The sequence below is a fragment of the Marmota monax genome, unplaced genomic scaffold (assembly GCF_021218885.2).
Source record: "Marmota monax isolate L192 unplaced genomic scaffold, Marmota_monax_Labrador192_F-V1.1 WCK01_AAM20220418_F8-fsc00059, whole genome shotgun sequence".
Taxonomy (NCBI): domain Eukaryota; kingdom Metazoa; phylum Chordata; class Mammalia; order Rodentia; family Sciuridae; genus Marmota; species Marmota monax.
The window spans coordinates 4,607,242-4,679,330 of record NW_026693595.1 but is presented as its reverse complement, the minus strand read 5'-3'; the positions used below and the strand labels follow the sequence as shown (position 1 = coordinate 4,679,330).

The following is a 72,089-nucleotide window of genomic DNA, read 5'->3' as shown; positions in this document are numbered from 1 at the left end:
ATATTTTTTTTTCTGAAGTCACTGGAGCTGCTACTACCATTAAACAGCTCTCCCTCTTTCAACCTAGGATCTGTTTCAACTTTGCCCTCCTCCTTCTTCCCTTATCAGAACACTAATTAAATATCTTTCCCACATGCAAATCTGGATGGCACTATCCAACACACTATCTAACATTTGTCTCAAAACTTCTGTTTTAAGTTAAGAAACATGAAAAATATTAATAACTTTTGGATCCAAGAGCCCAGAAATTTCTGGGAGACAAAGATGGAAACAATTTTGATTCCTGTGGGTGTTCCCTCTGGTGGGGAGTAGAAACATCAGAATATAACTTGGTCAAGGACCATGCCACAAATGAAGATGACCTAAATAAAGTTGTATAAGTAGGTAGAGCAAGAATCCCTACAGAGGAAATCACCCATTCTTGTTGCCAGCATAACCTCTCTCCCACAGTAAGGCATTGGTAAACTTACATAATCATCATGTGGGCTCACCCTTGCTCACCTCAATTTGGAGAGATTACTTCCTAGATGCTCTGTGAATGCAAACTCTAACTATCTCATCCAACGTTTCTCTGAATAGAAGCGAATATCTGGGTGCCAGGTATGACTTCTTATGTGACCTCAAGCCAATCACTCAAACTCTTTCATCCTCCACATCTCTTGATTAGAGTCCTCAGGTCTAGGGTACATGGAAATCATTGCAGAATGAGAGTCACATGCTCTGAATTTCCTCGTACTGGCTTTTCTGGTAGCTGGGTGACTCATTCCCTCTAATGTTCAGGCTGTGAGTCAAATTTGAGATGATAGGTATACTACATTGAATGTATTAATAATAACAGAAATTAAACATTGAAGCCCATATCACTTGCTTCCTCAATAAGTGCTTTAATCAGATTTTCTGCTGCTGTGACTTAAAGACCCAACCAACACAACTGTAGACGAGGAAAAGTTTATTTGGGAGCTCTCAGTTTTAGGTCTCAATCCATAGACAGCAGACTGCATTCCTGGGGGCTCAAGGTGTGGCAGAACATCATGGTGGAAGAGTATGGCAGAGGAAACAGCTCACATGATGATGAGGAAGCAGAGAAAGACTCCGCTCACCAGATAAAAAATATAGACCTCAAAGTCACACCCCCAATTCCCACCTTCTCCAGCCACTCCCTACCACTTCAGTTATCAGTCAGTTAATCCCTATGAGGGGATTGATTAGAGTCCTCAGGTCTAGGGTACATGGAAATCATTCCAGAATGAGAGTCACATGCTCTGAATTTCCTCATACTGGCTTTTCTGCTAGCTGGCTGACTCATTCCCTCTAATGATTGTGTTAAAACTCTTATAACCCAATCATTTCTCCTCTGAACCTTCTTGCATTGTCTCACATGTGAGCTTTTGGGGGACACCTCACACCCAAACCATAATAATAAGCCTCGTTGTCTCATAGAATCTAAAGGTTGTTTTTATAGGCATGTAGTCAGGGAGCCAGGACAAAGGGGAGAAACTGTGGTGGAGCCAGGATGAGCCCTATTGCACCTAATTCTCCCCTACACCTGGCAAGTCTGAATACTGGTAATAGTATGTCAGGTTCTTTTCACTTTCAATTCATGATGATTTCATGACATCTTTACTTCTATATCACATGTCTTTCCTCCGTTGGTGCTCCAACTTCTTTGATGTTTTTCTTACCAGCTATCACTGCGTTCAGCCATTAACCAGCTGTGAACTTGATGATAGATGGGGATCTATTTAACATTATTTGGCCACTGTGGCTTCAAAGAATTAAGTGATGATTACTAGAAGAGACTCTTATGTTATGGCTCGGGACATATATTGGTTGAGTGATGGGCGTGGGACTAAGGAAGTGGAGGAGATATTTGATCCCACATTTGGACTGCAGGAGCATTACAAATTCTTTTTAATAATACAGAATAAGACTCTAGAGAGTAATTGATCCTAGAAACAGGAGAGCAGCCACTAGAGACTCTACACAAAGAGGGAAGAGCTGGCTATATTTCTGTTGCAAAAAATAATCTGTGAGTGCTGGGGTTGTAGCTCAGTGGCAGAGCACATGTGAGGAACTGGATTCCATCCTCAGCACCATATAAAAATAAACAAAATAAAGGCATGCTGTCCATCTACAACTACAAAAAAAAAAAAGTTTTACAAAGAAATAATCTGTGAATGTTCCATATGAGCTTGAGAAAAGTGTATATTATGCAATTCTTGGATGAAATATTTTAGCCTTTAATGGGCTCATCACTAGACTACATATGGCCAAACAAAGAATAAGTGTGCTTGAATAAATCTCAATAGAATCTTCCCAAACTGAAATGAAATGGGGAAAACAATTTTGTAATCCAAATTATCTTTGAACAAGCTTCAAAGTATGTAACATACAAGTAATTTGAACACCAGCAGGAGAAGATTCAAGCAAAAGAAATATTTGAAGGAATAATGGCTGAGAATTTTCTAAAATTACTTAAAATATTAGCCACAGATCATGGAAGTTCAGATAAAACAAAACAGGAAAGTATATATACTAAGATAAATAAACAAATAAACAAAAAGAAAAGAAAGAAAACCACATCCAAGCATATCAAACTCGAATGGCAAGAACCAAAAAAAAAAAAAAAACAATATCCAAAAAGAAACAAGAGAGAAACAAAGATAAGAATTGTGGACAAATTCAATGCAAACATAAAGAAACAGTAGAGTGAAATATTTAAAGGGTTGAAATAAAAAGAAGCGTCAAATTCGAATTCTATATCCAGAGAAATTATACTTCAAAATTGAAAAATAAATGAAATATTTCTCTAACAAAGAGAGAAAGAGAGAGAAGGAATCATTATTAGAAGAATCATCCTGCAAGAAAAGACAAAAGATGTGGGGCCAGTAGGGTGGTTTTGTCCTATAACCCCAGCTAATCAGAAGGTAGAAGCAAGAGAATGCAATGTTATAGGACAGCCACAGCAACTTAGCCAGATGCTGTCTAAAATTTAAAAAATAAAAAAGTCTGAGGATTTGGCTCAATTGCAGAGTGCCCCTGGATTCAATGCCAAGTATAGAGGGGAATAAAAGTTAAATTAAACTCTTTAGGGAGAAGAAAAATAATGTATCCGATCCATATAAAAGATAAGAAAATGACTGGTGAGAGAATAAATGAAAATAAACTAAAATTTTTATTTTCTTATTTTTTGTGCCCACCTACCAATGTTGGTTCTATTTGTTTCCATATTGTTATGGGAATTTAGTGTTGTACATAATGAGGGAATTGGTTGTTGCATATTTGTACATACTCACAACATAACAATATAATTTTGCCCATATTCTTTTCCAAGATTTCCTCTTTTTCTCACTTCCTCTCTCCTCCTATCCCCTGTTCTCTACTCTACTGATTTGCCTTCAATTTTTGTGAGACAATACACCCCTTTTTCCTTTTTCCTCCCTAGCTTCCATATATAAGAGAAAACATACAATCCTTGACCTTCTGAGTTTGACTTATTTTGTTTATTATAATTGCCTCAAGTTCCATCTACTTTCCTGCAAATGACATAATTTCATTTTTCTTTATGGCTGAGAAAAACTCCATTGTGTATGGATACTACATTTTCTTTACCTGTTCATTGGTTGATGGACACCTAGATTTTTGGTTCAATATTTTTATTATTGTGAGTTGGGCTGCCATGAACATGTGTATGAATGTAATGCTGTACTATGATGACTTAAATTCTTTAGGATAAATACCAGGGAGTAATACAGCTGGGTCACATTGTGGTTCCCTTCCTAGTCTTTTGAGAAAACTTCATACTAACTTCCAGAGTCGTTGTGTTAATCTACAATCCCACCAACAGTGTGAAAATGTTTCATTTTCTTCATATTCTCTCTAGCATTTATTATTTTTTGTATTCTTGATGGTTGCCATTCTCTTGGAGTGAGATGAAATCTCAGTGTAATTTTTATTTGCACTTCCACAATTGCTAATAATGTTAAACATTTTTTTGTATATTTTTGGCTATTTGTATTTCTTCTTTTGAGAAATGAACATTTAGTTCATTTCCCCATTTATTAATTGGATTATTTGCTTTTGCAGGGGCAAACATTTTTAGTTCTTTAGTTATCTTAGAACAAGCTTCAAAGTCTGTAACATATTTTGTAATTTGTACACCAGAAGGAGAAGAAAGTTTCAAGCTAAAGAAATATTTGAAGGAATAATTGATAAAATTCTGGATATAATTCTCTGGATATAATTCTCTATCTGAAGAGTAGCTAGCAACAATTGTCTTCCATTTCTACATTCTGTCTTCACATTCTTAATTGTTTTCTTTGCTGTGAAGAAACTTTTTAATTTGATGCCATTTGGTTTATTAAATTCTGGCCTTATTTCTTGAGCCTTTAGGGATACTATTGAGAAAGTCATTGGCTGTAAGCTGCATAGTTGAACCTATATTTTCTTCAAGGAGTTGCATAGTTTCTGGTCTAATTGTGAGGTCTTTCATCTATTTTGAGTTGACTTCCATGCAGGGCAAGAGATAAGGATTTAATCTCATTCATCTACATATAGATAACCAGTTTCCCCAGCACTATTTGTTTAAAAAGCTGTCTTTCCTTCAATGAATGTTTTTGGCACCATTGTCAAGAATCAGATGACTGTAGATTGTGAATTTGTCTCTGTGTCTTCCATTCTGTCCCATTGGTTTGTGTATCTATTTTTATGCCAGTACCATGAAGTTTTGGTTACTATAACTCTATAATATAATTTGAAATCAGGCATTGTAATGCATTCAGCATTGCCTTTTCTAGCTTAGAGTTGCTTTAGCTATTCTGGGTCTTTTATTCTTCCACATGAATTTTAGGACTACTTTTAATAGTTCTGTGAAGAATTTCATTTTGATGGGGATTGCATTGAACCTGGATATTTATTTTGGTTGCATGCCCATGTTAACAATACTAATTCTGCCTATCCACTAATGTGGGAGGTCTTTCTATCTTCTTTATCTTCTTCAATTTCTTTTTTCAATGTTTTATAGTTTGCATTATAGAGATCTTTCACCTCCTTGGTTATATTAATTCCTGGGACTTTGTGTGAGGAGGTATGGGAGTTATTTTTGATAGGACTAGTTTCATGATTTCTTTCTCAACAGGTTTTTTTTAGGGGGGCGGTAGGGGAGGTAACAGGGTTTGAACTCAGGGGCACTTAACCACTGAGCCACATCCCCAACACCTTTTTATTTATTTATTTATTTATTTATTGTATTTGTATTTTAGAGACAGATTCTCACTGAGTTGCTTAGGGCATCACTAAGTTGCTGAGGCTGGGTTTGAATTTGCAATCCTCCTGCCTGAGCATTTGAGCATCCTGACCTTCTGGGATTACAGGCATGCACCACTGCATCTAGCTAGCAGATTCATTATTGGTGTATAAGAAGGCTATTAACTTTTGTATATTGATTTTGGAGCCTGTTGCTTTGTGAAATTTGTTTATTAGCTCTAAAAGTCTTCTGGTGGAGCTTTATGGATCTTCTAAGTATAGGATCATATCTTCAAACAGTGATAATTTGAGTTCTTCCTTTCCTATTTTTAGCCCTTTTATTTCCTTCCCTTGCCTAATTGCTCTGAACAGAATCTAGCACTATAATGAATAGGAGTAGTGACATATCTTTAAGGAAATTCTTTCAGTTTTTCCCCATTCACTGTGCCATTGACTTTGAGTTTTCATATATAGCCTTTATAATGTTGAGGTGAGTTCCTTCCAGCTTCATTTCTTATATATTTTATATATAAAATATATACAATATATAAAATACATAACTATATAAAATATTTGCTAATATTTTATTGAGGATTTTTGCATATAATTTCGTCAGGGATATTGGTCTGTGGTTTTCTTGATGCATCCACCTCTAGTTTTGGTATAAGTGTGATAATGGCTTTTTAGAATAAATTTGAAAGTATTTTATCATTTCCTATTTCATGGAATAATTTCAGGACCATTTGCACTGGTTTTTCTTTAAAAGTCTGGTAAAATTCAGTTAAGAATGCATCTGGTCTTGGACTTTCTTTATTGAAAGGTTTTTATTAATGCTTCCATCTCATTGCTAGTTGTAGGTTCGTGTAGGTTTTCTATGTCCTCTTGATTCAATTTTGGCAGGCCATATGTATCTAGAAATGTATCCATTTCTTACAGGTTTTTCAATTTATTGAAGTAAAAGTTTTCAAAGTAGTCTCTAATAATCCTCTGAATTTTTGTAATGTCTGTAGTGATTTCTCCTTTTTCATCTCTCATTTGATTAATTTGGATCTTCTGTTTTTTCTTTTGGTTAGTTTGGCTAAGGGATTATCAATGTTGCTTATCTTTTTTTAAGAGAGAGAGAGGAGAGAGGAGAGAGAGAGAGAGAGAGAGAGAATTTTTTAATATTTATTTTTCAGTTTTCGGTGGACACAACATCTTTATTTAATTTATTTTTTTTTTATTTTATGTGATGCTGAGGATCGAACCCAGCACCCCGTGCATGCCAGGCTAGCACATTACTGCTTGAGCCACATCCCCAGCCCAATGTTGCTTATCTTCACAGAACAAATTCTTCATTTCATTGATCCTTTATATTTTTTTAATTCTCAATTTCATTGATTTTTGGCTCTGATTTTAATTATTTACTTCCTTCTACTGGTTTTAGAATTTGTTTTAGTCAGCATTATTTTTGTTTAGTCACCGCTGTGACCAAAAGACCTGAAAAGAACAATTTTAGAACTCCAGAAAAAGTTTATTTGGCATGTCGCGACCCCTTGCCCGCAAGGAAGACGCAACTCAGGAATCTTCTTTCAGCAGTTTATTCAGGCCCTTGATATTTCTTCTTCCCTCCCTCGGATGCCCCTCCCAGCCTTAATAAAGCATTTCAAGCCCCAATGCGAAGCTGCCACGTGGAGCTTTCTCATAGGGTGGTGAAAAACCACGCGCCAACTCTCCCAAATAAGGAGTTGTTTGTCACAGACCACAGCGGAGCCAGCGCCATCTTGTAATGGCGCCCATAGTCTGCAGAAACGGCAGAAGTGGCTCACCACATTGGCATCCATGATTTCAAGGTCTCAGTCCATAGATGGTCAACTCCATAATTCCAGACCCAAGGTGAGGCAGAAAATTATGGTTGTGGCAAAGGAAAGCAGCTTATACAGAGCACCAGGAAATAGAGAGAGCTTCACTAACCAGAAACAAAATATATACCCCAAAGGCATGACCCAAGGACCTACCTACTCCAAATACACTTTACCTGCCAAAATCTACCACCCAGTCAATCCATCCAGGAGAATTAATGCACTGATTAGATTAAGACTCTCATAACCCAATCATTTCAGCTCTAAAATTTCTTGCATTGTCTCACACATGAGCTTTTGGGCAAATTTCACATAGTAGAATTCTTTTTTTATACCTTTTTCAAGTGTTTTGTGATGCATCATTAGGTTATACATTTGGGATCTTCTTGATTTTCTTATGCAGGCACTCATAGTTATAAACTCTCTTTTTAGAATTGCCTTCATGGTGCCCCAAGGGTTCTTGTATTTTATATAATTATTCTCATTTGAACTTAAGAATTTTTAAATTTCTCCCCTGAATTATTCTTTACTCATTCATCTTTCAAAAGTGTGTCATTCAATCTCCATGAGTTTATGTAGTTTCTGTAATTTTTTTTTCGGTGTTGATTTCCTATTTAATTCCATTATGATCTAAGTAGGTGCAAGGAATTATAAAAATTATTTTTTGTATTCACTAAGAGTTGTTTTGTAGCCTAAAATATGGTCTTTTGGAGAAGGTTTCATGAGCCATTGAGAAGAAACTATATTCAAGTGATGTTAGATATTCTAAAGATGTATGTTGATTCCATTTGATTTATAATATTTTTAGGTCCAAAATGACTTTACTGAGTTTATATCTGGATGAACTACCTATTGATGAGAGTGGAATGTAGAAATCACCCAGCATTATTGTACTGGGAGCTGAGTCTTTAATTTGAATAGTATTAATTTTATATAATTAGATGCACCCACATTGGGGACATACGTATTTACTATCATTATATATTCTTGTTGAATAGTTTCCTTTATCAATAGGACATGATCTTTCCTCTTTTTATTAATTTTGTTTTGAATTCTGCTTTGTTAGAATATGAGAGTAGCTACTCCTGCTTGTTTTCAGGCTGCATTGGCATGGTATATCAATTTTATTCTTTTACTGTGGTTGCCTTTTCCTGTAACGTGAATCTCTTGCAAGCAACCTGAAGTTGGGTCTTGTTTTGTTTTTTGTTTTTTGTTTTTTTCATTCTGCCAGCCTATCTTTTAATTAGAGAGTTAAGATCATTCACATTAACTGTTGTTTTAGAGAGATATTTATTAAATCTTACCATTTTGATTTACAATGTGTAGTTTTGTTCTCGTTCTCATTTACTTAGCTACTCTTCAAATGAGATTTGTTCACTTTTTATTTCATCTGTAGGCAGTATTTCTTTAAATAAGTTCTGTAGTGTCAGCTTTGTAGTCATGAATTCATTTAGCTTCTGCTTACCTTGAAAGGTTTTTATTTCTTTTTCAATTTTGAAGGATGCTTTGTTAGATATAGCAATATTGGTTGATGTGGACAGTGATGACTCAGATTGGGAGTCCATGATTGATTCATGGCTGTGGTGTGCCTGCTATCTGGGAATGTTTCTGTGCAAGGGATGCCAACTTGCTATGGTGATGGCCAGCCTGAAGAGGCTCTGTGAAAGAGTCTTATCAGTTTTGTCCTTGATCTCAGACACAAAGCTCCAGAGAATAGAGGATTTCTGAGTATGTCAAGAAAACCACAATGTTTCACCAGTGCTGCTACCTCCAAACCTGCCTGCTTAACATTAACTTTAGACAATGGGCTTCCTAAGTGCTGCAGGAAGCTCCAAGCATTGTAACAGTGAAATAGCTCCAAGAATGTTTGTAGCCCAGTAACTTTCTAGTGCGCAAAAAACAATACCTCTATAGTCTTTAACTTCTTGATGATGAGAACCTATAAAATAAACAAATTTCCTGGGCCAGCTTTTCAGTCACTCTTTCTCCATCAGACAGCAGTGTTCTATCTTATCCCAGCTTTCTCTCAATATCTGTGTGTTTTTCTTAATTCCATATCACCCCTTTTTGGTTTTCTAAAGGTTCAGCCATGCATGTCACAGCAAGTTGACATTATTTTCTTTCAGGACTTGGAACACATCATTCCAAAACCTTTCAGAATTTTTGCTGAGAAATCAGAAGTAATTCTGGTTAGCTTGCCTCTTTATGTGACCTGATGTTTTTTCCCTTAAAGCTTTTAAAATTCTATCTTTGTTCTGTATGTTAAACATTTTAATTATGATGTATTGTTGAGAAGTTCTTTTTTTTTCCTTGTCTATTTAAGGTTCTAAATGCCTCCTTGTAGCTGAATGTCCATTCATTCTCAAAGCTTGGAAATTTTTCTGTTACTTCTTTAAAGAGGTTATCCATGACATGAGTCTTCATCTCACACCCCCTTCAATTTCTCTGATTCTTAAATTTAGTGTCAATGTTGTTCCAGAGTTCTTGTACATTATGGTTAGGGTTACTTATTTTCTTTAATACTCTCTAAATGTTCAAGGCCAGTCACTTTGTCTTCCATCTCTGAGATTCTGTCTTCAGCATTGTCTACTCTATTAAAGAGACTTTTAACTGAATATTGTACTTGATTTATTCTGTCATTCATTTCCAAGATTTCTAATTGGTTCATTTTTTCTTTAATATTTATTTAATTGTAGATGAACACACAGTATCTTTATTTATTTTTATGTGATACTGAGGATCAAACCCAGTGCTTTACACATGCAAGGCAAGTGCTTTACTACTGAGCTACAGCCCCAGCCCCGTCTAATTGGTTCTTTTTAAAATCTCTTTCTCCTTACTGAATTTCTCATTCATATTGACTTCCTTAAATCATTCAGTCATTTTTCTGTGTTCTCTTGGAATTCATTATTTTTATAATCATTCTTTTGACATCTTAATCTGATATTTCATCCATTTCAATATCTTTGGGGTAAGTTGCCAGTTAACTATCCCTTGTTTTTTCACATTTCTTGTATTCCTGTGTCGGAGTTTATGCATTTGTTGGGATGTATATATCTTTCATGCTTATGATTGGACCACAGCTTTCCCTTGCCAAATTGTCCTAGAGTAATCTAGATTGAGACCCCCCCTCACAGGTGTGGTATTCTCAGGCTTTGTGGTAATTCTGTGTCATTGTTGTTGTTATTTGTTGCAGAAGTGGATGTCCATAGTGAGACTGAAAACCCACCCATAGAGATTTCTATTTGGAGCTTTGGGTTTTAGTCTCTTCTCTTCTTCATAGAAAAGTATAGCTGTAGTTTGAGTTTGGTTAATTTATGTGTGGAGCAAAGTGTGCTTTCTTTTGGCTGAGTTTAATTCAGTATCAAAATCTCTTCCCTGTGAACTTTCAGTGTCCCTGTGTATTACCTGAACCTCACAGAAAAAAGGGAAACAAGTAATAGCACACAGAGAAGCAAACAATACAGCATTAAAATAAATGCCTTGTGAGGAGCTGAGGTTGTGGCTTAGCGGGAAAGGGGCTGAGGTTGTGGCTCAGCGGTACAGCACTTGCCTTGCATGTGAAGCACTAGGTTCGATCCTCAGCATCACATAAATAAATAAATAGATAAATAAATAGATAGACAAAGGTGTTGTGTACAACTAAAGAAAAATTTTAAAAACAGAAACTGAAATCTGCAAAAATAAATAAATACCTGGTGCCTACTATGATATCTACAACACTACCACAGAAACAAGAATGATGGGTTCAACAATTGTCAACAGCCAAAACAGTAAATAACCATGAACTATATCTGGAATTAATATAAACAGCAGGTGTCAACTCTGTCATCCATAGTAGTAAGAATCACAACAATATAAATGTTGGGGGCAGGAGTTATACAAACCATATAGTTCTAAAAGATGTTAAAAATACAGTTCATTAAGAGAAAAGAAAATATGATAGAATAAAGAGAGTTTAGAATGTTCAAATTGTGAACAGAGAATGCTGATAAGATGTATCCAGTGATGGTTATAAGGAAGGAGGAGAAGAAAAAGTAGAGAAAGAACAAGAAAATTTCGTGTTAGCAGGACAAGAATGGAGAGAAAAAGAAACAAGAGAAACAAAAACAAAACAAAAAATATATACATAGATAGATCAAAAGCCCTAACCCTCAAAAAAGAAAAACTACTACATCTTAAAAATGCTAAATATGAGAAATGTATGTGTGTGTGTATATTACATACATATATGTAATACACACACACACACACACACACATATATATATATATATATATATATATATATAGATAGATAGATAGATAGATAGATATCTACAAGCCAATCAACACAGCAAGAACAAAAAATGGAAAAGATTCATACTGAAAAATTAAAAGATTTTCTCCATTGAGATGAATAAAACAGTTAAAGAAAATGAATGGATGGTCACTACCTATGCTCAACTATCCTTGTTTCTGTTTCTTCTTGGGCTGTGTACTGACAGAGAGAGAGAGAGAGAGTAGCAGGCAGAGCAAGGGCTGGGGTTGTTAACCTCTTCTCCTTTTTGTGTTGCTCACCAATCTGCTAGTTGGAGTGGCCTAAATCTGACTTTCAACATTCTCTTCTCACCTATATAAGGTAGGATGGAATGAAAAGTACTCTTTGAAATTTTGTCTGGACAGCCCAGATGGATGCACTCCCAGGACAGGGCTACTGAAGAGTTCTGTGTGCGGAGTTCCAATGACTGGAGCCTAGGTCTTATGGGTTTTTACGGGCTTCATTAGGTGGTATCTGCTCTGAAGGGATTAGATCAACACACCTCTAGGTTCTGGCAAATGCCAATCTTGATTGGGAGTCTGGATCCCAGGAGCGTCCCAAGAATTCTACTTGCAGAGCATGGGAACCAATCCTCCACACACTCTGCTACTCATAATCACAACGCTCCCACATTTAGTCACTGAGTGTGTTCATGCCACTCTGTTCAGCTTTCTGGCTCTCTTCAGCTGGTTGTATGAGCTGTCAGACCCCAAAGAAAAACAAGTTGGCTCCCCTTTATTTTTTCTGACTTGAATCTCCCTGACTACCGTCTTCTTTGTGCCTTTTTCAAACATATTGTGCTAGGAACACCATAGGCCACATGTTATGTGCTTGCCAGGGCAGTATAGCAATGTTTGCTATGAGTTCCAACAGCAGCAAGATGAAGTGTAACCTCCTCAAGATGGCTCTCCATTTTCCAGTTGAGAAATACAAAACACTTTTTAAACACAGTTCCCTGTGCAACGTCTGCATCAGTTAAGTTCTATTTGCTTTTCTGATGTACAGGTTTTTCTGTGCCAAATCTGTCAGTTGTATTTCTCTCTGTTTGTATTATCCCTCCCCTCTGAGGTAAACCAGCACTGCTGCTGCTGCTGCTGCTGCTGCTGCAATGGGTTTGGCTCTAACATACTCTTTCTTATTCCTTATCCAATGCACCCAAATTTCTGAGTTTCTAAGAAACTCTGACTGACTGATCCTGAATTTAAGTGAATTCCCCCTGTCACCCACCTCACTGAGAAACTATTCCCATTGCTGTGGAGCGATTGGAAATGGAACATCCCTGTATCTGCCATTCTAACGTTTGTTTTTAAAATGGGTAAATGGGGGCAGGGGATATTGCTCTATAGTAGTGCTTGCCTGTCACAAGGAAGGCTGTGGGTTCCTGCAATCCCCAGGACAACCTAATTAATTAATTAAGGTATAAGGGGCTTCAAACAAAGTCTTTAGAAACTGGGTAAAGTTAGGCAATGTATTCCTAGAATATCCAGAAACAAATGTGGCTATTCTTTTATTTGTAATTGGCATAAAAATAACAATAACACCCTCACCACAGAGTAATTATGATATATGGAATAGTGAAAAGATGAATGACAGAAATGTTATAGTCACAAGAGGAAGGAAATGGGTAGTCTTTAGTGTTGGAGACCTATACTACTTGTGAAGCAGTAGAGCATTATGTGAAAGTAGCATAAACTTCTTGTAAATGTACATTACAAACTCTTGGGTGACCACTAATTTTTTAAAAGAAATAAACTAAGAGATAGCTGAGTCAGATAAAATGTTTGTTTAAAAAAATTGTCAGCCCATAAGAACAGGATCAAAAGAACTACAAGACAAAAAACAAAATGGCAATAGTAAGTCCTTACATATCAATAATTATTTTCAATATAAATAGATTAAATTTGTCCATAGTGAGATGTAGAGTAGCTGAATTAATTTTAAAAACTAAGATCCATCTGATGCTATATAAAAGAAGCTCATTTAGCCTTAAGGACACATATAAGCTGAAAATGAAGAGCTTGAAAGATATTCCATGTAGTGGAAACCAATAGGGAGATATGGTGGCTAAACTCATGTCAAACAAAATGGACTTTATGTTTATCTGGTAGAGATATTTGTGAAACCATGTTTTCTGCAGCATTATTCACAAGAGTTAAGATATGGAACTAACATAAGCATCCCTAAGAGATGAATATTGTGATGTGTGTGTGCACGCACACATGTGCACATACATTAGGCATGCTTTAAAAAGGAAGATTTTGTTGTTTTAAATGACACAGATGGAACTGGAGGATATTATGCTAAAACAAGTGAAACAAGTCAAACACAGAAAGAAAAATACTGTGTGATCTCATATGTAAAATCTGGAGGAAAAAATGTGTACATTGAAACAAAGAGTAAAATGAATGTTGGTAGAATGGTAAGAGGTAGGTCAAAGGATACAAAGCTGGATTTACATAAAATGAATAGGTCTAGAGATCTAATGTACATCATGGGTAATATAGTTAATAATATTGGATTTATGTTGAGAACTTGCTAAGAAAGTATATTTTAGGTGCCCTTACCACACATACCCACACACAAAGGTAACTGTATGAGATGATGGCTGTTAATTAGCTTGACTATAGAAACCATTTCACTAGGTATATAAAAACCTCATGCTATAATTGTAAATATACATGAAACTGAAAATGAAATAGAATGTCAAAATAAAAAAATATATATATTTTTAAAAGTCTTGTTTAAAATCAATTCAAAAAATGGGAAGAAAAATAAAGACTAGATACAATGAATAATAAACTGTTGAAGATATAATGGCTATAATCCAAATATATAACTTCATTTTAAAAATCACTTTTAAAGTGATTTAAATAAATTCACTAATTAAAAGACAGACTATGAGAATGGATCGAATAAAATAAAAATAAAATAAACAAGATTGCTAGCTGCATATGATGACATACACCTTCAGTCCAAACTACTCAAGAGATGGAGGCAGGAAGGTCACTTGAGTCCAGGAGTTGGAGGTCAGCCTGAGCAACATAGTAAGACCCCATTTCAAAAAAGTTTTAATAAACTTTTTAAATGTCACCTACAAGATACATTAAATATAATGATACAAATAAACTAAAAATAAAGGGATGTATAAAATGTATTATTCTAACACTAATCTAACAGAAAACAGACATAGTTTTATTAGTTTCAGACAAATCAGCCTTCAAAATAAGAAAAATTATCAGGGATAAAAAGGGAATTCCATAATAACAAAGGGAAGGGTCAATTCTCCCAGAAGACACAATAATCTTTAAGATGTATATATTTTAAAAGAGTATCAAAATATATAAGACAAAAACTGCAATGATAAACAGCTGAATTCACTAGTAATGTTGAAGACTTCAACACCTCCCTTTCATTAATTGACAGATTTAGCAGGTAGGAAAATCATCAAGAATATCTTTGACTTGAGCAACACCATCATTTAACTTGATCCAACTAACATTGAAATAATTTACCCAGCAATGGAATGAATACACATTTCTCTCAACGTTCCCATGAAATATTTACCAAGATAGATCATATTCTGATCCATAAAACACACCTTAACAACTATAAAATAATAGAAATTCCCCATAACTGAAAAAAAAAATAGAAACAATACAATGTCTGCTCTCAGACCTCAATGGAATAAAAACAGAAATCAAAAACAGAAAAAGAGCTGTGAAATCCCAAAATATTTGGAGACTAAACAACATACTTTTAGCACATGGATCAAAAAAGAATTATCAAGTGAGGGAAAAAAAAAGAAGTGGGTCACATTAGATTGGGTAGAGAGAAGTGATGGGAGGGGAGGGCAGGGGAAGGGGGGAAAGGAAGGACAGTAGAATGAAATAGACATTATTATTGCTGTGGGTATATACGTGACTGCATAACCAATGTAATTCTGCAACCTGTACACTCAGAAAAATGAGAAATTATATCCCATCTGATTCAAATGTATGATATGTCAAGATCATTGTACTGTCATGTGTAACTAATTAAAACAAATAAAAAAATGTTAAAAAAAGAATTATCAAGATAAATATTTTAAATTAAATAAAATAAAAATACAGCATTAGGGGCTGAGGCTGTGGCTCAGTGGTAGAGCGCTCGCCTAGCACATGCGAGGCTCTGGGTTCCATCCTCAGTACCACATAAAAATAAAAACAAATAAAAATAAAGGTATTGTGTTCAAATACAATTTAAAAAATTTAATACAGCATTAAAAATATGTGGCATGCAGAAAATGCAGTGCTTAAAGGGACACTTATAGCATTAAATGTACATATTAAAAAGAAAAAAAGACGGTGGAATGAGATGGACATCATTACCCCCAAGTACATGTATGAAGACACAAATGGTGTGACTCTACTTTGTGTACAACCAGAGATATGAAAAATTGTGCTCTATATGTGAAATATGAATCTGTAATGCATTCTGCTGTCATATATAACAAATTAGAATAAACTTTTTAAAAGTTAAAAAAACATCTAAAATCTCTGTGCAGTTGTGCTTTGCTTACCTTATTAATATCTGTTTCCAAAACATGGAGAAACATAGATTCCTCCACAGGTAGCATAAGGACAGAAGGATGAGAGCCAGCCAACACAAGAATAGGAATTTTCAGAAAGTAAACTAGCCCCTAGGCTTGATCCCCAGCACCATAAAGATAAAAGAAAGGAAAATAAAAGACAAGCTAGAGCTTAGCAAGTCTCCCTGGACAAAGAAGTAGTCCACCACCAGAAACTGGGGACTGATAGTATGTGCCCTTTCTAGACTCCAGGTCCAGGCCTACATCCCAGAACTTCAACACAACACTAGAGGCTTTGGGGAGAGGTGGCCATAACCTATGGGAGAAGAGCCCATATTCCTCGACCACCCCATTACTAAGCACAATTGATCTGTCTACCCTCAGGTGCCCTTTGGATCCCTCTGCCCGTACTTTCCAACCACATCTTTCACTATACCATATATTTACTTCAACAACATTTTATATTAAGACCCTTTTTCTGCTTGATGATCTCTCTTTGAAAAACATATAACCTTTGAAAACCTCACATGCCCACAAAATCTACTGTGTCTTCAACTATAGCTTCCTCCAAAACACAATGCTTTTTTTTCCCTTTTTTGAAATGTATGAAGCTAAACATATACTCAGCAGCATATATATTCTAAGAGATCCATGTTTACCAAAAAAAAAAAACATAAAAAGTGTTTTAGTCCACAGTCATCCGAACTAAGAAATAGAAGGCAAGATAGGAGGAAGACACAGGTATGGCACACCCATAGCAAACAACTTAAACACTGTTTAGTAATTCTTTCTGCCCAAATCCCTAGTAAGCTATTCTGCTTTTAAAAGCTCTCACTACAGCTCCTTCTATCCACACAATGTCCACCCTGCTACTCCTTCACTGTTGTACCAAATCCCCTCTGTCCTTTCCTCAACATTTTAAAATCTGCCTCAATTTCACAGAACAATTGTGCTGGACAACAACCTGCACACCAAAACCATCCTGATTTAGGAAGTAGGCTTCTTTTTATCATTATATTACCTCTTGTGAGCATAACTGAAATTATACTTAGCAAAGTCTTTGTTTTGAAGCACACCTATAGTTACTTCCTCCATAAAAGGCTTTATGATAAGTTTTTCCATCCATTTTCTTCTCACTAACAGGCTGATTGGTTCTTTTATATATATATATATATATATATATATATATATATATATATATATATATATTTTTTTTTTTTTTTTTGTTTTGGGGTTTGGTTTTTTATTTTGTTTTGTGCTGGGGATCAAATCCAGGACCTCAAACATGCTAGGCAAGTGCTGTATCACTGAGCAATGCCCCAGACCTCTTCTATATTTTTAAAACAAGATGTCGCTTATGCTGATGTTATTTATATGTTTGTGTTATCTTCCTGTGTTAGATGCTTAACATTTATAACCCCCAAAGCTCTGTTCTTTAGATTATAAACAGCTGAAAATAAACCATGTGTCACTTCCTTCCATTTCTTGCCTGTTTCCCCACTGAGTCTGATGTATCTGCCTTGGTCCCATGACACCCTCTCCTTTCCTTTCCTGTTTGATGAGGGCTTTCCAGTAATGACAGCCCCTTTCTCTGCTTGTCTTCTGTATCCACAGCTTCTCCATTGTCTGCTTCAAGACTGCCTCCTCTTATCTACCCTCCCTTGACCACAGGAGATCTGTGCTCTTCAGGAAAATGCCTCCATAGAGCCTTTGGGATTGTTGTTTGTTGTTGTTTGTCTATACAAATCTAGTGCTGCAGCCCTGAAGTCCCAGGACTGAGAAATGTAAAAACATCCTTTAATATCTGAGCAAGATAACCTTCACCAAATATTTCCAGATGTGAAGGGGTTAATAAAAAAATGGCACATAGAATGTATTCTTCAGAAATGGTGTATAAAAATAAAGGCTAAGAAACTTTTCCAGATTAAAGGAGACTAAAGACACACAGCAACTAAATGCAATGCATGCTTATACACATGATTTTGTAATATAGATTTAAAATAAAAATAAAGCTAGATACTACTGGATAAACTGACACAAACAAATGAAATATGGATGAGATATCAGCTTAAAATTTTATGCCAGTTAAATTTACCAAAGGGGATAATTCTTAATATGTGATGAAATATTAAGAAAAACTAACTATATGACCTATATTCTCAAATATTCTGGAATAAATGTGTATTTTTTGTGGATATATGTCATACATAAAATGAGAGATTGCTAATGGATCAAAATATTAACAATAGGTAAATCTGTATAGCAGGTACACTATTTTCCCATTTGTGCAACTTTTCTGCAAGTTTAATTACTTTCATAGCGATATTTTTCAAATGGACTACCAACTATGTTGTTCTCATATTTAACCTTTGAGATTTTAAATTCCCTCAACTGTTCCCACTGCACCCGACCCTCAGTAATGCTCAGTACCCACTTTAAAATACTTGTCTCAGGTTCTACCATGGACCTAGGATTCTTTCTCACATGTAAAGCAACTAATATTTCAGTAGAGTTTTACAAAATACTAGGGAAGAGAACAAAACATATATATTTTTTAATGATACACAACGTAAAACCAAAGAGCCAAAATTTTAAGAAACTATGTTTATAGCATATAACTCCTATTTTCTTTCCAATTTGGTACCACTGGTCACATGTCTTCTGGGATTTTGTGGTAATTGGTTTTCAGATGTTTTTTTCTGCTTACTAAGTTACTTACCTCTTCTTCACAGGATTCTCATTTTCAAAAAATGCATTGACTCCCTTTGTAACATCCTCTCCTTATCATACTCAAGCAATTTTTCTTTTTAAATACTTTACTTTTTAAGCAGTTTTTTTTAAAGATATATTCTGTTATATTATGGATCTGTAATGTCGCCCTAAGCCAGCAATAATCAGAGGTAGAACTTTTGGGAAGTGTTTAGGTCATAAGGGCTCTGGCCTCATCAGTCGATTAATCCATTGATGGGTTCATAATTGAATACACCATTGGGAGGTGTTGGAAATTGTAGAAGGTGGGGCATAGTGGGAGGAAGGAAAGCACTGGAGGCATGCCCTGGCAGGGTATATCTTGTCCCTGACCCCTTCCCTCATCTCTCTACTTTCTGGCCACTATGAGGCAAGCAGTTCTGCTGTGCCACATGCTCTGCATCATGATGTTCTGCCTTACCAAAGGCCCATAGAAATGGGGCCAAGTGACCATGGACTGAAACATCTAAAACCATAGCCAAAGTAAGTCTTTTCTCCTTTATGCTTATTTTCTCAGGTTTTTTGTCATAGTAATGGAAAGCTAATCAACACATTCACATACATAAAATTCAAGTGTATAATCAATGATTGTAATGTATTTACAGAGTTGTGCATCTATCACAAGTGAATTTTAAAATATTTTTGTGATTTCCAAAATAAACTCTGTACACTTTAGTTAGCATTCCTCTTACCCTTCATTCTCCCAGCCCTAAACAACTACTGCTCTATGTTCTATCTTTGTATATTTTCCCTTTTCTAGATATTTCATAAGACTGATATCATATGTGGTGATTTGTAATCGATTTCTTTCATTTAACAAAGATTTGAAGGTTCATTAATTTTTTAGCCTACTTCATTATTTTATTCCTTTTATGGATAAATTAGATTCTACTGTATGCACATACACCAATTGTCCATTCATTGGTTGGTTATGTTGGTTGTTTTCACATTTTGAATATTATGAATAATACTGCTATGAGCATTAGTGTACAAGTTTCTGTATGGATTTGTTTTCATTTGTCTTATGTATTTACCTAAGAGTGGAATTGCTGGGTCATATGGCAATTCTGTTTTTAACATTTTGAGTAAATGGAAAACAGCCACACAATTTTATAGTCCCATAGGAGTGTATGAGTCTTCCAATATCTCCATATTCTCTTAAACACTTATTATCTGATTTTTTATTCTAGCCATCCTAGTGTGTGAAGTAATATCTTGGTGGTTTTAAATTATAGTTCCCCAAAGATTAATGAGTTCAACTATTTTTTTCATAAAATCCTTTATTTCTAATGGCATTTAGGGAAGGATGGTCCCCCAACTGTTTGACTGTATAATACAGTTAACTAGAAACATAATTCATTTTAATCATGTGAAAGGAAAAATTTATTTTCTTCTAAATTCTTGTAAGCAATTTATATGTTTACAATCTCAGGTTTTTATCTACACTGTCATGGTTTAGATATTAGTTGTCCCCAAAAAGTTCCTATGTTATTGAAGGAATATTTAGAAGTGAAATGATTCGATGATGAAAGCTGTAACCTAATTGGAACATTTTAGTTTGAATGGACTGAGTGTTAACTATAGGCAGGAGATGCATGACTGAAGGAAGTAGGTACTGGAGATGTGCCCCACAAGGATTTGCCTTTGCTGCAGCAGCCCACCCTCCTTCCCTACTCCCCTGCTTTCCCCCTCCCTCCCTACTTCCTTCCTTCCTGGCTGCCATGAATGGGTGAATGGATCAATGGATCAGTGCTCCTCCACCTCCTCCACCATATCCTTCTGCCATGATGTTCTGCTTCACCTTATACCCAGAGTCATGAACTTAGCGGACCATGTACTAAACCTCTTGAACTATGGCCAAAATAAGTTTTTTATCCTCTACATTTTTTCTGTTAGGTATTTGCATCACAAATATGCAAATTTGACTGACATACACATGTACAGTTTACTACTTCTATTCTTTTTTTCATTTGTATTTTCTATGTAGTTACAAGAAGACAATATTGTGCACTGAATTTTGTAAGGTTACTTCTTGAATGAAGTTGGGGAAGGAATTGAATGACTCCTCAGTGTTAAAAGGCAGAGCAGAACAGATTGTCAAATTATGCTCACTGTTTTTAATCGCCAATGCTATATACCTGTGTTCTGCATGTGTTTCTTGTATGATAAATATCATGGGAATATGATTGACACAGCCTACATAGCATATCACCTGAGAGATGGACTTTTAATCTTAATATAAAAGATGGGGGACACCGCACATGTCAAATGATAATTATGAAAGTTGAGTATAGGGTGCATGGGGAGTTTTATTGTTTAATCCATCCCTATATGTTTAAACATTTTTGTAATAATCTTTTTAAAAGAGAAAATGTTGACTGCCTCATAAGGAGAGGGAAAGACCAAAAAGAATGGTTGACAAGGTTGGGACAATCTGTCAAAACTAGATTTGAGCTCTCAGTAAAGACATTCTGGGAGTGTAATTCCTTTGAGGTTGGGACCTTGGAAGGAAAACATTCTATATAACAGGAAAAAAGGAGGAAAAGAGGAATTGATAGTGAAGTGTTTTTCATGCCAAGATCCCATATGAATGGCTTCAGTTCCTTTGTGGTTTATGAGTCCAATACATCTGCTAAGTGGAGATGGCCTCATTTTGAAGAAAGTGCAGAAGGTTTGAAAAAAATGTGAGTAGTATAGAAGAGTGGATAAGGAATCAGTGACCTAAGCTCCATAAGGATTGTTAACTGAAACTAAGCATAGAATAATAACTTGGGGGAATGAATGAGTGAATTATCTCTATTTAGTGCTAGTGTGTATCATGAATTTAGGGTGGTTCTAGTAGATTTATAAGATTTAAATCCAACAGCAATCAGTCACTTATAGGAAGACATTCCTGGAAAAGGTAGAGAGAAAGGGTTTGGCCAGAGAGTAAGGATTAAATGGGGTTGAATTAGGCCCATTTGGAGCAGTGCTAAATGCAGGTTGCCTGAGAGATCTTGAGGCCTACCTTGAAGAGGGAAGAAATAAATTAGTAGATAAATGAGTAAGTGCAAAAAATAAAGACTGGGAGTTGGAAAGCTGACAAATTGAGGGCCTATAATGGAAGGACAGAGGGTGAGATCAGAGGGAAGAAAGTCAGGCTATATTACTCCAGTGGCAGAGGTGTTCCTGGACATGGCTGTAAGTGAACTGGAATAGAAGGACCCTAATATGGGTTAAAAGGAACTAAGAGGTAAATTATTGGTAGGTCTCTCCAGATGGATGTTGGTGACTGATTCCTTACCCCTGCAAGTCCTTTGCCCATGGAACCCCTGCCACTTTTTGTTCTTCCCAGAGCCTCTGCAGAGTCTACTGTCTGAAACACTAAGCTTTAGATACTGCAAATCAATGGCATAACTCTGGAGTAAAAGAAGTATGGTAGAATGCAGGGGCTTTGGTACATATATCTTTTTCATTTCTATTTTTACATCCAGTATTCATAAATGTCTCTGGGGAAAAAAAAAAAACAATTCAAGAGTACTCTGAGACAATGAAACCCATTATTTTGTATAATTAAAATGCACTAATTAAAAAAAAAAAAAAGCCTCTGGGAAACTCAACCCATTTTTGAGTCCCAATCTGTGCAAGTGCAGTTGCCTTCCCAACAGACCCCTATTTTAACAATAAATGTGTGCTGAATCTTGGTTAAAAGGAGCATTTTATGCAGGTCTGTGATAAACCCTCAAATATCTGTGACTCTGGTGCATGGTCCAGGACTCAACTCTGGACTGTGAGCTGCAGGTGATGGAGGGAGATCGACCATGTCTCTAAGAAGCCCATGAAAGTCAAAAATGACGTCTGCATCCTGGAAAGTGAACTGTACACACTAAGGGCAAGATCTTGCATGTTGACACCAAGGTTACCCCCTTAGTCCCACCTGAAAAGAGGTATGCCATGTTTGACAACAGCCACACAACCTCATGTACACTTCTGCCAGTATGACATCAGTAACCACTGTATCACCTGATGAGCCTCAGGGAAGTGCTGGCAGGATCACACTGGGAAAGAGTAGTTGTTCACAATGTGGAGGTGATGAAGCATAATCCTTTCTTCCACCAGAAAGGTCATTTTTCCCCTCATTTTTTTGTTTTGTTTTGGTGTTACTTTCTCTCTTTTTAAAAATTTTTTAGTTGATGGTGCTGAGAATTAAATCCAGTGCTTCACACATGCGAGGCAAGCACTCTGCCACTGAACCACAACCCCAGCCTCCTCTTTCTTTAAAGCATCTTTATTCTTACCTGAGAGTAAGGTAACTGCCTGGTTAAAATTCCTATCAACAACAACTGGCTAACCTTTTGCTTTGCAAAAATACCAAGTCCAGGCAGCATGAAAAAGTAACCAGCAAGGGGAAACTCTTAAGTGATTTTCCAGTAAGGAACCATTTAAGGAACCACAATGGCAAATTCAAAGTATGGTTATTTATAAGATAATGCCTTATAAAAACTTCTTAAGCAGCACCTACCCTGCTCCTAAACCCTACCCCAATCACCCAGAATCCACTGCAGCAGTACCCCCTAAACATTCTCAAGCAAGTTTCACCCTCCTGTATGAACTCCTGATAACTGACATGTTTGTAAAAAATGACTAAGCCACTCTATTAACCATTCTCAAAATTGTTCCTGTCCTTCTCTCTCTCCCTGTCCTCATTGTAATTGGACACAACACCTTTATTTTTATGTGGTGCTGAGGATCAAACCCAGCGCCTAGAGGTGAGCGCTTTACCGCTGTGCCAAAACACCTAGCCCCTTGACTCTCTCTTTAGATATAGAAGACCTATTTTCCTCACTGCAGGGGGAAGGTGTGGGATGCCATATATAATGCCATTAAGGTTAAGCTAAGGGGTAGGAAGCAGTGCCACCTCCTCAGGTTTCAGCAGGAAGAGGAAAGGTGTTTTTTGAAAACATGATATCCCTTCCTTAATGAGAGGTCCAGGAGATTTGGTCCCCTTTTTAGAAGTCCAGAGAGGCAATCAATAAAAGCTGAACTACTTTCTCCCCTTCCCTAAACACAAGGAGTAGGTTGCCAAAAACCCAAACCCCCAACACAAGAAAAGACACCATATTGTTAGAAAATTTATTGGGGAAAATCAGTATTCTCAAAAAGGGATAAATTATTTGGGGGGAAGAAAATTTTCTTTCTGAAAATTCTGGAGAAGCATTTTCTGTTTGAACAATAGGGACAACTCTCCCAACACAGTGCCTTTAGCAAAAGGAGCAGCAGCTGGAGCCACCTGACCAACTCTATATTTGCATGTAGTATTCAGATGGGGCAAGGGTTCCTTGTGCGGCATGGATGGGTGATGCTTCTGACATATTATCTTGTCCTGTACGGTACACTTTTCTGGGGCTGTCTGCCCCTGTCCATGACCCATTTATTATTCCCTATACGATACCACTGACCAGCAAAGCCAACTTCGTGGCTGCAAGATTTGGCACTTGGCACCTTAGCACAGGGAGTATTGACATTGAAGTCATGTTTCTGGATGGGTTCTGCCTGAATCGGCAATCCAGTCTTGTGCTGAATTTTCCCAGGCCTCATGGGGGTGGAAAGAGGCTTTTGTGGGGCGGTGGCCTCTACTCCATGCCGACCTGCTAGTTTCTCCTCTAGGATCCCAATGTCTGTCATGATTTTCTGAGCTTCAGTATTCCCAGTAAAGGCAGCTCTCTTCTTAGCTGGGTTTCTGCCTTGCACAGATGATGAAGAGCTGCCCTTTTCCAGAGAACCTTCTTGCCCTTTGCCTTTTATACCAAGATAAAGCCTTTGAAAAAAGTGTTTGAACTGGCTTTTAGAAGGCTGTCCCTTCAGTGATGGGGCTGAGGAGGACTTGCTCCCAAGTGCCTCCTTTAGTGTTCTGTCTTGAGGGTGGGGGAGCTTCCCTCTAGGTTGGCGTGTCACCAACCCTGTATCCCCTCCACAAAACTTGCCTGTTTGGGGTACCAGAGGGCACACCCTTTTTGATGCTAAGGGTACATTCTTGTCCTGACACTTGCATAAGACATGTGTAGGGATCCAGTGTTCTTGCCCCTGCTCTATGTTGATCCCTCTGTTGTCACATTGGGCTTGTAGCACCTGGGGAGCTGCCATGTCCCCACTAGAGGCACTATGAAAATGAGTGAAGGAAGTCAAGGTCTTGCAAGTCAAGGTTTTGGAAGCTAAGGTCTTGGAAGCCAGGGTCTTGGAAGTCAACTTATCTAAGGCCAGAGACAACTCAGTAGAAAAGGCTGGAACCAGGCCCCGCTCCCTGCTCTCGATTTTCATCTTCAACTCATTAAGCAACTGATTTTTAAGATCTAATGATTCGGAATCTTTGAGAACTGATATTCCTTCTGGGGGCCCTTCAATGGTTAGAGTTGATTCAACTTTACTCATATTCATATCTGTCACTGAGGAGCTTTCTGACTCTGTGGTCGTCAGGCTGTTCGTAGACTGTGATCGAATAGCACAGAGCTCCTTTGCCTTGAATATCTCCCTGGACTTGTTAGACATGGGAAAATATTTTAAATTCTTAATCATTTTTCTCTGGATATTTTCTATACTATTGCTGGGACTCACTCCCTTATTCCATGATTTGGGTCTGGCCCCAGCCTGCTTTGTGGGCAACTTTGGGCTGCATTTATTGGCTATTACAGTCTGTTTCTGACTGTCTTTATCTTTGTCACTGTGTGGGAAGGGCAACGAAGCCCGTCTGTCACCCTCAATTGCCTTGACATTCTCTGTAAGCTCAGGGTTGGTGTGAGAGGGTGAATGTGTTAGGGCCCTCTTATTTTCCTTGCTCACAGGTGAAGTGGCAGAAAGAGGATGATCTAGAGTAGGGCCTGAAATTATTGTTCCCACCTTATTTACGTGAAAAGTACTAATGCTTTCTTTAAGGGGCTTGGAGACCCCAATTTTGGAATACTTGCCAGAAGTAAGACTGGATGAGGAGGAAATGTTGGAGCGAACTGAGGACCAGGATGGGGTTCCTTTCATTTTGAAGATGTCTATGGATTCCTGGACCTTTTGAGGAAGCCCACACATCATCCTCTTATGGAACAGTTTAATATGGTCTTCCAAGATCTTTTGTTTGTTGGAACCAAGGAAGGATATATCCTGGGAGGTATTGAGGCCCTTGTCCTTACACACCAGTGGTACCAAATCTCTGTGTTTCGTTTGGCTAAGGGATTTCTCAGGACTAATCAATACTGGCTCCATAGAATGCAATGATCTATTCACGGTGCCAGGCATCTGACACACATGGATTTCCTCAAATTTCTTGCTCAAATGTATTTCTAGGGCTTCTGTCAGTTGTTTCTGAACTGAGCTCTCCTCTGAGATCTTTGATTTTTTTCCAAAAAGACTATTCAATTCGTTTTTTAGGTTTGTCTTAAAGTCAGAGTCCAGATCATTATCTGGAGCCCCCTCTGAGTCACTCAATGGATCATCTTTTGTGCCAATCTCTAGACTATTTACTTTCTTCATTCTCTCCTCTAGTGGAAGTAATTCTGAGCTCTTCTCATGGAAACTTCTGGGATGGCTCAATTGTAAATCTTTGCTACTTTGACCCTTAAACAAAGAGATCCATGAAAGTCCGTAAGTGGACTTTGACTCAGATATTTCGGAAATTTCTGTTTCAGGACTCATCCTTGACAGACACTCAAGGACTCTGCAGGGCAGACCCCACTGGTGTTGAATAAGCCTTTTCCGAAGGTGGTGCTCTAGCTTCTTCCGAAGCTCTTTTTTGAGGGGAAAATCTCCCGGAATGATGGTTGTTGGAGCATAAGCCTTGGAGGACCGACAATCAGATAAAACACTGGGAGCTGCAGGACAAAACTCTTCCTTGGATTTTTGAACCACAGAGGGTAAACCCCACAAACTTTCCTGTCCTTTCTCTAATACATTATATTCCAAGTCATGAATTTTGGATGGCATGAGAGAGTGTACCTCATCCTGGAATCTATGAATCCTCACTCCACCATCACTAACCTGAGATGAAATGGGTGGTGACAAGGTAGGGACCGAGAATTGAAGCTGGTCCTGGGGTGGGACAGGAGATTGGCACTGAAGCTGGTCCTGAGGTGGGACAGGAGATTGGCACAGTGCTTGGGTCAAGGGTTGAGATTGGATCTCAGGCAAGGACAGAGTTGGGGGAGGGGGTAGAACTAGAGATTCAGGGGCTTCAAAGAAAGTGGGCATTGAATTGAAGCAGACATAGGTTGAACAGTCACCTGAGACGGGAACTATAGATTTCAAGGACTCACTATGCAAAGATGGGAGACCATAGAAGAATTGGGTACATTTTTTAGGTAAGTTATCCTCAAAGGTCTTAGGATCTGAGGACTGGTGGTCTACCTGCAATCCCTCTGATTTGCCTTCACTGCTCTGTAAAGGAAGGGAGACAGGTGAGTCCTGTTGCTCAGCAACTGACTCTAACCTTTTCCCTGAAGAATTCAATTGGTCGTCTGGCTTAAGTTCTTTTGGAAAAGATTTTTTTTCCTTTTTCTTTTTGTTCTGCATCAGGAAACCACCCTTCTTTTTTATATGTCTCTCCAGAAGGGCCAAGACATCAGGGCATAGAAATGAGAGGTTTCCGTGCTCTACAAGGATGGCTGTAGTATCACTCTCAAAAGAGGCCTCAGGAGGATGGAGGTCGAGGAGGTTTTTGTCATCATCAGAGTGCTCCAATTTAGATGGAGACAAGTTTTCAGCATGAGACTGGTTTCCAGAGAACTCTGACACTGGAAGGCTTGCACTGTCAGTGCATGTGGTTGTTGGGACATTAGTAGACAACCCATCAGGGCTATCCACCAGAGACAAAGGGGCTTCTGGTTGGAGAACAGGTTTTGCTTCTTGACTGTCAGTTGGTGGGGGAAGGGTTGGAACAGGTGGGGGAGGAGTTGGAACAGATGGTTGAGGTGGGATATGATCCACTGGCAATTTTGAACTCAAGGGAGAAGGCTCTGGTGGCAGAGAGTCACCCAGTAATGAGGGTCCAGGTAGGTCCATTAAAGGGGTAATTTGGTCAGGTGAACGAATAGAGGAAGGAAATAGAGTTGGCTCAGTTAAAGGAGTTGAAACTGAAGCTCCCAGAGGGATTGCAGAGACAACAGCGGACCAAAAAACTGATGACTCTCTCACAGACGTCACGGAAGACACACGGGACACAGAATTAAGAGCATTTTCCAAGAACGCCTTACAGATCAGTTGACTGACCTTAGCTCCTGTTCTGTTATACACCCCACAGAGCGGGCATTTACATAACAGTTGCAGAAAGTGGAGGAAATCATTATTCTGGCTCATGGGACTGTAAGAGAAAGAAAGCCAAAGCTGTAACCAGAACCAGTACAAGGGAAGCAAGATCTGCAGTTCTATGGGTGGTGGGGAGCCCGCTACCTGCTCTACATTCCACACATCTATGACCTCACAATACCCTCCCCTCCCAAGTTCTTTATTCACGTACCCATGGCTATGGCTATCCCTCCTGTGATTAGGGCATGTTTCGAAGAATGCCTGGGGGACTGAATAAAGCATGCTAGGAAAGGAATCAGTAAAGGGAAATGACTAATCACCTTTTCAGACTAGAAAGCAGCTTCCTCCACTCCTCTACTTCTCTCCGGCAAGTTCTCCGACCTGGAAAACCAGGACAGTTGGTTATATATAGTAAAGGTGAAAACACAGGTTATCATTCAGGAGTTTTTACAGGAAACAGGATATTAAAGTCAGAAAGCCCTAAAAATCTGCAGATAAGGTCATAAGTGTCAGGGATAATAGTAAGAAGGTTCACAGGTATATGTGGTTCCATTTAGAAAGTACTTTCACCTGTACCATCCTACATGCTGCTCAAAACCACCACCTGAAGCACAAGGATCAGTCGCTAACTCAGGATGAATCTAATCAGCCAAGAATTAAAGTAGTTTACACCATGTCACCAGACAGAAATTCTGACTCCAAGACAATCAGGGGTCTTTGGACATCTCACAGGGCCCCTACTTGGCAGTAAATGTCCAAGGCCCAGGTCCATCACTACTTCATTCACACCCAAGGAAGGGTGGGCAGGGCAGGGACTCTGAGGAATCTCTCAGGTCTCACTGCCTTCTCCTGAGCCTCTCCTCTGAGACCCTGTTTCCTGAGAGAGACTGCACCTAGAAACTGACATCCTCCAAGATCATGGAGCTGTAGGGAGATAGGAAAGTTCACCCTTATAGAGCTCAGGTTGAACAGGCAGAACCTTACCTTTAGATACTCCATTTCTCCTTCTCTTTGTTCCCTGACGCTGAAAACAAAAAGAAAAGAATGAGGGGCTGGGGCTCATTTCTTTTACTCCTTTTGTTAACAAGCTTAGACATTCATTAGGCAAGAATTGGACAACTCTTCATTTTTAATTAGTAGAAATTGTATTCCTTCCTTTTATTAATCTTGAAGGGCAATGAAATATTTTCAATTTTTTACTTCTTTGATAATTTCAAAGGACATTTTTGTCTGTGAGATTCCACATTTGATGGTCTTAAACCCTCTGCGGAAGGAGGGCATAGAATCTGAGGCCAACAGTCACGTCTGGGCTCCCCCAGGGAACCCTGTGTCCTGGGGCAGAGCTCAGGCTACAGACTGTACTCCGAGGTCAGCACTGCTGTTCTGATCAGCCCAATATGAAGGCTGGGTGAAGCACATCTGACATGGGAATGAGACTCAGAATCTAGTCAGAAGAAACCCGTCCCCTTCAGAGAAGCCACACTCTCTATCCAAACCAATCTGGAACCCTCCATCACACCCCAAAAGATAGTTTGTGAGCTTCAGATGGAAACCTTAGTCCTTCCTGAACCTCTGACTTCTTTCCCTAAAGAGTGAAGTTCTATCTTGTCCTCAGACTTCCCAAGTCACATCTTCTTTGAGCCAAGCAAACATTTAGTAATGCGAGAATGGAAATAACATATCACATTTGACATTTCACAAAACATTTCACATTTGACAAAATCAAGAAACTCCCTTGGGAGTTCACTCTGCTTCCTTACCTTCTTCTGGATGGCTTTATTTTTCTCGAGTGTTGGTGAAAATCGTTTCAATACCTGAAAGGACAGGTATAGAAAAAGCAACACCAACCCACTCAAAATGGTACTTTTGGGATCAATATCCCAAAGAATTGAACCAAGATCAACCATGGTTCAGTATGGCTATTCAGCAAAGAGAAAACATTCTTCATCCTCTGAATTGCTCGGTTGCCTAAGGCAAATGAGTTCTGAGGGTGCCTGGGCTTCTCTGTATCTCCAGGCTTGCATCACACACCATTGAAGAGTCACAAAGGGAAAGGATTCTGAGGGTGGGAGAGAAGACTTGAGGAGGTTGTGCCCCTCCTCCACCTGCCCACCAGCCAGCAGATCCCTCTGCTCAGGTCTGTTGTTCCATTTCCCACTCGACTCTTTCCTCATATCATGCCTTCATTATCTCAGGGAGCATTCCTGTTTGTTTCATGTGTAACCAAGATGTTTTACATGAGTCCCTTTTTACTGTTTGGATCCCTTGACTTACACCCCACCAATTCCACTGCCTTGAAAATCTGACATACACTGCCTGGAATTTTTGCTTGTACCAAGACATTTACACTCTTGGGTCACTTACATCCTTAAATCTATCTTATCTACAGAAAGCTTTTGCTTTACTCTAACTTAACGTTCTTTCATACTTATGTAGTTTTATAAGTTTCAGTAGCAAATTTTTGTTTCAATCAGCCTGTAGTGTCTTCAATCACAGTGGCTCACTCTCATTAAAACTAATAATTTGTTAGTCAACACTGTGAAACAAAAATAAACATAAAAAAATCTAAATAAAATTGAAACTTCAAGTGATCTTGGAAATAAGTTTATAACGCTTGTTTTTTTTCTGAAGTAGTGAAGATTAAACATAACAAAGACTGTTGGATGTGCTCTATTTCCCGCCCCCTGATAAATTGATCCAGTGTTTTCAAATCTGATAATCAACCATCTTCTCATTTTTTTTTCAATTCTTCATTCATTATTTTGATCTAACTTGCTTCTAGCTACCTGAAATTCAAATATTCCCTGCCTCCATATCAATTTCATAATGCTTATATGACTTTCTCAAACCAGGAAGAGGTTATGGTGTGCTAAGGAATTGAACCCTCAGTCCTTGGTGGCAGGGAGCCACCTAAAATGTCAGAACCTTAGGGCAGATTCTAGTCTTGAAGAGCATTACCCTTGTGGGACACATAATTTTGATATTTTCCTAAGAAAATAAGAGTGTCTTGCCATGAAAAAAGCTATTAAGATCTGTGCTATATAAGCACCCTACTACTAATGGAAAATCAACTGCCTATCATACATGATTCAAGCAAAACTTTTGATATTTAAATAGCCCCAATATTGCCCCAGCCTTCTTCTTGCACCTGCTTTTTAAAACCCTTTATCATCATGACAGCTATCCTCCTAACTGTCCTCTAACTTGTCATGTCTTTTTTAAACCCTGAAACCTCTTATCTGATGCCCATAACCCAGCAGCATTATTGATCTCTTTGACAGGATAAGGCAGCCTCCAAGCCAAGCAGTCTCTATTCAGTTAGGCAGGAGCAGGTACCCTGCCTTGAAAATCCCCCATCCTTTTGATATGCAGCCTCAGTCAGGTTTCCATTTAACAAATATTTACTAGTGAAGACTAGGAGACATGGACAGCTATAAGTCACAGGCTCTGCCCTTATCCTTAAGGAGCTCATGTTGAGACTGTAGAGATAAGTCCTACACAGTTGGAAAGCTGTACAACGGCAGAAGAAAGGTCCAGAACCCCTTAGCATTTGTTAATTCCCAAGAGATTTGTGGAGTAGATCAGAGACTGTGGGTGTTAACAGCTAGAACACATCATGCTCTGTACCAAGGCTTCCCTGCCTGTCTCCCCAGTTTTCTGAAACAAAATCACAATCCTTTGGGAAGATAAAGAAAATCTTTCTTTCTTTCTTTCTCTCTCTCTCTCTCTCTCTCTCTCTCTCTCTCTCTGTCTCTCTCTCTCTCTCTTTTGGCAGGGGGTGGGTACTGGGGATTGAACTCAGGGGCACTCGACCACTAAGCCCCATCCCCAGCCTTATTTTGTATTTGAGATAGGATCTCATTGAGTTTCTTAGCACCTCCCCATTGCTGAGGCTGACTTAGAACTCATGATCTTCCTGTCTCAGCCTCCCAAGCTGCTGGGGATCACAAGCATGTGCCACAGTGCCCAGCACCTGTTCTCTTTAAAATGGCATTGTTGGCTATGTATTCTTTTTTTTTCAGAAGAAGATATATTTAATTTTATTTTTCCATATTTTATTGTTACATTATAGTTTCACATAATGGTAGGATTCATTGTTACAGATTCATACATGCACACAATATAACAATATAACTTGGCCAATATCATTCCCCAAGATTTCCCCTTTTCCTCACTTTCTCCCTTCCACGGGCCCCTTTCCTCTACTCTTCTGATCTTCCTTCAATTTTCATGAGGTTCTCCTCAACCATTCTTTTCCTCTTTCCTCTATAGTTTCTACATGAGAGAAAAAAGCACACAACCCTTGACTTTCTGAGTTTGGCTTATTTTAGTTAACATAATATTCTCAAGTTCCATCCATTTTCTGATGTATTAGTTTTTTTATTATTATTATTTAATTGTAGTTGTGTATGGGCAACATGCCTTTATTTTATTTGTATGCAGTTCTGAGCATGTAATCCAGTGCCTCACACATGCTAGGTAAGTGCTCTGCCACTGAGCTACAGCCCCAGCCCCCTGATTTATAGTTCTTCTCCAATTAATTTAAATTCTATTCTTTCTTTTCTTTTTGCCTTGAGTCAGAACTAAACCAAAAATACCTTAGAAAGTAGTTACTCCTGTCTCGCTAATCTGTTATGGAGAATGTTGACCTACTCTTGTATTTATTTATTTTTTTTGGGGGAGGGGCGCAGGGGTGGTACTAGGAATTGAACTCAAGGGCACTCAACCACTGAGCCACATCCCCGCCCCTATTTTGTATTTAGAGACAGTCTCACTGAATTGCTTAACGCCTCACTTTTTGCTGAGGCTGGCTTTGAACTCAGTCGGCCTGCCTCGGCCTCCAGAGCTGCAGGGATTACAGGCATAATCTATAGACTCAAGAAAACTATTGAATGAATTTAGGAGTTAAGCCTGAACTTTTATTTGGACAGTATGTTACATATGAAACAGAAGAGAAGCATGCTCTTGGACCACTGAATTGGGTGTTATGCTTTATTAAAGAGCCTCACTATTAAGACTTAATTTTAATTTTTGTTCTTTCAATTCTTTAGTCATAAGACAAAGATGACCACAACTCTTCATGACATGGTAGACCAACTGGAACAAATTCTCAGGTGAGAAAAATGAAGTCTTTTGGTTCTGTGCCAAGTAAGTAGGACTATCCAAGAAGTGTGACCCTAAGCCAGCCTTTTAGTCATTATTCCTCCTTTGACCTTGTATTTTTTTTTTCTGGTTCTTTTTTGAGTGAATCTCCCCAGTGATGAATGTACAGCTTCCTTGTTACAGCAGAATGGAAGAATAGTAAGAGGCATGGGATTATAGACTGATGAGCCTGTATTCAAATCTAGACATTTCTGCTGTGTAATCTTTGAACTTGTGGTTTCCTTATTTTTAATTACTGAACTCGTGGAATTTGGGAATTAATATTATATGAAGCATTTAAAGTCCCTTAAACATAACAGGCACAAAAGAAATGATAATTTCTGCAGCAAGTATTGAATCTGACTTTTTTGGGTACAATATATTTAATTAGATCAAACTGTGCTAGAACCTTCATATTACTTGGTATTAGTTTTTCTTTACTGTTCTGAGGAAACATTGAGTTATTTCTTTGAGATTGGAACATTCTTAATTTGCCATTTAAAAAGTTAATATTGTTAGTGTTTATGTGTATGTAAAAATGTAACTTTAAAATATTTCAAATAAAATGTTAAGAATAACACTGTTCTTTCAATGGGTAATTATAGAAATTATAGATAATAACACCACTTTAGTAGTGGTAATATGTATGGTAAAATATAATTTGGAGTTCAGTAATTTTATTCACTCAAACTAAGGGTCTTTAGGGTAAATATTTTAAGCTGCACTTAAGGGAACAGAATGTTTTGTGTACCATGTATGTGAGTTAAATGAAGAATTAACTGTTTTTCTCAGGACCTCCATTTATTATTAGCTTGATTCTTATTATTCTATGTTCTGAAAATTATACAGTTGTATTTCTTACAGAATGTTTAATAAATCAAGTGCTTCCTATTACAAGTTGACTTTTCACTACTCCTTTTATCTGTTTGCCTAATGAAACCTAGAAAATAGATTTCACTGAGATACAATGAAATAGTCATACTTTATTTACTGCATGTTTGTGGTCCTTATGCCACCAGTACCTCAAGAAAACAGTAGTATCCTATAGGTCTCTGGATGATGCTTAGGTCTTACTTTTAAGGTGTGTGTGGGTGTTTTTTTTTTGGGGGGGGTACTGGGATTGAACTCAGGAGCACTTATCCACTGAGCCACATTCCCAACCCTATTTTATATTTTAGAGACAGGGTGTCACTGAGTTGCTAAGCGCCTCGCCATTGCTGAGGCTGGCTTTGAACTTGTAATCCTCCTGTCTCAGCCTCCCACGCCGTGTTTGACACTGTGCCTGGCCGTAGGTGTTATTTTAAAATAAAAACTTTTTAGTCTTGTTGCCCCTCACAGCTACAAATCATAGAATTGTTAACAAAGAGTTAAAATTGGGCAATGAAATTATATATTTGGTTTATTTTACTGATTTGTGTTATTATGGTAGAGGGAAATTGCTAAAATAATTTTGAAATAAAAATGCCCTTTTAAAAAATATGCTTTAGTCCAGGTATATTCTAATGAAAGTCGACGGGGAAAATAAGATTTGAAATATAATGAGCTTTGTTTTTCTTAAATTAAAATATAAAACTGGATCATATTGTGTGATGCTCTTTGTTTTAATACTAGAACTTAAGTATTTGTATGTTTAAGATTTTTTAGAGTCCTTTTGTTTGGCAGCAAGATTTTAGATAATTCTTTTTTTACTTACAGTGTGTCAGAGCTTTTGGAAAAACATGGACTTGAGAAACCTATTTCATTTGTTAAGAACACTCAGTCTAGCTCTGAAGAGGCTCACAAGCCTAATGTATAGCAAGTTTAATACATTAGTGTTTACAAAATAAAAACTGTTTTCTACTGAAATTTTTGTGCTTCCTCATCACTAAGCTTGAAAGAGCAGAAAAGTATGATTAAGGAATCTTACTTATGGATTTAAAGATGCAAGCTGATGGTTAGATTGACCAGACACGCCGGTCGGAAGTGAGTCGTTAAAACTCATACGCATATACAGTTTGATAAGGTTTGACATATATATGCTCATGAAACCATCAGTATTGTCAGGTTCATGAATATATTCATTCCCCTTAAGGGTTTGCTGTTGCTTATTTACGATTCATTCTTGCCAGCTTCTCCTCATCAAGTACACATTCCCTTACAAGGTCAGATCTACTTTCTGTCCCTTTACATGTTACTTTACATTTCCTAGAATTTTGTGTAAATGAATCATCCGTATTTTGTGATGGTTATTTGACATCTTTTTTTTTTTTTTGAGGCAAACAAAATCTTTATTGCCACAGGAAACAAGTGTACTCATCCCACCTCACCAACAGCTTTAAGAGTCACAAAAATGCAGACTTCACACAATAAAATATAACACAGACTCAGGGGAAAAACGGTCCCTTGGACTATATTGGCTGTAATACTGAGGTAACCAATTGACCTTGTTCAGTGAAAATACCTCTAACACAATGAAAAAAAAAATCAACTAGTTATAACATCCAATTCATATATACAATTCAAATAAAAATATATATTATTTGCTTTAATGTATAGCAAGTTTAATACATTAGTGTTTACAAAATAAAAACTGTTTTCTACTGAAATTTTTGTGCTTCCTCATCACTAAGCTTGAAAGAGCAGAAAAGTATGATTAAGGAATCTTACTTATGGATTTAAAGATGCAGTTTGTGAGTTCATGAAAGATGGATAAATACTAGTTGGAAGATTATTGCATCTTTAAGAACTGTTGCTTATTAAAATCTATAAACTTGAACTGTAAGACACGATTAAAAAAACCCCACAAAATTTCTCAAAATAGATTAGAATACAGGAAACGTTTCATGAAACTACTGAGATACTAACCAGTGCTATGGCTAATATTAAAAACTGAACATTCTATTTAAATTGTACTCATACTAGTTCTACACACAGTGAACAATAGAACCACAATAATCAACCTCAAGCTAGCAACAAAGTTGCAAGGTCCATAAAAAGCTTCTTCAGTGGGCAAAATACTAGGGTACATTTAAAACATTTAGAAAGGGGAAAAAGCCTTTTAATAGTATAAAAGTTGTTTACTGGTGTTTTCTACCATAAAGCTCTTCTACAAATCAAAATGAAAAAAGCAATTATATATGTGACAGTGATCAGAGACTACAGTGCAGACATTTCATCTAACATTTGGCTGACAAATTTTAGTATAACAGATCATGACAATATTTGTTACACAGTTATGATTTAAAGCAGAACTAAAAACAGACATATACTCCATGTCCATATACTCTTCTCAGCAATATCTGGGTTTAGATGAATCTGTAGGAAGTAGGTAAACTGTCAAATATCTTCTCTTCAATCAGCAGAAAAAAATGGATGTTGGCAGAGTTGGATTTTCTTTCTTTCTTTTTTTTTTAATACCCACTATGGATTCAAATATGAAATTCTTATAAGTATGCCAATGCACTATTAATATTTAATAGTGTGTATGAACATACGGTCTACTAATTAAATAGGGGAGATTATAAGTATACTTTCAAGTTAAAATGAATTTTACAAAAAAAAAGCATTCAAAAATCTGAAAGGTGTACAAAAATGAAATTGTAAAATAAATAATAAACCTGTCAACTGAACTTCCATAGAAATATGCCTGCAAATATGGATCAGTGACTCCACACTTGTGATGGATGGGTGGGAAGGCATTCCCCAGGGAGAGCCACCTAGTCTGACTCCTATACTTGGAGAAGAATTTCTGAATATAAAATCTAACAATCATTATAGCCTTTGTTAAGTCAACATCTTTGTCACATTTAGGATTAATGTACTACATCTTAATCTATTTAACACATTCTGAAATACCAATGTTTAAATCAAGGATTTTACACATTAGTCCACTTGTTTCAAGTTCTGTCCAAGGAATAGCTTCCTATTCATTTGTTATGTAAATTCATTTGTTATGTAAATAGCAATTATGTAATCCATCTGGGTCAACTAGGTAAGAGAGATTTTTCAGAGTGCTCATCTTTTTAACTTTTAGTTTGTGCTCCTAGTAGAACAAGTGCTCATCTTTTTAACTTTAATTAATTGTGTAAATGTGCACTCATTAAAACAGCAAAAAGATTACTGAACAAATGCTATATATTTCCTGGTAAACAAAATCAGTTTCATCAAATATTAAATACACAATATTTTCCTTGGCTTAAATTGAGAATTTGCTTTTCATTTTTCTACAGTCATTGCAACCTTGCCAATAACTATATTACTTAAGCTTTCTTTTTTATGACTGCAAAGATTCTAAACTCTGATAATAATATTTACGCTAAATACACTTAAAGTAGACAATAAAATTTCAAGTAAAATAAACTGTATCCACATCTATTAGACCAAATGGGTCTCAACATCTAGATTTTACTTTATAAATTACACAAATACATTATACATTCTGAAATAATGAATGCTTACAATATTAACTTGTAAGCCTTTCCACATAAAATGACTTACACAGGAATGTGAATGGATCAAATGTTTCTGATATAAATTGCAACTCTCTCTTGATTTTTCTCTTTTGTGGCTGTTGTTGTTTCTTCCCAGTTTCCACAGACTGCTGCAGGAGTTCTTATGCTTTGGCTATGAAATCTGTTTGAGCTGAATGAGGCAACATTGGTTATTAAGGCTTATTTCTATGATGGAGCATTAATCCTTAAATCTGATGCCATTTCCAGAGAACAATAGGAGAATCACAGCTATCTTGAATCTTCAGGTTCTGTTTTGATGACTTTCTTTTCCAAAGTAAAAGCTGAGTGAGGGTAGTCTTTTAAAATCCCAAGGCTCTCTGAGGAGTGGGACTTTGCCTCATTTGAGTAAAGTCTACTCAGCTCCCCATCCACCACAAAATGATGGGGCTGTCTGTTCTGCAAATTAGGCATTCGGAGATTCAAAAGTCTCTCTCCTTGTCCATCTGAGTTATCAGAAGGCAAGCCATTAGGGCTGTGCTCTTCTGAGCTCTGCCTGTAAAACCCTGTAGACAGTCTTCTCTCAGCATGCTGCAGTCTTTCATAGCCAGCTTGGGCACAGAGGAGTTACATCTGCTTTGCCATCACCTTTTCAGGCTGCTGTGAACTAAGGGCTGCGAGTTCTTCACTCTTGGCTCTAGCCTGCTGAAAGAGTGTTTGCATAGAATCCTGGAAATCTGGAAACCCATCCTCTACTTTAATTCTCTTTGGGGATAATTCATCTCTTTCACCACATTTTGACTTGGTGGTTCTGTAAGTATATTTATAGGTGACTTCTAGAGATATCTGCCTAGCCAGAGCAAAAAGTTCATCTCTTCTTGTAAGCAGGGCATTATCTTTCACACAGAGTTGGGCAGCTGCTTCATTAACAGTGAGCTCATGAAGTGTGAGATGTTTCCCATCCTTTCTCTTTGAGTCAAATCTGCCATATATTGCACTGTATTTTCGAATTTCCTCCTCTTTGTGTGGATCATCATCACTCATCTCAAAAATGTGACCAATCATTTTGGCCAACTTCTTGTTGTTTTTTAGCAGCTCTTTCACTTCATTCAAGTCACTTTTTGGCAGTGTGGGGGCCATTCGCTCCACACACTCTGCCACAGAGAGGGCAGCAGCAGCATCCAGTGCCTCACTGCTTTCCTTAGGGGAAGCCGGAGAGCCAAGGTCTGCTGGGGACAGACTGTGTTCGCTCTCAGTAGCATGGTGGCCTTGCCAGAGTCTGGACTCACCAACACTCTGCAGTGCTAAGCTCCCCATCACATCTGACTTCCCCTGTCCCAAGCTCTGCACACAGGTGGTGGCAGCACATTTGGGAATTTTTAAATGAGGTTCCCTGGCATTGCTATTACTTTCATAACTACTGCAGGATATTCCTAGCCATGTTGGTGATCCCTCTGGTAATTTGTAGATAGGTATGCTACTGACAGGAAGGGAAGTCAGTGGCTGATTGAAAAGGCCAGGGTTTGTAACCCAGTCTCTCAAAGCCTTCTGTAATCTTCTAACATGTAGGGGTTTGCTAGCCATGCCAACGAGTGCCATGATTTCCAAAAATTCCTCTTCTCCAGCTTCACAGAGTTGCTGGACATCATCACCACCTTGTTGGATAAAGGCATCAAAATAAGAGAGCAGATTGGCTTTCTGCAATATTCTATATAGCTGCAACTCTGCCAGGGTCCTGGGTAAGGCCGCAGCCATTACTGTAGATGGGTTTAACTTGGCCCGCAGCTGCAGCAGTCTTGGCGCGCTCTCCCCGGTGGACAGCTCAGCCCCAACTCCGAAGAGGCAGCCCCCGGCTCTCCCTCAGGCGGCTGCAGCGGCCGGGACGCCCCCGCTCCCATCGAGGGGGGGAAGGGAAGGTGGTGGGCGCGCTCTCCCTGCTCCCCCCGGCTGGGGCCCGCCGCTGCTGCCCGCCCGCCCGCCCCGACGGCGCTCGCTCCGCCGCGGTGGCGGTGGCGGCGGCTCCTCCGGGCTCGAACGCGCGGGCGGCGGCGGCGGCGGCGGCGGCGCCTCCCCAGCCCTCCCCTCGCGCGCTGCACCCTCCCCCTCCCCCGCCCGCCTCCGCCGCCGCCTCCACCCCCCGCGCGCTGTCACATTGGGAGATTCCGCTCTTGCTAGAATCGCCGCTCCGGCTCCCGCCCACGCGCGGCCGATTATTTGACATCTTTTACTCAGAATATTTTTATTCATTCAGTAGCCCATTCATTTTTATTTGCTGAGTAGTATTTCATTGCTTGGATTAATCTCACCTTATTTAACTATTCTATTAGTGGACATTTGGATGGTTCAAGTTTTGACTTTCACAAATATATCTGCTGTAGATATAGATTTCAGTTTCTCTTGAATAAATACATAAAGGTGAACTGGCAGGATCATGGTAGGTAGATGGTTAACTTGGGAGAGGGGGCCACCTGCCAAGCTGTTTACCAAAGTATTTGTATCGTTTTATTTTTTAACCAGTCTTGTAGGAGAGTTCAGCTGTTCTACATCCTCATCAATACTTAGGATTGGTCAGTTTTGTTAAGCTCAGCTATTTTAATAGGTATGTGGGTAGTATCTGATTTTGGTTTTAGTTGCATGTCTTTAATAATGTTGGGGATCCTCTTATAGGCTTATTTTACAAGTCTCTTTTCATGTTTTTTTTTTCTCCTTTGGTACTATATATTGAATCCAGATGTGCTTTATCACTGAGTTAAATCCCTAGTCCTTTGTAAAAATTATTTTTTTATTTTGAGAAAGGGTCTTGCTAAGTTGCTTAGGGCCTTGCTATTGCTGAGGCTGGCTTTGAATTTGATTCTCCTGCCTCAGCCTCCTGAGCTGCTGGAATTACAGGTGTAATTCAGGAGGGGCTTTTTTTTTTTTTTTTAAATCGTGTCTTCGTTTTTTTTTTTAAATATGTTCAGGATACATGCTCCTTGTTAGACATACGCTGTGTAATCTTTTCTCCCCTTGTGCCTTATCTTTCCATTCTCTTATTTGTCTTTTTAAAAGCATATTTTAAAAAATCAATTGGTGGTTCTTGAATTCTGCTTTTGTTTTCATATCTAAAAAATATTTGCCACAGTTTTATATTTACCTTTTATAGCAGAATTTTTAGTTGTATGTTTATTTTCAGGTTCATGATGCATTTTGAGAGTTTACTTTTATTGTTCAAAGTATGCATCACATTGGAATGAATTTTTGGTGGTGGGAGTCAAACCTAGGGCCTCCTACACACTAGGCAAGGAGTCTACCATTGAGCCACGTTCCCAGCCCTCACATCTGAGTGTTAACCACACTACTTGTTGAAAATACTGTCATTTCTCTACCTACTTACCTTTGCAACTTTGTTGAAAATCAGTTGTGCATATGTGTAAGGGTGAATTTTTAAAGTCTTTATTCTGTCCATTAATTTTTCATTCTTCCAAAAGCACATTACACTGGTTATTATAGATCTATAATAAATCTTGACATTAGTTAATATTAGTCTCTCAACTTTTTTCTTTTTCAAGTTTGTTTTGCTTATTATAGGGCCTTTCCATTTACATGTGAACTTTAAAATCAACATGTCAAGTGTTCTCATTTGGGATTTTGGTAGGGATTATATCAAATTTATATATTTTGGAGGCATTGCTATCCTAAATCCCTATTAAGTCTTCTATTCCATGAACACAGTATACCTCTCTATTTACTTGGGTCTTTAATGATTTTGTTGCTTTTGATGCACAAATCTCATACTTATTTTGTTAAATTGATTTCTAATATTATTTGTTGATTCTATTGTAAATGAAATTGCTTTCTTAATTTTAAATTGTCCATTCCTAGGATGTAATGAAATACACTTGATTTTTGATACATTGATCTTGTGTTTTTTAACTTTGTTGGACTGACTAGCTTGAATAGTTTTTCTCTGCAGACTTCATAGTCCTGGATGCTAAAGTAGAAAGCTGCCATGTGCTTGGAAAGCTGAGAGTAGTCAGAATGGAGGGCATGTGGCTTGTACAGTGTGTGCTAATCAGGATTGTTGTAAGCCACATCTCTCGTCTTTCCCAGTCATGACCTCCCTTCAATACATAACTTTGCCCCTTTTTACTGCTTGATGCAAATAAAATTCTATAGTATGTACTTTTATGTAGTCTCCCTGCATTATATGGGTGAAATTCATCTACATTGTTGGTATAACGTTATTTGTTCATTCTCATTGTTGTAAAATATTTCATTTTTTGAATGTAATACATTATTTATAAATTCTATGTTATGGACATTTTGATTATTTCTCAGTTTTGCTTGTTCTTAATACTATTTCTATGAATAATTTTAATTTTTAAAAATTTGTTCTTTTTAATTAAACATGATAATAGAATATATTTTGACATATTTAAATAAATCTGAAGTATATCTTATTCTAATAAAGATTCCAGTCTCTTGTTGCACATATGTGGAGATTCACTGTGCTATGCTTACATATGTACATAGGAAAGTTAAGTCAGATTAATTCCTCTGTCTTTCCTATACGTATGTCTTTGGATATATATGCATATGTGTTTTTCTTGAATACCATACCTACTTAGCATACAATTGCTGAGTTATAGAATATACCTGAGACCAACTTTAGGAGATTCTGCCAAATCATATTTCACAATTATTGTGTATATTGCTCTAGCAATATATAGAGTTATTTGATAGAGTTTTTTTTCCCCTTTCCTCCTTTTTTAAGCAAATACGATAGCATTTTACTGAAATCCTAATGTCTATTTCCCTAATGACGATGAAGTTGGGAACTTTATAATAGGATCAAAACATCACATTTCTAGCAGTAAATCTAAAATGAAATATATAAATCATATACACTGAAAATTACAAACACTGAGAACAATAATAGACAAAAAAATGGAGAAATATACCTCATGTTTGTTGATTAGAAGATACAGTAGTGTAAAAATGTCAGTTCTGCCTAAGCTGATCTATTCTTTTCCTGCATTCCTATAAGGATTCTAGTATATGTACATATTAAGAGCTGCGCAAGTATAAAATTTGTTCAGTGGAAATGTTATTTTCTGATGCTGATCAGAAAATATTTGTGTTGCTCAATAATTTGGTGAATATGTGACTTTTTCATGTTCTATTTCTGTTGCTTAAAACAGTTTCTAAGAGTTTATAGGTAATGAATCTTTTCAAACGAATGAGTGAATAAGTGTAAAAAGATAATGTTAAATTTGATAACTAGAACATTTGTATTTACACTAATTCTGTATGTTTCTATGTTAACTTCATTTGAAGTATAACAGTCATTCTAAGGAAGGTAGAAATTTTGCTGAGTTTCTCTTTGGAAATTTACTTAAAACCAGTTATAAGAGAGACAGGACAACTGAACTCATTAGTTAACATTTACATTTCTTAAATATTTATGAATTTTTTATTTACATTATTTTATGACTATTTTGTTATGGATTTTGACATACTTAGTGTCTGTATTATGCTTGATGTCAGGCTTCTGAGGAAAAAAGACATGACACCTGTCTGGACTGGTTGGAGCTATGTCCAATTAAATTATACTAATAGAATACTCATGAAGTCTATGTGAGAATTAACAGATTACCTTGTAGAAAAGTTGGCAACAGAGTTGAAAGGCATTTTGAAGTAGGTGGTATCCAAATGTTCAGTAATAAACTCTAAAGTGTTTTTAATCTATTATACTAGATTTTTAGGCAGGGAAATAAGCAGAGAGGACCTGTGACCTTGTGGCCTTTAGGTGGAGATTCCAGATTGAAGATGGATGTGAAGATCAGAGAGGTGTGAGCTGGAGGTAGGGAGTGGAGGGTGATCCCCAAGGATGCAGGTGAGGTTAGATTCTGAACCTGTCCCTCAGGAGACTGTATAAAGATGTGAAGAATGCTTGGGAAAAGTCTTCTCAAAAGCTAATGCTGAAGGGGCAGCTTCACAGGAAGTAGGATCAAATAATGAGAGCTTTTCAAAATCTTCTTTCTCTCTTGTTATTTTCGAATTTTGAGATATAGTTTAAAGATGAAAAGAAAAAACTCCCATGCTAATGAGACAGTCTTATATATTTCCCTCTTTTAAGATCTTGTTCCACATCTTTTTTAGGAAACCTGGTTTGACTACTCCAGGTGGAATGAATTGTTTTTCCTGGAGATTCCCTGGCTTTTCCCATGTGCCTCCCTTGCTGCTGTCCTCATTTCTCGCAATAGCATCCTGTGGTTATTAAAGTCTGTACTTCACATTCCCCTTTAGATCCCTCTTTCTCTAGCACGAATGTGATCACCACCATACAGCTCAGATGGGAACTCACATATCAGCTGTCTGATTATTGAATGAATGATTAAGATTTTGAATGATTCAAGTCTTAAGATTTCTTAATGGCCAGAGGAATGCAACTCAGTGCTAGTAGCACTTGCCTCGCAGACTGGGAGACTTGGATTTGATCTCAAGTTCTGCAAAACAACCAACCAATCAATCAAAATGCAAAACAAAAATCCCACTTCTCTTTCCTTTAAGAGGGGGAAAAAAATTCCTGTTCAAGTGGGGTGTGAGGTTCTGACTGCTCTAAAACCTTCTCTTTAACAGGAAAGCCTTGCTGTTGCTGCAAGATTATCCTCACACTGAGTTTCTTACATAATGTTGAAGTGTCTGAGGTTAATTTCTACTCAGTGACCTGTTTACTAAGAATATGGCCCATTTTCAAAGTAGTATGTTTAAAATGAATTTTAATTATTTTGTTATGTTACCATGGCTTGGCCTTCATTACCTCCAGAATAGTCTTGTATATATCCTAAATGGTAGCAATGTCCCCAAATCTGTTAAAACTGAGGTTTGACCATCTTGAATACAAGACTGTTTTTCCCTTAAAAATCCACCTCTGTTCCAAAGCTGAACTCATACTGTGTATGTGTGTGTTCAGGAATCTTCTTAATTTGCAAGCCTGTTTAGTTTCTTCAAGTTCTATTCTTCATTCTTATTTACTGAATGTTTTCTGAAGAAGGCCATTATAAATAATGTGTTATAATTTATTTTAATTAGAACTCTATTTACGACTAGCCATGTGTGAGGAAACATTAATACCATCTGTCCCAGTGCTGATGGCTTCTAGAAGAACAGCTGGGCTGTGAGGACTTGAGTTCAGCTAGATGATGCCTAGGTCTGATTTTATTGAGCTGGTGGAAGCTGGGGCCCTCACTTTATCAAACATTTCGCTGTGTCTCCGCTTGCATACCAAAGCTGAAAGAGTCCTCCATTCTTTGATGCCAGAGGGTAGAGTTCAGGTACTAATATCAAACTAATGAAAACATTTTATGGATTATTCTGAGAAATTCTTGCCAATATTATATATTTTGTGTGTGTGTATGCTAAAAAATGGTTTTCTTCTTACGTATTATTACATATGAAACGAGAGTACTTCATTTTGCGTAATATAAAATGCCAAAGGCAAGTGAAGCATATTCTTATTAAAAGAAGCATATACTTATTAAAATTTTTAGGAGAAGCTGGGCAAGGTAATGTGTGCCTTTTACTCCAAGAACTCAGGAAGTTGATGCAGGAGGATCACTTGAGCCCATGAGTTGCAGGACAGCCTAGAAAACATAACACAAAAATTTTTATAGACTAGAATTTTTACAGAAATTACCCCTCAATGCATACTTTTTCTATAGAAATATTTATTATATGTGTACTGTCAATCTGCTCTTTTTAACACAGCTCTTGGAAATAGTAATGATTTTTAAAAAATGCATTATATGACATAAAGCCAAAAATGAATAACAAAAAGATACATTATCTAGTTGGTATTTGACAAACACAAAACAGAATCTACCCTTTTCAAACATTGAGATTCAGGGCTGGGGTTGTGGTCAGGTGATAGTGTGCTTGCTTTGCGTGCATGGGGTACTGGGTTTGATCCTCAGCACCACATAAATAAAATAAAGGTATTGTGCCCATCTACAACTAAAAAAAATTGAGATTCATTATGTAGAACTTGAAAACAAATTTTAGGTAAACATAAATGATGATTCCAAAGAAATATATATTAATCTAAGATGAACTTTTGAGAATTATAATGTTCTTTCTACAAGGCAATATTAGTAATCATATGTAACTTAAACACAAATGTATTTGTAACTTTATTTTCATTCATTGTTTGTTGAAAACTTAATACCAGAAAAATTGGAAGTCTTTTTATATGTTCTAGTTTAAGTTCATCTTTATAACATAGATAAAAGGGAGCCTAGAACTCAGTATATTAAAAACTCAAGTTCATACAGGTAATTAAGCTTATAGGAGCTTCTTGCATCAATGTTTGTGTTTCATCAGAATTATTATCCATTCCTTTTGAGACTGAGGTGGGCTTTGAGTTAGGAAAGTGAAATTCAGAAACATTAAATGACAGCTAATCTGTGACTGTGGATGAAAATGTTAGCAAAACCCTTTCCCCTGCTACAGGAGATCTTGACCATTAATTCCCTTCTCTGTACCTTTGGAAGAAAACATAAAATGGTTTTTAATCAACCGAATTACAAAGGTCTCACTGCTTGGGTATAATTGATCGAACTGGTAAATTACTTCTGGCATGGAAGAAGTGTAAATGACCCAGAAATACCCTGTGGGACCTTTTCACTTTAGCCTTTCTTGAGTGTGGTCACTGTCATGTTTCTTAAGGGGCCTGGAACACTGTCTGTGGAATAGTTGCAGAGGGTCCTGGCTCTTGGGAACAGGAAGCTCCTTGCTGTGCCCACGGGGTGAACTGTTGTAACTGCTCCATGAGGCTTCTTTTACCTGAACTGTCACCTGAGAAGGTGACTCTGCAGTATTCTGTAAGTTGCTGTATGGAGTGCTGTCCATACTGTCACTGAAGGAACAACTCAAATGGCCCTGCTGCGAGTCATGGTTCCCATCCTGCCTTCAAATCCAGTGTCGCCTGTGGTTGCCCCATGTGTTTGAATGTTCAGTTGAAGACAGACCTCAGAGAGGAGGTGCACAGTGATAAAGAAGTAGTTTGAAATGAATTCCTGTCTCCAAATGCTTTTTCTTCATCATAGCTGCTTTATCTTTTGGTGCTTTATTTTACCTTAGAAACTCACAACTTGTCGATATGCCATTTGTTGTTTCTGCTGCTCGTTTCGTGTCTAAGCAGCCTATGACAGGGGCCGATTTGGCAGCAGCTCTAGCATTGAGGTACAGCTGCCCAGCTTTTCCTTCTGTCTTCATATGAGATCATTCCTAGTGATCATTTGGAATGGTGGTACTTGTTTGTTGTGTTCTTAACTTTTAACTAATAGAAGAGAGATCTTTCATGTTTTCGGTTTTCATCTTTTGTTTTTCCTGTTATTCCAGGCAGCCTCCTTTGAGTGAGTCTCATTGGAGAACCTTGCTGCAAGACATGTTAACCATGCAGCAGAATGTGTACACGTGTCTGGATCCCGATGCTTGTTATGAGGTAACTACACCTGTAAACTGCTGCCTTTTAATTTTTTACACTGTTGGTGACAAGGAAGATGACGATAAGCTGCACTGTGATACTGTTCAAATAGCTGATAATTGACGGGTACTTCCAGTTTAGTAGTTTTATACTCACTATTTTCCTATCTTTGCTTATTGCAACACCAAGTATTTAATGGGGTAATCATGAGCTAAATACAAAATTGTACATGACTTCTCTTCATGGTGGTTATTAAAACTTTATTTAGTGGCTGAGGGTGTAACTCAGTGGTATAGTGCATTCTTAGCTTGTGTGAGGCCCTTAATTCAGCCCTCAGCTTGCAACAAGACTATAAAACCAAAAAACATATTTAATGTACCTTAGAAAACTCTTCCAGATTTGTCTTGTCTTCCTTTATCTTTGCTGAATTGCAGTAATCCTACTTGTTTTCCCTATGTCTGTATCTCTTTATTGTTTATCCCGTCAGGGTATTCTAAAACGAAATGTTCATGGTGCTCCCTTTCTTAAATGTGTTGTTTGATATCCATATAAATAACCAGATGAAAATGTTAGCATTGTAGTTGTTGTTTGCATGGCATGGAGAGCCACAGCAGCCTGCTTTCTCCTGTCCACTCCCACCTTGGTCACACTCCACCATGAATTTATATTCCAGGAGCTCCATCAAATCTGACATGAATCCACCTATCCACCATCATGCTGGTCCACGTTTCTGTGACTTTATGTACTTTGCCAGAAATATATTCCTTTTTCATTTACTTGGAACATCCCGATGCATTTTTAGGACTCAGCTCACTAATTCTGTCCCCTGTCCCCTAGGACACCTTCCTTTGTCTTTTCATATAACTTACCTCTGCTGTAGCTTTTCTTAAAATACAGTTTTTGCTTACATATGTGTTCCTTTGATTTGGTCATGAATTTGGTCATGGTCCTAGTTAGGTGTTATCCCAACACATTCATCCTTACATACCCCAGTGTTGTTATGTCTGGAATGTAAAAAATGATGCTTAAGAAATGGTTGTCACTTGACTGGGAACATAATCCAGGGGGACTTATTATTTCTGAAGGTTTGTGTAATAACAATAAATTACTGATGATCCAACTAACTCATTTTTAATGAGATTCAGCCTAAAAGAGGTTTCGCATTTGAAGTTTCTTGTTAAATAAGTCATGTACAAAACTATATAGGGCATTCCTATAACAAAGCACAATCCATTTTATGGAATGAGAGTTGTAAAAATAGGTCTCTATTTTGTGAAATTGTTGAGTTTTTTAATTCAAGTAATTCAAATAAAAAAGCAGTAATAGACTGTTGAGAAAAGAATGATTTTATATTTGAAATTCAGGTTTTTAAATGCTTGACTGACTGTAAGGTTGATATTGTTGATTACAGTCTCACAGCACATACAACTGCCAGTAACTTCCCATTGTGTGTTTAAAACAAAACTTGAAATCAAATTTAGGAGAAAATAATCTGTATGCACTTGGAATCTAAAACTGACTTACTATGTCTGAAGTAGTATTTTTATATCACTGTGGTGGTGTTTTGGTACCTTCCTGTTTCGGATTAGGATCCTGATTCTGATTGAAAAATTGGCCATCTGTATGTTACGCTTCAACTAGCTCCTTTGTGCAGTAATCTCTCATAACAACCGGATTGATATATTACATTTTAAAATATTGTAGTACCTTTTTATTAGGCTTGACATCTTAATGATATCTATTTGAGTGTCTCTCTGTTGAGAAAACATTTGAAACATTATGAAGATTCTAGAAGACATTGTATAGATTTGATAAACTTAGAAGTTTTAAATATCATTTTTGTACCTTTAAACTATGCTATATTGTCTTACTGACTTTCAGTTATTAGATTTTGCTGTCCTTGGAAAGTAATTTGAAACCTCAGTGGTGTAACTTTGAAAATGTTACATAAAGATTTACTTATAGACTGTAGAACAGAAATCCATACTGTTCATTTTAGCAAGACTTTAAGTTTTAGGATTAAATAATTTGAGTTTTTCAGCTTTTGCCTTGAGTCTTTATGGCTTGCTTGAATAAACCAGAGGTATAGAGAAACTGGTCCATGATTGGAGGAAGCTGTTTTGGTCAGTCAGATGGAAGAAGCGATGAGGACTGTTCATTGATTTGCTTTCTATATAATATTTGTTTTATAGAAGATACTTCTTAGACATTAGTGACTTTTTTCTTACCAGACATCTCGATAAAGGCCTGGTCAAAAATGCTTCTTGTAAAGTGATAACAAGGGAATACTGTGAAAACTTGATCTTAATTATGAGGAAACTCTTCTCCATGAAAAAAAAAAAAAAATATATATATATATATATATATATATTTATCTTTTCTGTTTCTCTTCTATCTTCATCCAGCTGTGGAATGCTAGGGAAGAACATTCTTGGGGAAGTTCTTGTGCTAATTATAGATCACATTATTAGTTTTCCTTAAAAGTTAAAAATTTTTTTTTTAGTCATACATGGGCACAATATCTTTATTTTGTTTACTTTTATGTGGTGCTGAGAATCGAACCCAATGCCTCACATGTGCCAGGCAAGTGCTCTGCCACTGAGCCACAACCCCAGCCCTATAGATCACATCATTAGTGTAGGCTTTAAAAGGATCACATTAATACTTTATATAGTATGTATGTAAGCTCAATTAATTTATTACTTTTATTAATTGATACTGTTAGTTGCCTCCTAGAATATAATGATATTTGCATGAACACTTTCTATCAGTGTCTTTTTATTGAAGTATTTTTTTTTTGGGGGGGTGGGGGAGTTCCAAGGAGTGAACTCAGGGGTACTCAACCACTGAGCCACATCCCCAGCACTATTTTGTATTTTATTTAGAGACAGGGTCTGAGTTGCTTAGCACCTTGCTTTTTGCTGAGGCTGGCTTTGAAGTCGTGATCCTCTGTCTTGGCCTCCTGAACTGCTGGGATTATAGGCGTGTGCCACTGCGTTCAGCTTGAAATATTTTTTAATATGCAGGTTGAAAAAAATCTGTGCTATGTGGTATATCATAATTTTAATCAATAGGTTAAATATAACACTTGTAGCTTGTCTGTTTAGTTTGTGAGACTGAATTCAGATGGTTTAACCAATTATAAGTTATGTATATCATACTCAAAGACTTCCTTTTAAAAATTGAAGTGATTATAGTTTAACAGAAGGACCCTGGTTAAGGGTAGGGGAGTAATATCTATTAGATGCTCTTTTTAATGAATATGAACTTTGAATACTTCTAACACCTTAAAATTATATGCTTTTGTTTTGGTTCAGTGAAATTATTCTTTAATCGTCCTAAAAGATGAATTTCTTTTTATTCAAGTGAAATTAGCCGGTTTTGAAGGATATAATTTATTGTTATTTTGTACCTCTACAGTGTTATACAACCAGTGGATGTGGTTGAATGTGTTTTTGTTTCATTTGGATTTCAGAGCCTTCATTTTGTTAAAAATGAGTCTGCCTTGTCTATCACTAATTCCTGTGTTTTTTTCCTTCCCAGATATTTACAGAAAGCCTTCTGTGCACCAGTCGCCTTGAGAACATCCACCTAGCTGGTCAAATGATGCACTGCAGTGCTTGGTCAGTAAATCCTGCAGCCAGTGTGGCCCAGAAAGGAAAAATCCAGTACAGGGTCAGTTACGAGAAAAGTGTTGACTTGGTTTTGGCTGCCAGCAGAGAGTACTTCAACTCATCCACCAATCTTAGCGACAGCTGCATGGATCTGGCCAGGTAGAACACCTATTTTTTCATAAGAGGGGCAAGTCACAATGCAAAAACTCCACCGTGACTCGATTCTTTATAAAATGTCACAAGTACAGTTATTTATTGCTTCAGTATAAAATGAAAACTAATGAATTATGAATATCCATTAACTTCATCTTTACCCAGTATCTGCAGCCTGTTTTTTTCTAAGTCATTTGTGCTGATTATCTATAAGTCTGTATTTTTCTTTTGTTGGAAGAGATTCATGTGATGGCATATAAATTCAAGTTCTGAAAATTCCTAGGATTTTGCACAGTATTTATCTGATTAGAGACAAGAGACCTGATTAGATGATAAAGTTCAAAAGTTCCTTCCAAGTAGAAATATCTAGAATATAAATTCAGTTCCTCTCTTGGCCTGTCTTATTAGTTTAATCCTCTTATTTAAATAGAAGAGTCTAAATTTTTAGTTACTCAAAATTGAACTGATTTTCCCTGAAAGAATTTATTCATGATTTGAAATTAGTTTTTACAGTTACTTTTGAAGAAATTAAAAGACTAATAAATACTGATGAAAAAATATCACTTTATGATAAAAGCTTCAAAAATATTTCTATATTAGTCCATTTTTCATTATTAAAATGAAATAACCTGAGACTAAGTACTTACAAAGATGATGTGTTTATTTAGCTCATAGTTTTGGATGCTGAAAGTTTGAACCATAAAGGGCTTGTCTCTGGTGGGGGCCCCTTACTACATCACCACTTGGCAGATGGCATCACAAAGGCAGGAAGAGGTGGGAGAGGGAGGAACCCATGGGAAGCCAGAGCAAGGGGACTGGGCTAGTCTTAGAACTTCTCACTAGTCCCCAATTCTTAATATTACCACCACCATACTAGGGACTAAGCTCCCAACATCTGAACCCTTGAGGGACACTGAAACCATGACCAAACCCATAAAATTGATCTTACTTCTTCAGTGCTGCAGGAGCTGAAAAGTGGCATCCTTTTTCTTGCCATCTGACCAATTTCCTGATGTTCTTATCACTAGCTGTTTTCTCTCTTGTAGTGTCTAGTCCTATTACTACTACGTACTTCCCATCTAATTTCATATCTTGGAAGTCTGAGTCTGTTTTGTTTTTCTTTGATCTTTTTTAGGCTGTTCTATTTTGCTTAAAGCTAAATTGATTTTCATTGCTTTCTACAAACACATTTTAAAACTGCTTTTAGTTCAGTTAGCAGTTTTTCTGAGGACTTGGCTTTCTCATGTCCTCCATGAGTATTTTTCTTTGGTCAAACAAAGGAACTCAAGAAAAGGTAGGCAAGTTGCTCTACCACTGAGCCACAACCCCATCACGGCCAGTAGATTCTTATCTAGTAGTGCGTATTTGTATTTGTGCATAGGAAAGTTATGTCAGATTCATTCCACTTTTTCTTTCCCTGTCCCCACTCCCTTCCCTTGATTCCCTTTTGTCTACTCCACTGAACTTCTGTTCTTCCCCTCCCCCCACTTATTGTGGGTTAGCTTTCACATATCAGAGAAAACATCTGACCTATGGTTTGGGAGGATTGGCTTATTCACTTAGCATGATAGTCTCTAGATCCATCCATTTAGGGACTCTTTTTAAAAAAAAGAGAGAGAAAATTTTTTAATATTTATTTTTCAGTGGACACAACATCTTTATTTTATTTTATGTGGTGCTGAGGATCGAACCACATGCCCCGTGCATGCCAGGCGAGCGCGTTACCGCTTGAGCCACATCCCAGCCCCCATCTGGGGACTCTTAATATAAAAGGCACCAATCTCATTCGTGAGGGCTCCACCCTTATGTCCCATCATCTCCCAAAGGACCCACCTCCTAAGACCATCACATAAGTGATTAGGGTTCCACAGGGAGATTTAAGGGACAAAGATACAGACCATTGTGACACCAGGTGGCATTTTCTACAATAAAGATCATGTTCCACTGCGGAATAAGAAATGCCTATAATATTAATACTAAGGTCCTGGGTTGTGGCTCAGTGGTAGAACGCTTGCCTAGCATGTGTGAGGCACTGGGTTTGATTCTCAGTACTACATATAAATAAATAAATAAAGGTCCATCAATAACTAATAAAAAATTTTAAAATATATTAATAATAAACAATTCCCAAGTGTTCATTTGGAGTCAGAGGACTCCTAACAAGTTGGCCCATGTTCTCATTGAATTCTCACCAATACCTTACAGAGCTGTTACCATTTTAATCCAGGGGGGAAACTGAGGCTTAAAAGTGAGGCTTAAAGAGATTAAACATCTTGCTCACTATTGGAGAAGTGGGTGATACACCGGGCACTCCAGGGTCTCACAACTCTGCTGCAAGGGTTCTGAGCCAGGATTTTTGTGTGGTAAAGATGAGAGGTGGACAGATGTTCACAGAAGTGAAAAATACATCTAGCTTTCCCTAATACTTGCCCCTGCCTCCTTTTCTCCTTTATATTATAACATTGCAGTTTTTTCCAGAAAAGTCAGCCAGGATGAGAACACTTTTTAATTGGGGAGGGAAAGTGCTAGCCTCATGCTTCTTAAAAAAAAAAAAAAAGTAGAAAATCCCACTGAGAGGTCAGGACAAGGAGGAAGAAGACACCTGGCCAGCTTCTTGCTCTCGAGGTCTGGCAGAAATAAGCCCAAGGAACCCAGAAGCAAAACCAGAGCTGGAGGACATTGGGGTGAAAAGATGATTTTTCCAGGGATCCTGAGGAGAAATGGTGGCTTCAGAAGGTGTCTGTCGCGCTGTGTTTTGTTTCCTTCCCTCTCTTCTCTAACCTGTTTGTCACTGGGAAGTGAAATAGCTTCGGTTTGCAAGCTGTCGCCAGGGAGTGACGCAAGACCTTGTGTAATAAACAAGAACTACTGCCAGAGCCCCCAGCGAGCTGCTCCAAAGCCAGACTGCTAGGGGAACCCGGCATTGTGACAGCAAGGTCCCTCCAGCATGGCCCTAGTCACTGAGGAGCCGCTCTGGGAGGACAGCCAGGTAGGGTACCCTCCTGGCTCACCTGGGGGGACAGTGCAGCCTCCCAGGGGTGAGCGTACAGTGCTGACACACCCTCCATCCTGAGAGGTTCACAGAGAGTAAAATGGTCTCTCTGTGTTTGTGTGAGTATGTGTGGGGGGTGTAATTCTCTAGAGCAAAAATCTAGAGCCTTCAGCCAATTCCCAAGAATCCTCAACACTTAGAGCTGAAACCAGGCTCAGAGGCACACAGCAGACCTTCTAGAAAAGAACACCAAGCCCACCACTTTTATTTCTGGAGCAACTGGAGCTGAGGCTGTCTGTCCACTCTCCTCTTACAAAACCCTAAGACACTTAAGAAACTACAGAGGGGGTGCAGTGGGGGTGTGAATAACTCCATCCCTCTCCTAATCTAAACCTAATCCTCCTTAAACCTCGCCTGGCCCGGGCTATCAGGAATCCTGCCAGTGCCAAATGATATGTTTATTTAGCTCAGGTCTTAACTCACTACTCCTGAGCCATGGAAATCAAAAGGGACTGACTGTGCAGCTGCCACCTGCTGAGGGATGGGTAAACAGAGGGGTCGTCAAGAGGCCCAAGCATTGGAGGACAATCCCTTTGTGCAGTTCCAGCTCCAATAAGGTCATAGCTCCTGAGGAACAGGGTGGAGATGTGTACAAACACTGCACCCAGTCGTTTAGGAGCTTGGATAAAGCTGCTCCTCATGCGCCCTTCTCTGCTGACTGCTGCCTCAAACCACCATAGGGTGCTAGCAACACAGTGTCCCTGTTCCAAGAAGTTGGGACATTTTCAATTCCTGAACCACTTAGGTTTGTATACAGACAGTAGTTTCCAGATTATTCTCTGAGAAGCTTCAGATCTGTGAGGATGACGTGGTGCTCAGAACACATGGCCTGACCCCTATTTTTACCAGAGCAGTTGTTTTGATCTGTTTTATATCTGGGGGATTTACAAGAGATTTTGGGGGGAGGAGGGGAAATTCCATTGCTAAAAACAGAATATTTGAAAAATGCCTTTGTATTATCAGATTGGGTTTATTCTTACTTGAAAAGAGTTGAAAATGAAATAATTCATGATCCAAGCAGTTGACCTTATTTCCAATTTTGTATTTCTTTTTCCAAATAAATGTCTCTTTGTAACTCTTCATACGATTGTTCAACAGCATTAACCTCTTAGCAATAATAACCATGATAAATATGGCTAATGCATATTCAGTGCCCATGTTTGCCACATGACATGCTGGGCACTTTGTGTGCATTTACCCTCCTGGCCCCCACTGCAGCCCAGAAAATGACAAAAGCATCCACAATACCAGCTGGCCTCAGTTTACCCAGCATATAAGTGCTAGACTCAAAACTGTAACCCAGACAGTAAGTCAGAGCCTGAGTTGACTCAATGCATCATGCCGCCTCTCATGTTTAGTGAACAAGAGTGTGAGAAATAGAAAGTCTGGTGGTCCATTTTCAGAATATAGTATTCAGCCTTAATTGGATCTAAGTGTAGTCATTTTAATTATAGCCCTTCCCTTTTGCCTGCCTTAAATTTAAAATTGGCCAGTCATGTAGATTGTACCCCTGAGTCCTCCAATCAGGACAAAAGGCAATGCTGCCTTAGGTATATAAACCAGGGGCTGCCTGCCTAGGTGTGCTTGCTAGCCAGGTTCCAGTAGCAGGCCCCTCTGCCAGAAGTAAAATTTTGCCTTTCTTACCCACTTTTGAATACATGTTTGATTTCTTGAAGCACCTTGGTATTTCTAACAGGAACAATATGGGTATGTGAAAATAAAATATAAAAATATTACATTTAATAAATAAATATGCTCATTAGAGAAAATCCAAAAGCAAAAAATGGGAGGAGACCGCCCCCCCCCATCATTTTGCCAGTCTAAGGCCACTGTTATTAAAGTGTTAATGTTTAGACATATTTCTTCCGGGTCTATCTATTTAAGCATAGTTGTTAGTTCTGTATTGTTAAAATAGCTGTGATTGTATAGGCATATTTTATTTTGCTTTTTAAAAATTATTTGACAGCATAATATATAATATTCCAATTATCTGTCCTTTTTTTACTGTGCAAATAGTAGTCTCTTAACTGGAACAATTCAATTTGACGAACATATATTGAGTACCTATTATGTCCCAGACCTGGTGCCAAGCCCTGAAATATACAAATATATAAAATTCTATTTGTTTTTCTTCAAAGAACTAGCAGTTTAGTATAGGGCAAACAAGGCAAGCAGATAACTACATAGTTTTAACACTCCTGCACATATACTATGTTCCAAGTACCACTCCCTTGTATGGACTCACCAGATCGTCATAGCAACTTCCTGAGTAGGGACCATCACTCTGTCCTTTTCAGTAGGTGTTGAGATGAGGCATAATTTGCTAACAAGATGGCATTTCCAGATGTGGTATGTGGAATAATGGCACCCCAAGACATCTACCTCTTAATCTTCAGAATTTGTAAATATTACCTTACATGAAAATCACTTATAAAAATGGTAACATGGAAAATTATCTTACATGGAAAAAGGGACTTTGTAGATGTAATTAAGTTAAGGGTTTTAAGATGAGAATATTATCCTGAATGATCAGAGTCCGCCCAATGCCATTGAGAGCAGGAATCAGAAATATGGTAGGCAGACAGGGTGGGAACCTTGATTGCAACAATTCCATGTACAAAGTGTCTGATGAGCCATACAACATGTGACCAAGCATATAATCAACATTATGGTTGGGCAGGAGGCACATGATCACTGAGTGTCTCACTCTGATTAGACAAAGAAACTCCCCTCTCTAAAAGTCATTAGCCAATAGCTTTAAAGGTCACCCCCAGCAACACCATATAAACCCATAGACAGCAGCAGTTCTGCTGCAACCCACTCAGGACTCTTCTCCTGTGGGAGCTCACTTTCCTTTCTGTTTCAAAAATAAATGGTTACTTTGTTCTACCCCTCTGTTGTCCATGGGTCTTATTCTTCATATCCCTGAGACAAAGAACTCACACCTTTCCACATCTCACTATCAATAAGATGGAAACACCAAGGTCAGGGTCAGAGACAGAGATAAGATGATGAAAGCAGAAAGAGAGACAGGGACAGAGGCTATGCTGTAGACATTGAGCAATAAGAAAGGGGCCATGAGCCAAGGAATGTAGGCAGCCTCTAGATTCTGGAAAAGGCTAGGAAACTGACTCTCTGGAGCTTCCAGAAGGAACACTTCTTGACTTCAGGATTTTTTTCTTCCTTTCTTGCTCCTTCTCTTTTTCTGTAGTGCTACGTGTAGAACCCAGAGCCTTGCGTGCACTAGGCCAGGTGCTCTACCACTGAGCTACACACTAGGCCAATTGTAGGACTCTCGGCCATTAGAGTGCTACTTCAATAAATTTGTGTTGTTATGAGCTACTGAGTGTGTGGTCATTTATTACAACAGCAACTACACAGGGACTCAAACCCAGACAGTTGACTCTAGTGCCATCATTCTTAATAACCTTTAAATAACCATAAGCCTACCTCTAAAGTTGTGTTTTGTTACAGATAAGCCCCACCAGAGACACTTACAAGGCGACCTAGCCGTGAACTCTGTACCAACTAACCTTGCTTCCTGCCCCACCCCTCTAGGTGACCTAGATGTGAACTTTGCTCATTATAATACTATATTCTCCACCAAGGGGCATTTCTAACTGCTTTTTTTTTTTTTTTTTGAACATGTGATGCTTAGGAAGGCAGGATGGTGAACTGGGGATGCTCAAGAACGTGCTTGCCTCTACATGTGATGATGAATCCATCCCACGTGAATATGTTTGTGTTTCTCAAATAAAAACCCCTTGCTTTGTTTGCTGGGGACACACTGCTTCCAGAATGATCCCCAGTGCTCTCCTTACTTGGGGAAGCAATAAACTTCTCTTTGCTCTCTTATCTCCTGGTTGTGCTGATGGGCTTTTCACTCACTGAGAGGCAAACCCACTGGATTTGCTTGCAAAAGGCCATCAGCAGAGTAAGGGAAGGAGAGGTAGTGTTCCTGCAGGTTGATGTGGGAGTTATGTGGCATTAACCTGAATAAACAGGGAAAGTGAATAAACACAGGAAAATGTTCATGATATAGTGAGAAAATTTTCAATATTGGAAATAACTGCTCTTCCCTTTCTATTTTCAGAAATACATGGGTAAGTGTGTTTATTTTTATAACCATATGTGCATGATACACTCATAGTTATCTCCAAGGAGTGGGATTCTGAATAAATGTAAGGGGGGGTCTCCTTTTTTACTTACCAATTTTCAAATTATTAAAAAAATTTCACCTGACATTTAGTATTTGGGGTTTACATAAAAGTAATGTAATATGTCATTTTTTAATTGGAAAAATGAGATGTATTGGTGGGTTGCAAAGCTTTATGCATGAAGCTTTATACTTTTGTATGACAATTTCCTTTTTATAGAAAATTCCTGGAGGTACAATTGCTAAACTAATGGATAAAAACCTTTAAAAACAGATATTTTAAATAAACAAACAAAAACCTCAGTGTTGGTACAGTCAGCAAGCAAAATGAAATGCATGTGGGGGGAGAGGGTATTTAATCAGGCCAAGAAAAGACATGCTAGCTCCACTCATATATAAACCCTGATGTGTGGCATATTAGTTTGTTAGGGCTGCCATAACAGAGTCCCACAGACTGGGTGCCTTGGGCAGCAGAAATTTATTTTTCCATAGTTGTAGAGGTTAGAAGGCCAAGATCAAGGGGCCACAGGTTTGGTTCATTTGGGATCTCGCTCCAGACATAGATGGTTGTCTTCTCCCTGTGTCTCTCGTGGTGCTCTCTGTGTATGTCTGTGTCCTGATTTCCTCTTCTTATTAGGACAACAGTCATATTGGATTAGAGTTCACCCGACAACCAGATCCCTGTTCCCAAATACAGTGACATTCTTTAGTACTGGAAGATAGGTCTCTGTTATAAATTTGGAGGAGACACAATTCAAGCATAACATATGGAAAAGAAATCTCCAGAAAAATGAACCAATGCCAATGAAGAGAATTCCTTTTCACTACTAGAAGGAAACTTCATAAATTTTAATGTTTCCCTTAATAGGAAATGGAGAAGGAACACGATGGTTCTACTGGTGGTAGGCTCACTCTTGTTCCCCAGTCCTATACCAGGGACAGAAAAATTATTGGAATCAGTTGCCTTCTATCCAGAGTTCCCTTTCTAATTTCCATTTTACTCTGATTTGAAAGAACCAGATCTTCTCTCAGATCATTTCTTATTTAGACTAGGGTCTGGTTCATGTTTACGCTCTAGGAATAAATTTAAATAGAATGAGAAAATGTTTAAAAAATTCAAAATGATGCTCCTGCCTACTTATATTGTCTATTATTTTAACAACCCGGAAACCCTTGGAGCAAGTAAAGAACAAAAAATATCATGAATGCTTTTTGGGGTACAGTTTGGACCCATCTTTTCCCTCCTCTTTTTGAACTCCTGAATTCTGCTGGAGACCCATAGATTCTCTGGGTGTGAGACCAGAGAATGTGCATTTTAACCTGCTCCCCTTGGCAGCTCTTCCCTTTCCTAAAGTTTGAGATCATACAGAATTTCTAACTTCAGCTCCAATCCATTAGGTAGCTGTTCTGTCCTTCATGAAAAAAATCTCCATCTTAATGGTGACTACCCAGAGCCGCTTTGTTAGCTAAAGGGTGCATAGAGACTCCGCTCTCAGTGGTTGGCAGTTATTGTAAGGGAATTCCTGCCAGTCCTCCCCTCTCTCCTGGGTACATGACTCCCTATTAACTAATTGAAAGAGTAATAACAAAACTAACAACCAACTAGGTTTGTTTCTGGTAGGAAGAAATATCGACTGCCTATACAGTGAGACAAGGAAGGTGATAAAAAGGCTCATCTTTGCAACTATCTTCTGAACCACACCGCAGGCATGCAATTCTTTGGCTTGGGTTCTCCTAAATGATGTTACCGAGGAGGAGTAACAAGTTGTACATTCAACATCATGATCCAATCACAGCTTAAAGAGGATTGCAAAATTAGCTATCAGGTTACCTAGCAAATAACCAAATAAGGCCTTGTAAAGGTGAGATTTTTAGAACAGGTAAATCTAGATGGATGGAAAAGCTAGGCAAAGTCAACAACCTGGGTTGGTTAGCAAGGTACATCTTCTTCCACTATTTTTCTTTATGCTTCTTGGGCTTTTTCTAAAGCAGGAGCTGGCAGACTTTTCTGTCAGTATTTTAGGTTCTTCAGCCAGTGCTGACTGTTGCAATCCCTCGGCTTTGTCTCTGTTGTATGAATGCTGCCACGTGCAACATGGAAACGATCAGGGTGGCTGTGTTTCGAGAAAACTTTAGTTACCTTGAAACTTAAATCTCAGATGATTTTTCACATGCCGCAAATTATTTTTCAACATTTGTTTCCCCACAAGCCATTTGAAAAGTACAAGACTATTTTTAGTTTGAGGTACACAAAAACAGATGATGGACTAGACAGGTCACTGTTGGCTGGCCTGTTTTTAAACAAGAACAGTTTCCTATTTTCAATGCATACCCCATGCCTTCCCACGGCTCTACTTTTGCTCCTGTCATTCTTGTTTTTGAATGTTATTTTCCAATTCCTACATGTCCATTTGTTCCCATCACCTGGTTTGGCTACTACCTTCCTTTTCAAGTGATCCCTGAAGGCCTTCATTTGTACTTCTCTGGTGGCCTCCATCATTTCAGTCTTGCATTAGTTAGTGGTCCACGAGGTTTTATTTTTATATCCTCCATGGCACTGAGCCTAATGCACAGTGGGCATTCATAAATATTTCTTGAGCCAAGGAAAAACTATCCGTATTTAGAAAACAGCCCAAGGACATGGGGTTCCCAGCCAAGAGTGGAATGAAAATAGTTAAAATAGAAGTGGAAAGATGTGCTTAATACCTGTGGTAGGTTGAATGCCAGCCTCTACAAAGATATGTCCATGTTCTGATACCCAGACCTTGTGAATGTGACCTCGTTCAGAAAAAAAGTGTCTTTGTAGATGTAATTAAGAATCTTGTGGTGAGATCATCCTGGATTACCCAGGTGTGTCCTAAATCCAATGACAAGTGTGCTTGGAAGAAAAAGAAGGAGAAGATACACAGAGAAGGTCATATGGAAATGGAGGCAGTGATGGGAATGACATAGCCGCATGGAAAGCTGGTAGTCACCAGCTCAGGTACAGGCAAGGAAGGATTCTCCTGGAAAGCGGGAAGCCTCCAGAGCATGGTGCTAGTAACACCTTGATTTCAGACTTCTCAGCTCCAGAACTGTGGCAGAATGTAACTTTATTGTTTTAAGATGCTCAGTTTGTGATAATTGGTATAGTAGCCCAAGGCAGCTGATTCAATGTTCAACCTACCACTTCCCCAAATTGCTTTAATTTAGTTACTACCTAATGTTTATTTAGCATTTATTATGTACTGCTTTCCATGATTTATTATACTAAATTTGTAGCAATCTTATGAATCTGTTATTATTCCTGGCACAGATGAGGAAACTGATGTCCAGAGAAGTTGAATAACTTTGCACAAAGATGCACTTATCAAGTAAGTGGTGGAATCAGAATTGAACTCAAGCCATCTGAATTTCTTCTATCCCAGCAGCCTATTTTTTAAATTAATTTTTTGATTTATATATGACAGCAGAATGAATTAGAATTCTTATTACACATAATAGAGCACAATTTTTCATATCTCTGGTTGTATACAAAGTATATTCACACCAATTTGTGTACATGCATGTACTTTGGATAATGGTGTCCATTCCATTCCACCATCTTTTCTACCCCCATACCCCCTCCCTTACCCTTTCACTCCTTTGCCCTATCTAGAGTTTGTCTATTCCTCCCATGCTCCCCCTCCCTACCCCACTATGAATCAGCCTCCTTATTGTCAGAGAAAACATTTGGCATTTGGTTTTTTGGGATTGGCTAACTTGACTTAGCATTACCTTCTCCAACTGCATCCATTTACTTGCAAATGCCATGATTTTATTCTCTTTTATCCAGCAGCCTATTCTTGGTGATCAAGGATATTGCAGTTTGCTGCTCAGGTCACAACAACAGCATCTCACCCTTACTCTCTCTCTCTTGCTCTTTCGCTCTCCTATCCTCCATCCTCTCTGATTTCTAAAGGCAAGTGAGTTTTTGTTAGCTTTTTTTAAGGGCCGTGACTTTCATGAAAGTCTGTTTTCCTGAGCAATTCCATTTGAAAGCACTTAGTGACCACAGTTTCTACTTTTCAATAAGGAAAATAGTGAAGAGGAAACACAATGGACTGCTGGCTGCTGGATGAGTCATGGAGACCAAAGTGGCCACTGGCCCTGGACACCCTTCCATGGAAAAGTCTCTGTGGACCAAGTACCGCCATACAAAGTGGTCGGCAGGCGTGTGGTACCCTAGAGAAGCAAGGTACCATGGTCATGTGCCTGGCCCTAGGTGTGAATGTTCTGGCATTGTGCAACCGGGGAAATCAACCTCTTGGAGCCATGGTTCTCTCTCTCTTTGCATCTTTCAGGAACATAAATTTTATTATAAGGGTTATGAAAAACAGAAATTTATTAAGAACCATCTCTGCTATCACAGACCTGGGAGAAAGGACAGAGACGAGCAGGGAAGGCAGAAAGTATCCCAGGAAAAAGTCTCTGATGTCTCTCCCAGATAGGGGAAGGGGGGGCCATGACAGCACCGATGCCCTCATGACAGGAATCCATGTGAAGAAGACTGAGGCTGTGTGTACACTGCCTCCTGCAGCTGTTTGCATCCAAGCCTGGCCACCATCCACACTGTGACATCAGGATCCAGAGCTTGGGTCCTCTGTACGCTTAAAATGTACAGAGACGTGCGAAATGGACTTAATGATCTAAACATCACATTGTACCTCATTAATGTATATAGTCATGCTGTGTTAACTGAAAATGACATTAATAAAAGCATATGTAAAATTAAATGATGGGGCTGGGGTCGTAGCTCAGTGGTTAGAGTGCTTGCCTAGCACATGTGGGGCCCTGGGTTTGATTCTCAGCACCACAAAAAAAGATAAATAAATAAATTAAAGGTATTCTATCCTCTACAACTACAAAAAAATATTAAAAATAAGAAATAAAATGCTAGAATGCTCTATCTACTTGTTTCTGTGTCTCAGCTGTTCAATTTCTTTGGAACCACTTTGTTTCTGAATCTGGGGGCTGTATTTTGGGCCAGCATGCAGCAAGATGGTGTGCAGTAACATTTTCATAGAGTGCAGGTGGCAATCCTCCTAGTTACCCCCTTCCAGCCCTTAGTGTTGTCCTGGGTACAGGCTGCAGCCTCACCATGGGGCTTTCCCATGGAGAGGGAGCTTTCTTCTGATAAGGTAACCTTGGGGGACTTGCTACTCTCTGCATCCCACCTACTGATGATTGTCAGGAGCTGGGGGTAGGTTAGGGACATCCTGGGGGCCATACTGGGAGTGGAGTCCTTGCCTGAAGGTGGCAGAGAAGAATGGCAGGCAGTCTGGCTCTTCTGCCACCCTTTTGTCCTGACAGCTTGTCCTCCTCAGGCAGCTGATGACTGTGGACAAGAAGGGAGCTGTGTGAAGGGCAGGCTCACTGGGGCTCCTCCTGGGGAGAGAGGAAAGACAGGAGGATCTGCATGGGGGCAGGTAAGGCCCAACCTCTGGATGCACGAGCTTAGCTTGGGACATGCAGCCTGCTTCCTGGGTTCTGGTGCTGGAGCATCAGATAAGCAGCTGTCACCTCACTGGTTTTCTGTTTACCAAAGTTATCCAGGTGTCATGTAGGTCATAACCTAAGCTAAACATGATCTTCATTGAGCGGTCCAGATGGTTGAGGAGTGGCTGGTTTGAATGAGTCAGTAAATACTGCTCACCCTGGTCCAATCATGGTGTCCCATGATTTGGGCTACCATGGGCCTCTGTGTGCGTTTCACAGTAGGTAACTGACTGATGACACTTTGCATTTGAGTGGACATATGAGAGGGAATGTCATCCTTTGCATGCAAGACCTGCTCCTTCAGCTGAAAAGAGGTGGTTCCCTTCAAATGGAGACACTGTGTGACCATAAAGTACAGAATGACACTCGGGCTGTTGACATTCACCATGGGACATTGTATTCTTCCTGCCAGAAGATTTCTGGGGCACAATGTAGGAGAGTTCTAGAGAACATGTCCAGCTTCTGCCCAGTCATGGACTTACCACCTGGACTGAAGTCTTAGAGCTTAATGTTTCTTTTGTGTCCACCAGATGTTTGCCAGCTTCAGATCTCTGTGCACGATGTCCCTCTCATGGCAATAGTGCATGGTGAATGTGATCTACCCGAACATTCTCATGGGCTCCTCCTCATGCATCTTACCAGCCTCCAAGGTGTGGTGCAGTAGCTGCCCCCACCAGCATGCTCCATTCTGAAGCAGATGTTTTCAGTGGATTCAATGACATGGAACAGTTGGATCATAGTTGGGTGTCCCACAGTCTCCATTATGTCCACTTCAGATGTGACGATGGGAAGTTCTGCTCCACCTTTGGCAGGACTTCATGGCCACCTCTGTCCTGGTGAGGATCTGACAGGCCAGTTTCACCTGGCAAAGCTGCTCTGCTCAGAGTCCCTCAGGACACTATAATGGTTTGTGAGTGTACTCTCATGGGAAGAACCAGCTGAGAGGCCCTGCCACACTGTTACAACCTCACTGCTCTGACCACTCCCACTATACATCCTAAGCAGCAACAGAAACTTAGGATGCTAGCTAAAAAAATTAGTAATAACAAAAACACAACCCCCAAACAAAATAAAAAGCTGAAGTCAAAAAATAAACTCATAATTGATAAACCAAATTCAAATACCAAAATCACCCAAGAACCAAATGAGTTAACTCATCTGAGTCCTGCGGGTCACCAATCAACCTCGCTTTATACTGTGGACAAACAAACAACAACAACAAAAATAGAAGAAACCAGGGCCTTACATAAGCAGTATTTGAAACTCCCTCACACTGGCTCCTTGGGACATCAGAGCAAGAAATGCCCAGTCATAGTTGAATGTAACCCACAGTGGTTGTCTCCCTTTTTGGCCTCCAGGATATTTTCCATTTTATTTTTATTTTTATTGCTACTGGGGATTAAACCCAGGGATGCTTTATCACTGAATGACATTCCCAGGCCTTTTTATTTTTTATTTTGAGACAGGGCCTTGCTAAGTTGCTGAGACTGGCCTTGAACTTGCAGTCCTCCTGTCTCAGCCTCCTGAGCCCCTGGGATTACAGGCATGCACCACTGCTCCTGGCTCCTTTTCCACTTTAATAATAAAAATAAGAAAAGACTTCAGAAGTTTTTGGCTTCAGTGAATTATACAGACTGATATTTACTTGTTTAGAAATTAAAATCTGTAGGAAGCTTCAACTCATTTTGAGTTTGAAAATCAATAATAACTTTTAGCTTTTAAAGGGCTCATCATCATATCTACCATCAAGTATTCAATTCTTTTTTCTTTCAACTTGGAATTGTTGGTGTCAAAAAGATGGTAGCACTTCACTCACATTATGATACTGTAACAAAATGCTCTGTTCCTGAAGTCACTCTATGGCACATTATTGACATCTATGAGGCTCAGAGGTAAGGAGCTTTCATCATAATTTCCACATATGGTGCTCATCAGATTTCTCATCAGAAACCCTGGAACCCAAAAAGCAGTGGGTTGATAGAGTCAAAGTGATGAAGGAAAAAAAAACTATCAGCCAAGAATCCTATTGCCTGAAAAAGTGTCCTTTTTATAGGAGAGAGAAATGGCCATTCCCAGATGCCTTGGTCCCTTGGTGCTAGTGTAACACTGTGCTGGATTATTTTATCAACAACAGAAATTAACTACACACAGTTCTGAAAAGAAGCAAGTCCAGGGGCAAGGCATTCTCCAAATGTAGCATTTTGCTGCTGTGTCCTAACAAGGTAGAAGAGACAGAAGTGCTAAATTCACTACCTCAAGCCATGTTCTTTTATTTTATTTCTCTACTTGAAGTTAAAACCAGGGCCTTGAGCATGCTAGACAAGTGCTCTGCCACGAAATGATATCTCCAGCAATTCTTATTTTGAGGCCAGGTCTCACTAAGAGGCTCAAGGATAGCCTCGAGCATGTGATTCTCCTGGCTCAGTGTCCCAAGTAGCTAGGATTACAGGTGTATGCCACTGTGCCCAGCTTGTAGATGTACTTTTGTGGAGGGCGGGGGGGGGGGGCGTGGAGGTGCTGGGGATTGAATCAGGGCCTTATACATACTAGACAAAAGCTTTTTTCTTAAAGTACACATCTTATATCCATGAAAATGGAGCTTTATGGCCTAACTGTCTGCTGAAGGCACCACATCTGTCTATACTGTTGCATTCGGGTTAAAGTTTCAACAGGAATTTTAAAGGGACACATATATTCAAAGTACCTGATAAAGATGAGCTGAGGGAGTTGGTCCACACTAGACTTGCCCTGCATGAGGGGAGTCCCTAAGGTTGAACTGAAGAACATTAGACAAGAATTCAGATCTGGATAAAGAAAAGAGCAAGCCCTGATAAGGCAAATTCATGGCAATTATAAAAGCTAGTGCTGCTAAGAGATTAATGGAGAAAAACAAAACAAACAAAACCCCACCAATTTTTAGTCTATGGTATTGAACACACAATACATATACATGCAACTTTGTGACATAGGTTGGATTGGGGTAGAAGATAAATAGGATCAGCATTTCATATGTTACTGAAGTTAGACTGCTATAGATTCACATCAGAGTGGTGTCACTTTCATATATTACAGGGAATCCCCGAGGAACCATAGTGAAATAGCTATAGAACATATCCAAAATGAAAGGAATGGGAATTAAAATGTTTCACTACAAAAATCAACTAAATAGAAAGGAAGATAATCCTGTAGAAAATGAGGGACAAAAAAGTTAGAAGACATATAGAAAACAAAGAATAAAATGACAGAAGCCAATTTTCCCTTATCAGGAATTGCTTTAAGTGAAAATGCATTAAACACTCCAATCAAAAGGCAGAAAGTGGCAGAAAGAACAGAAAACAGGGTCTAACTTACTGTCTATAAGAATGAACTGAGCAAGAGCATCCAGCCCTGATAGGATTTGAGAAAGTGTGTTCTAGGCAGAGGAAACAGCAAGGACAAAGGTCCTGGGCATAAATTAGCTCAGAGGGATACAGGTACAGGAAGGACCAGGTACATCATCCGAGTGATGGATGGAGTAGCAGAAAATGGAAAGCCAGACATCGATCAAGGACACACTGGGAGCTGGGTATTCTTGTTTGCATTTTGCAGATGAGAAAAATGAGATTCAGGGAAATTAAGCCAGTCTGCTGATGTCCTTCTTTCACACCCTGGTTCCAAAGTCCTCATTCCCCAGAAACATTGCACTTGGGTCAGATTCACACATGTGTTGTGTCATCACCTCCTAGGTATCTATTTAAGATACAGTTGCAACAGACACAGATATTCAAACAGGCTGATTAAATATGTTTAGTAATTTAGTCTAGTCCCCCAGCAAGTACATCAGTAGAGTCTCTGCTTCCCCAATATCTCCGGCCCATCTTCCAAACAGTCACTAGAGGAGTTTTCTAACCTAGTCAGAGGAGTGTTTTCTCATCTTGAATTAGATTTGAGTCTGACTCCAATAAGATCTTTGTACTTCTCGAGTAAGAAAAGGACCAGTGGTGCCTCCAGAATCAGCCTGAACACATGTGAAGCCCATTCAAGAACACTGGGAATCTACAATGTTTGAATCATACAGAAGATTGGACACATCTAAAGGGAGAATTAGCGAACTGGAAGATTTTCTTGAGGAAATTGCTCAGGATGTACCACAAAGAATCAAGAAAGGAAAAGGACAACACAGTCTCTTGAAGTCAAGAATTCCCCAGAAACCAATCAGAATCAAAGCAGGAGAGAAAGAAGCATGCAAAAGAGCCAAAGTGAAGCATATTCCAAGCCAGTACTAGCGCTTAACACCCAAGCCAACATGGGTTTCCTCAGACCCTCCCTTGGCATTCAAGGAACTAATTTTCCAAAGATTTGGGGAGAGGGGTGGAGAAGAAAGGAAAGGAGAAGGAAATGGATGTTAATTGAATGCTACTACATATTACATACTGTTGAGTCTCTGCTTCAATCAGTTCATTGGCCTCAAGGCTGAAATCTTTGCTCCCATTTCATCATGGGGCGCAGATTCACTATATCTCATTGGTTTATGTGCTCTTAGTGGTTAGCACAAAAACATACATACAGTAGATGCTCAATAAAGTCTGGAAAAAGCTCATAAATTTCGAGACTTGCAGAGTTCAGTGTCAGGTCCACAGTGACATAGAGGGTAAGAGGAGGAGAATGGATCTGAACTCAAAACCCTCTTTGCCTGCACTGATTACATAGTGCTAAGCAATGTCTGAATGCCTCCTTTCAAATGTCCCCCCAAAAGATCATTTGATGAAGGCTTCGTCCCCAGTGCAGTAATGTTCAGATATAGGGCCTTTGGGAGATGATTAAATCATGAGGGCTGTGCCCTCATAAGTGGATTAATTCAATGATGAATTAATAGTTTAGTGGGCTATTGGGTAGCAGTGGAAACTGTAGGAGGCAGGCCTAGTGGGAGGAAGTAGGTCATGGAGGCATTCTCTTGAAGGGTATAATGTGTCCCCAGCACCTTCCCCCCTCTCTCTTTCTGTTTCCAAGGCACCATGAGACAATCAGCTTTGCTCCACCACACTCTTCCTGCCATGGTGTTCTGCCTTGCTAGAGGCCCAGATCTATGGGAACTTGCAAGCATGGAATGAAATCTCTGCAACTGTGAGGAAAAATAAGTCTTTCTCTTTTTAAGTGTTTCTGTTAGGCATTTTGTCAAGGCAATGGTAAATTCACGATTACCAGAAAGCTGGTACCAAGAAGTGAGGTCATTGCTGTGACTACACCTGCCCATGTGTTTCAGATGTCTTTGGGATTCATTTGCAAAAAGGCTCATTTGGAGAACCAGGCTAAAAAATGTTTAGAAGGCTGTAAGAGGAGCTTAGGCAATTCTGGCAAGAATTAATTTGCTCTGCTGCAAAGTGAGGATCAGAGACAATAAAGCTGAATATTTCTCATTCAAATGTTTAGGACCAGAAGTGTTACAGATTTCAGATTCTGGAGTATTTGTATATTCGTAGTAAGACATCTTGGGGATGGAATTCCAAATTTAAACATGAAATTCATTTATGTTTACGTTACATGTACACTTTATACACATAGAACAAAGGTAAATTTAAGTGCACCTGCATTTTAACTCCAGCCTGTCACTTGAGGTCAGATGTGGAATTTTCTACTTGTAGCTTTGAAGTTTGGAGCATTTTAGATTCTTGATTTTCAGATTAGAAATTCTCAAGCTGTATTCACGTAAAACACTGGCACAGGTTAGCACTCAATATTCTCAGAACATTAGCTATTAATATGTATGCTAAAGCCTGAGGTGAAGGATGTAGCTTACTGCCTTCCTCTCACCTCCCCACCATTCCTTCCCTTTTAAGAATTCTTCTTTTACTAGGGATAATTTTATCCCTTCATTAACATTTGAGAAGCTATATCTAGGCCCAAAATAAATTGGCAAGAATAAAAATAAAATGCCAAAAGCTCACACAAACTCACCTTTAAAAATAATTACAAAATAAAAGATGACTTCAGAGAAGAGAAATTTTACATTATTAAAATTAAGCTGTTACTCTGTATTCTAACCTCACTAATCCATGTTATTTTATAACCCCACTACAGTAAAATCTAGTTAGGGACATTTTCATCACTTAATTCCTCTCATCCCCCACTCCTGCTGTCTCCTAGAAGCATTCATTATCTCAATATAATTTCACTGATTATTGAGGCATTATTATTCTGCTACTTCTCCTGTGACCTCTTCATTTCTGAAATCACTCCTTTGCTTCAAAGATGACACACTGGTAAGAATACTAATTTTCTCTTACTCTTGTATTAAACAGGTCCCAGAGTCCCAGCATCTGAAATTTTAAAAACCAGAATGTACAATATCATTAGTAGAAGGTAACCCATAGTAGCAATCATTGAAACACTTAACACTTCCATACCACTGTTTCCTATCACTTTTACTTTCAAAAGTATTTTACGTTGACTTGATATAGATTAAATATGTATGAATTTTTTTTGATAATAATGGTTATGAAATACAGTGTTATTCACTCTTTATATTTGATGTCATTCATTGATGGATTGAGATTCAGAGAGAGTTCCTTGTCTAGGCTGAAGTATGAATTCATTGCAGAACCATGAAATCAGAATCTAGATTTTGGTTCCTCAATAGTCCCAAGTCTATGCATGATTGATCTTATAGAAGAACTACAGGCCTTAGCCCTTCTAACCAATATTTAATCCACTGAGTCTTTACATAGTTATCATAATACCTGCTTCCTTAGTGTGATGGTTAATTTTGAATGTCAATTTGACTGGACTGAGAGACTTCTGGAAAATTCCTAATGCACACTTCTAGATGTATCTGTGAGACTGTTTCCAGAAATGACTGGCACAAGGGTCAGTGAACTGAAGTGGAAAGTCCTGCTTTGAGTGTTGACAGCACCATCCAATAGGCTGGGGGCCCATATGGAACAAAAAAATGAATAAAGCGAGCATGCACACGGAGCTGGACACTTCTTGAGCAGGAGCATTTTCTGCTGCTGCCATTACCCACAGACATCAAACTGCAGATTCTTTAGCCTTGGATTGCAAACTTGCCCCAGTGACTCTCCAGGGAGCTTCCAAGCTCTCAGTCTCAGAATAGGCTTGCAGCATTGACCCTTCTTGTTCTGATGCTCCAACTCTTGGACTGAGCAGCTACTGGTATCTTGACTCTCCAGTCTACAGATGGCCATTGTAGGATTGTCAAGCCTCTGAAAGTGTGAGCCAGTCTAATATATCCCTGCTCATAATTATACATACATTCCATTGATTCTATTCCTTTGGAGACAAACACACTTAGTCTGTTGAGTTCAACCCCAACCTACAGAGCTTTACCCTTATCTGTACTGTTACTTTCCCCTTCTTGTAAAATTTCCCTGTGAGCCTTCATTCTTTACCTTCCCTCACTGGAGTCTGGTTTCAGCCTTAGCAACTCTACTAACTACAGCTTTTGGTTTTGGTTTTGGCTGTTTGAGACAGTCTCACTATGTTGCCCAGGCTCCTAGACTGAGTGATCCTCCAACTCAGCCTCCCAAGTAGCTGGGACTGCAGCACTTGCCACTATGCCTGACTTACTAACTACTGTCATCTCCAAAATCACCAATAAGTTATTTGCCAGATTTTGAGGTCTATTCAGTTCTTCTCTTACTTCACTCTGTGTCCTTGAAGTTGACATGGCATGGTCACCTTTTTGGAAATTTTTTTTCCCCCATATTTGGCCATCCTCAACTGTCCTGATCCTTGCCTTGCAACTGTCCTTCCCAAGACTTCTTTTTGTTAGTGAAGATTTATTGACCACTTATTATGGGATGTATGTGATGTTAAGCACTTTACATGAGCAACCCAAGGGTCAGCAGTTCTGTCTTTCAAGAATCATCTTTAAAAAAAAAAAAAAGAATCGTCTTTCTCTAATCTATTTATTGAGACATGGTATCATGTTCCACTCTTGGGTTAGTATGCACTGCTGTTCACTTGCCTTTATTGCTGGTTTCTAAAGTTTTTAAAAATCTGAGGACAGACAAGTCTTACTTTGATGATTCCAAATTTTGAGATGAGTTATTTGGATTTTTTTTTTTTTACTTTGATAGGTGGTGATGTGGGAAATGATAGGCAGGTTATTACAAGAGCACCCCAAAGACCATTTTATACGTATCAAAATCGATCCATTATATTATAGATCCCAAATGATTTATCTGAAAACTCCCAAGATCTGAGGGTTGCGTGGACAAGGATGAAAGAATTCCCCACGCAAAGACACTTCGCCGGGAGAATTCCAATTTTATTGCAAAAAGCTGTGTGCTTATATAGAACTAAGGGGGAGATGGTAGGGCTTAGATAAATGGCAGGCAACCCGTTTATTGGCAAGTTCTTTCAGATATCAGCTCCGGAGCCCAGGAATTAGTTCTCATCTGGGCTAAGGTTCCCCGCCAGCGAGATTTGAAATTGGCGCCGGCGGGAGAGTTCACACGGGCAGGAACTTTTCGTACCACTGCAGAAAAGAAGAAGGTAGGAAGAAGAGGTGCTTAGGCGCCATGTTGGGATTTTTTCTCTGGGGTATGGCTGCCGTTTATACTTTTCCCAACAGGTATGCCAAGAAGCGAGGTGTTCTGCC

At 38.5% G+C, this 72,089-nt stretch overlaps 2 protein-coding genes and 2 long non-coding RNA genes across 5 annotated transcripts; 2 read left to right on the top strand and 2 right to left on the bottom strand.

The window, feature by feature from the left end:
• Positions 1 to 23,797: 23,797 nt before the first annotated feature.
• LOC124102973 (spermatogenesis-associated protein 31D1) lies at positions 23,798 to 31,069 on the bottom strand. 2 transcript variants are annotated; one of them, XM_046459442.2, is made up of 3 exons: positions 28,948 to 31,069; positions 28,284 to 28,344; positions 23,798 to 28,018 (listed from the first exon to the last, which is right to left on the bottom strand). In XM_046459442.2, exons 1-3 carry the CDS (start codon positions 29,024 to 29,026, stop codon positions 24,052 to 24,054), a joined length of 4,107 nt encoding a protein of 1,368 aa, XP_046315398.1. In that variant the 5' UTR covers positions 29,027 to 31,069; the 3' UTR covers positions 23,798 to 24,051. The 2 variants fall into 2 exon arrangements, with proteins under 2 accessions (XP_046315398.1, XP_058439990.1); XM_058584007.1 differs by having other exon boundaries at positions 23,798 to 26,756; positions 26,793 to 31,068.
• Positions 26,587 to 51,838, top strand: LOC124102980 (uncharacterized). The gene is made up of 4 exons (XR_009228199.1): positions 26,587 to 26,725; positions 33,015 to 33,077; positions 46,914 to 47,016; positions 50,542 to 51,838. It is a non-coding gene; the product is annotated as an uncharacterized LOC124102980 (long non-coding RNA).
• On the bottom strand, positions 35,590 to 39,492 carry LOC124103014 (NGFI-A-binding protein 1-like). Its single transcript, XM_046459483.2, is given in 1 exon segment — positions 35,590 to 39,492. A coding segment is annotated over 1 exon segment (1,464 nt). The 5' UTR covers positions 39,288 to 39,492; the 3' UTR covers positions 35,590 to 37,823.
• A 1,839-nt stretch (positions 51,839 to 53,677) lies between the features above and the next one.
• On the top strand, positions 53,678 to 62,600 carry LOC131424741 (uncharacterized). The gene is made up of 3 exons (XR_009228216.1): positions 53,678 to 53,754; positions 61,269 to 61,326; positions 62,028 to 62,600. It is a non-coding gene; the product is annotated as an uncharacterized LOC131424741 (long non-coding RNA).
• The last annotated feature ends 9,489 nt before the right edge of the window (positions 62,601 to 72,089 follow it).

What these genes read in the sequence shown, in the direction of transcription:
- LOC124102973 (XM_058584007.1), bottom strand. Translation starts at nt 28,245, where the DNA reads ATGCTTTATTCAGTCCCCCAGGCATTCTTCGAAACATGCCCTAATCAC. An exon ending in GTGCCAATCTCCTGTCCCAC is followed by an intron (nt 26,757 to 26,792) that starts CTCAGGACCAGC and finishes CTCCTGTCCCAC; the next exon opens with CCCAGGACCAGCTTCAATTC.